Source organism: Rousettus aegyptiacus, unplaced genomic scaffold (genome assembly GCF_014176215.1).
Source record: "Rousettus aegyptiacus isolate mRouAeg1 unplaced genomic scaffold, mRouAeg1.p scaffold_m13_p_20, whole genome shotgun sequence".
Taxonomy (NCBI): domain Eukaryota; kingdom Metazoa; phylum Chordata; class Mammalia; order Chiroptera; family Pteropodidae; genus Rousettus; species Rousettus aegyptiacus.
In genome coordinates, this window is record NW_023416296.1 from 960,477 (window position 1) to 1,019,268 (window position 58,792).

The 58,792-nt window shown below is 59.8% G+C and overlaps 3 protein-coding genes across 5 annotated transcripts in view; all 3 read left to right on the plus strand.

Moving 5' to 3' along the window:
- Positions 1-6,162, plus strand: part of LOC107510211 (PTTG1 interacting protein) — a 16,152-nt gene extending 9,990 nt beyond the window's left edge. Inside the window, exons 4-6 of the mRNA XM_016143527.2 lie at positions 1,994-2,168; positions 2,939-2,985; positions 4,542-6,162. Coding sequence (XP_015999013.1) covers positions 1,994-2,168; positions 2,939-2,985; positions 4,542-4,588 — 269 coding nt within the window. The 3' untranslated portion in view covers positions 4,589-6,162. The remainder of the gene's footprint in view (positions 1-1,993; positions 2,169-2,938; positions 2,986-4,541) is intronic.
- An 8,469-nt stretch (positions 6,163-14,631) lies between these two features.
- Positions 14,632-26,643, plus strand: SUMO3 (small ubiquitin like modifier 3). The gene is made up of 4 exons (XM_016143526.2): positions 14,632-14,757; positions 19,497-19,625; positions 24,090-24,161; positions 25,323-26,643. Exons 1-4 carry the CDS (start codon positions 14,737-14,739, stop codon positions 25,413-25,415), a joined length of 315 nt encoding a protein of 104 aa, XP_015999012.2. The 5' UTR covers positions 14,632-14,736; the 3' UTR covers positions 25,416-26,643.
- Positions 26,644-28,301: 1,658 nt separating this feature from the next.
- UBE2G2 (ubiquitin conjugating enzyme E2 G2) lies at positions 28,302-54,366 on the plus strand. 3 transcript variants are annotated; one of them, XM_036238090.1, is made up of 6 exons: positions 28,305-28,444; positions 41,055-41,090; positions 41,181-41,226; positions 49,569-49,687; positions 50,987-51,111; positions 51,613-52,052. In XM_036238090.1, exons 1-6 carry the CDS (start codon positions 28,402-28,404, stop codon positions 51,826-51,828), a joined length of 585 nt encoding a protein of 194 aa, XP_036093983.1. In that variant the 5' UTR covers positions 28,305-28,401; the 3' UTR covers positions 51,829-52,052. The 3 variants fall into 3 exon arrangements, with proteins under 3 accessions (XP_036093985.1, XP_036093983.1, XP_036093984.1); XM_036238091.1 differs by lacking the exon at positions 51,613-52,052 and adding an exon at positions 52,736-54,366 and having other exon boundaries at positions 28,308-28,444; positions 50,987-51,127; XM_036238092.1 differs by lacking the exons at positions 49,569-49,687; positions 50,987-51,111; positions 51,613-52,052 and adding an exon at positions 42,992-43,391 and having other exon boundaries at positions 28,302-28,444.
- Positions 54,367-58,792: the final 4,426 nt, after the last annotated feature.

The window sequence follows — 58,792 nt, forward strand, 5'->3', positions numbered from 1 at the left end:
CGCGGTCAGCCTGGCGGGCCCGCGCCCGCTCACGCCCCTCCGGGCCGCGTGGGAGTCCAGCTGTCCGAGGTGCCCGCCGGCCCTTGGGGCACTCGTCATCTCACGTGGTCCGTCTGGTGGGCGTGAGGCGTATTTCTCTAGTGACGTGTGGTGGGGGCCCCTTTCCAGGTTGGGGGAGTCTCCGGAATGAGAGTCCCACCCCAGGGCTGCTGGGCTGGCAGCCAAACCCTCGACATGACACGGGACAGATGAGCCGCGCGGCAGTTTGTTCGACACCTGTAGTCACAGCCTGGAGGAGGGAACATGGGAACAAGCCAGGGGCTGTGGGAGGTGGCCCCGGGCCCTGGAGACGATGTGGCCATGTGGGCAGTTCTGCAGGCTGGCAGCGGACTGACACCTGCCGCTCGGGGATAAGCAGGAGCTGGGCCTGGTCCCCACGCTAAGGCCAGGTCTGTGGCCGGAGGGCCTGGTCTGGAACAGGCGCGAGGGAAGCTCATGGCTGGGCCTTGCAAGGCCCCCATGGTTTCACCAGATATCGGGGTACACGCCACACTGAACGTAGGGCTCATACTGCAGGTGCTCTTATTCTTAGAATTTAGACTCAGTTATCCAGTTCAGACAAAATTGCTCTGGGGTTTTAATTGCGATGACCTTAGATATCTACGTTCATTTGGAGAAAAACAAGGTCTTTGCCGTTTTGAAGCTTTGTCCGGAAGCCAGGTGGCGCCTCGCGTCCTGTCGCGGGGGCCGTGGATTGGCTGTTGGGGTGGCGGGGAGAGGAGCCCACGGTTTTGCTTCCTGTTGCCGTGAGGTTTCTGCTTGTATTTGTTTGATGAGTGCTTCCGGCTGCCGAGCAGGAAGTCCGTTCTGGGGGCAGGTGTTTTTAGACCCAGCCATCTCGTTGACCTCATTGGTGTTAAACTTGATTATTTTAGCGTTCTCTAGCTAAAAAATTACATCCTCTGCCAGCAAGGGTGTCCCTTCTAACCCAGCCTATCGGTATCCTTTCCTGTGATTCAAGCCCGTCTAGGGCAGGTCAGGGAAGAACACAGTGACGCTCAGGAGGCATCTGACCAGATGTCGCTTGTTCCTGATTTTAAAAATCACTGAGTAAACGCTGAGCGGGCGCTGTCCCGCCCGCAGCCAGCCCGGAGTGTGTCACAGGTCCACGCGGGCGCAGAGCGCGGTTCGAGGGGCACGGGGCACTGGCGCCTGCCTTCCCTCCCCGTCCCCACGCGGGCGGGACACGCGCCCGCCACGCCCCGCCCCGCCCCGGCCACAACCCGAAGACCAGCGAGGTCAGAGGCGGTCAGTGCTGGGGGCACGTTCGGCCTCCCCTTCAGGGGCCAGACGAGACGTGCCGTGGGCCGAGCCCAGCACAGCCGCGCGGCTGTCCCCCCCGGGTGACGGGGGCGCCTGCAGGAGCAGCGTTCCGCGTCCTTTGCTTGGCTGGGCTTGGATTCGAACACAAGCGTGTTGACGGGTTTTAGTTTGTAAATCGTTCAGAGAGGGCGGAGGGTCCATACACCCTGCCTCATGCTTGTCTTTGTCTCAGGAGGCCGGAGAGACGGGGTCGTAAGCTCGTCTGGGGCCGCTCGGGTGGCGTCCTCATGCCCCTGGCTGCAGGTCCTCGTGGCTTGTGGTCAGGGCTTTGCGCCTGTGGGAGAAAGCGATGTCCTTGACCTCGACACAGGCAGATAAGTCGCGTCAGGCGCAGCCTCTTTCGTGAGCTCCACGGAGTTGAGGCTTCAGATGTTTTAGGGGAGTCCTTCTGGTCGTCAGCTTTTCTCGAGCTTAAAGCATCTGCTCGGTGGGAAAAGCTCCCTGTGGCCTCGGTCCGCGGTTGACAGAACCGTCAGCAGTGACAGCCGCGCGCTGACAGACGCCGCCACGCGGGCCTGGGTTCCGAGGGCTGCGCCCCGGGACAGGGGCACCGCTTCCTGGCGGGTCCCACTGCGTCCCAGCGGCCCTGACGCAGCCCCCCTGTCCCCAGTGAACTTCGAGGCGCTGATCATCGCCATGTCGGTGATCGGGGGCAGCTTCCTGCTGGCGGTCGCCATGTGCTGCTGCTGCTGCTGCTGCGGGAGGAAGAGGAGCCGGAAGCCGGACAGGAGCGAGGAGAAGGTCATGCGGGAGCAGGAGGAGAGGCGGATCCGGCAGGAGGAAAGGTGAGGCCTGCACTCGCCCCGCCGCGGGGGCCCAGCCGCGGCTGCGAGCCTCGCTCTTGCAGGGCCGTGGCCTGGGTGGGGGGGGGGCTGGCTGGCAGCGCCTCCTGCGGACGATGTCCGGGCCGCAGGGCCTCGGAGGCCACGTGCCCCGCCTGTCTTCATGACGGGCGCACGGAGCTCGGGGGGAGGGACATGCGCGCTGGGTCGCCCGTCTGCCCGTGGCCGAGCTGGCGCTCTGTGCTGCCGGTGCTGCCGGGCAGCATGCGGCTCAGAGCGCTTCGGTGGGCATGTGATGCGGCCTTAGGCCAGGCCGTGGTCACCGTGCCTCCTAGACAAGGGACCGGCTGGCTCCGGGAGGCGCCGACTCGTCCAGACGGCTGTTGGTGAGGCTTGAGGCTGGACAGGTTTCCATGCCGTCGCCCCGAAGCCATCCGCCCCTAAGTGCTAGCGCCCCCACGTGCCTGACCCCCTCCAGGACCGGGCTCGAGATTTCCACCCACCAGGGCGTCCCCTGGACGTGGCGTCAGACGTTCGAATCGCTTTCGCTGAATACAAGGTCGAATGGCACGATGTCGGGGCCGCCTCGGCACACTGCGCAGTGCCATTCTGCCTGTCCCCGTGGCAGGGTGGCCCGGCGGCTGAACTCGTCCCCACCCACCCTCAGCCTGGGAAGCAAGAACCGCTCACAGCCGCTCCGCCGAAGGAAACGAAAGTGGTGGTTTTAAAGTGACGCCGAGTTTGGTGCTGAGCGCGATCCCTTTGTTTTTCAGGAGAGCAGAGATGAAGTCGAGACACGATGAAATCAGGAGGAAATACGGTAAGGGCCTGGGGGTCCCCGTTCCGGCTGGGCGTGTGCCGCCCGGCGTCTCGGCCATCGTTACGCTTCAGGAGGCCGTAGGGCGGGCTGCGGGCTCCCCAGGGACAGAGGTGCCCCTGCTGCACAAAGTTGTCCTGAGCAGAGCGGACATAACTGACCCCACGCAGTGTCCTGAAGGACAGGGCTGGGCTGTGGGGCTCAGCCAGACTTCTCTGGGAGCGCCACGTGCCCACGAGGCTCAACGACACGATCCCCGCGGCCCCCCCCCCCCAGGAGCACGCTGCCCTCTCCCCGCCTCTGACGGTCACGGCTGCGCCTTCCCTCAGGGTCAGCCGCACCGTGGTCCGGCTGCCAGTCGGCCGGGTCTTGCCCCGCGTGTTGGGGTTTGTGTCTGGCGGACGGGGGCAGGGCTGGCCGCCCCTCGGTGTTCGAGAACATCGAGTCTGCACCTGTGGTCAGCGGTCGCGCCCCCGCGCTGTCGGGGGTGAGGGCTGTGCTGAGGCAAGGCCACACCGACGGCAGCCACAGGGCCCCCAGCGCTCTGCCGCCCTTGACCTCATGACCCAAGGGTCCTGTGCCCCCATGGTGGGGGCCAGGCAGCCGTGCTAAATTTAGACTCTTCTCAGACCAATGCACTTATCGTGATGTCCTGTGCGTATAAGGAAATAGTGTATTTTCACGGCATTTTGGAGCCCTACCAACCAGAACAGTACAGCCTGAGGCTCGGCTCCCGGCCGGGGCTGCCGGTGTCCTGGACACACGGATTCACTCGGCCCACCGGCCGGACACCCGCGGTCTGCATAGACCCCGCCGACGGCCACCAGTGGGCGCTGTGAGCCTGGTACAGCCTCGGGCGCCAGCTCTGCACCGCCTCGGCCTGTCTCCCGGGCCGCTTCGCCCGGTCCCCAGCTTCCCCCGGTCCCCAGCTTCCCCTGGTCCCCAGCTTCCCCCATCCGCACCCGGAGAGCAGTGCAGACGTCCGCAGTGCGCAGGCCCGTGGCGACGCCGCAGGCGCCTAATATGGGGCGCGGGTGGCGCCCGCAGCGCGAAGGGCGTTGCCGGCACCGCAGACCTGTTGTCACAGGTAAAAGCGCTTCGCGCAGCGCTTGACAGTGATCAATGGCGGCCTTAGCTCTCCACGTGGTCGTAGTTCTTAGAGGTGAGCGGCGTTTACGAGGACGTTCGAAGTCAGCTTAGACGTTTAAAGGAAGACGGGTTTCTGTTCCTTCTTTCTGTATAATATCAGCCAATCACTGTGGGGAGAAATGCTGGCTTTTAATGTCTTAATTTCTCTTTGAGAAAATGAGCAAGTAAGTCTTTACTTCTTAGGGCCTTTTTTCTTAAAATTAACTGTTTTTGGTAAATTTTATTTCAATTTTAAAGTCTCTTACGTGGTTTGACTTTCAAGAAAAAGGTTTCACGTGGCATTTGAACCTGCGCAGAACACCCATTTTTCTTGCGGCCTCAGTAAATCTTCATGTGAAACTTAGCTGCAGTGTTTTCTCGGGTTTGCTTCCTGCTGGGGGCGTTTGTGATCCAGTGCGTTTTGTTTTCAGGTTTGTTTAAAGAGGAAAACCCTTACGCGAGGTTCGAGAACAACTAGAGCACACTCCGCGCCCGGCCCAGCAGCGGCCTGGCGCCTGGGCGCAGCCGGGCGAGCGCGCGAGCGGCCGGGGTGGCCCAGCCCGGCCCGTGGGCGTCTGTCTCTTCTCCTTCCGTATCTGCTCGCTGGAGGCCTTGAGCCCGCCTGGGGCCGTCTTCGTCTCTGCTGCCCGTCTGAGGAAGACTCGGTTTGGGAGCAGCTCGCCAACTCCACAGCCTGACGCCCTGAGGCCTGCCCGTCCGTCCCTCCCGCTGCGGCCACCGGTCTGCCCTGCCTTCCCCGCTGTCCTCCTGGGCTTCACACAGCGCCGAGGGCCCGGCCGACCAGTCCCTGTTGTTCCCCTGGAGGCAAGGCGGCCTCCCTTCCGACCTCAGCTGCGGTGAAGAGCACTGAGAAGTGACCTAACGCACCTGAGATCTTATTTTAAAATAATTCTTGATTTTATTCCCCCACCTAAAAGATTTCACCAAAACAATTTACTGTCAAAGTTGAGATCGTTTATTGGGTAATTTTTAAATTTGCATCTTTACTAGAATGTGAAGGTGGTTTTCCAGTGAAAAACGTGAATTTGAATTATAAATGGAGTTTGAAACAACCTGCCTGAGGCTTGCGGCGGGTGCTGCTGTGTGCTGGCGACCACCGTCGGTCCCGCGTGCACTCAGCTGTCCTCTGAGGTGCTCTCCCGGGTCTCGGAGACTCTCTCCTCGCCATCAGGCCGGGTGCGAACTGCGGGGAGGAAGGTCCCAGGCCCTGTGCACCAGGAGGCGGGGGCGGGGTCTCCACCCACCACACACGCTCATCGTCCCGCTACAGGACGACCCCACCCTGAGCTGCCCTTCCCTGTCCCTGGCATTCATGAGACTGCCCGTGAGGGTGTCGGTGGCCTCCAGGTGCCCTGTGGTGCCACAGGCACGGTGGGTCCATTTCTTTCAGATCCAGAGACGCGGCTCTAATGCACAGACTGAGCGCCTGGCAGGACAGCCGCTGACAGTGACGTGGCTGGCAGCCACTGTCCTCGAGTCTGGCAAGAGTCCCCTTTGCCAGGTTGCTTCGAATGGGGAAGCATTTGGCTTCGGGAAAGTGGGGCACCCGGCACGTGGGAGACGCCACGCGCTCACCCCCGTGTGAGTCCACAGGCAGGGCAGTGTGGCCGCAGCAGCGCCAGATGGCCGGACCGGCCTGCGCGGCCTGCGCGGGAAGCGCCCTCCGTGCACACCCAGGCGCTAACCTTCTCTGACTCTTCGGGCATTTCGTAGCAGTTCAAAGTCACGTGAGACGTTCCCGAGTGGCTGACAGCGGCCTGCACGCATCGATTCTCTGCCGTTTGTTCACGGAAGATTTAACGCGTCGCAGACCTCGTGTTGGGGCGGTAGTTGCTGTGTGTGTGGCTCGCGGGCGGCGCATCGAGTCCAGCGCGTCGGGCGCCGTCGGGAGGCCGTCCTGGCCCACACGCCTTCTCCAGCGCGTGCTGGGAGCAGCCGGGTCACGACCTCCAGGAAACCGTGACGTTTGCAGTGCCTTGATTTTTACCCATTTTCCTATGTACATGATTTAATACACACTTTTGCTGAATATGCTCTGTGTCCCTGTGCTTCATTTCTTGGGGGTGTTACCATGATTACAGACGCACCTCGACTGACGGGGCCGCCCGTCGTGAGCCGAGCATGCCTGTGACCCCCTAACCTGCAAGCATCGGGCTCAGCCCGGGCCACCAGACTGCAGGGGGCGGGGTTGTCCATCTGCGCGGAAACGCCTTCTGGGGCCAACGGAGCTGCGGCTCCCCCGCTGCCCAGCGTCACAGGGGGGTGTCGCACCATGTGGCCAGCCTGGGAAAAGACCGAGTTTGAAACTGGAGGTGTGGTTTCTACTGGATTCCCGTCACTTTTCACAATTGCAAAGTGGAAAAATTGTAAGTCGAGCCATCGGAAGCCAGGGACCGCCGACTCGGAGAGCGAGGCTCGCTGGACCCCCGCGGCGAAGGCGGACTTCGGGGCCCGTCCCGCGGTGTGCGAGGCCCCTTTCCTGAGCCTGTCCGGGTCCCCTGGCCCGGCCCGGCCAGCTCTTCCCTCCCGTCCGTGCACCCCTCCCCCGCGCTTGCCTTCTCTGCTGGAATCAGATGCAGACAGCGCCAGGGGAAGGCGGTTCTGCCTTTGGACTTTGTGTCTTTGGCTCCCCTGTTTGAAACGCCACTGCCGACACACTGCGCCCTCCGTCCCCCCTGCTGGGGCGCGGGGCGCGGCCCGTCCCTCCTCTGAGTTGCCGCCAAACCGTTCTCACCCTCGCGTCAGTGCTCGGGGCCCAGGACCTCCCTGTGCCGCGCCAGCGTCCGTGGGCACGCGCCCGTCTGCCAGTGCTGTGGCCGCCCGGGACACCCGGGCCTGCCCCGCCGGACCCCGCGGCCCGCCACCCACATCCGTCAACTCCCACGCTCGTTCTGAAATGTCTCGGTTACAGGCCCGCAGCTGGAAGGGGGAGGTGGGAGGTCGCGTCTCTGTCCCCAGACGTGGTCGTGGGATGGCTTTGGGCCTGGCGGGTCCTCCAGAGCGTCCAGTCCCCATGGGATCTGGGACCCACGGTCCCGGAGCGGCCGTCCCGCGTTCTGAAGCCCGAAGGCTGAGCGGTTGCCGCCTGCGGGGAAGCCGCTGGACGCCATCGGCATGCCGGGCCCCAGGGAGCTGCTCTGCGGGTCCTGGTTCTCTGGGCTGGGGGACCAGCGCGCCTGGCCGACAAAGCGGATGCCTTGGTGGCGGGAGTGGCGCTGGGGCTTTTGCAGCGGCTTGGAGCAAGGGCGGGGTGCTCGGCGACGGGGCGCGGACCCCCAACGTCCCTCCCGTGCCCTCGGGGCAGGCTCGCAGTCCCGCGCTCTGCGTGTCCCGGGTGCTTTGCGGGGCGGCTCGTTGGGCCGGGTCGAGTCAGCGACAAGGCAAAGGAGGCATGGCACTTCCTTCCTGCCCCTCGACTCCCGACTCCGTGCCCCAGTGTAGCAGCATCGCCGTCTTCGTTTCCACGGCAGCCTCACGAAATCCCAGGGCCGCCTCGCATCACTCAGAGGGTCTCAGGGACTCACGTTCGAAGAGCAGTGTGGGGAAGGGGTGCTACCCCGCCGTCAGCTCAGGTGCCAGCAGGGCCCCGGCCGAGGAGGGACACTGGTCTCTCTGATCAGAACCTCAGCCAAAGCGGCGTCAACTCGGCAGAGCAGTTAACTCAGTCACTGTAAAGGGTCGTAACCCGGTATGAGGAGTAGCCAGGCGTGGAGACAGGGAGCCAGGCATTAAATAGTTAACCGGGCATGAAGATAGTGAGCCAGACATTATGAATAGTTAACCAGGCACTAAGCAGTTAACCCCTCGCCACAAGGGGTGCTGACTGGGTGACCGGAGGCCCGGGTTGCCAGGTGCCCCATGGAGGAGCTGGGCTGGTTCATGCCGGTCCCGCCAGGTCCCAGGGGGCAGCCCCGCCCTGGAGGAGGCTCCGCCAGGCGGCCCTGCTCCTGAAGCTTTACCCCACTGCGGGGGGGATGGGGGGGCAAGGTCGGATGACCTGTTCTGGAGACGGGCCCCCTTTCCTAAGAAGGGTGCCATGGCGGCCCCCCTCCGGGTGACCTGGAGTGAGGTTGGGGTGCTCGATGACAGACCGCCCTGAGCCCCGAGGCCAGCGGGGCCTGCTGCCGGGCCGGGCTGCCTATCAGGGCCTGGGCGTGAACTGTCCGCCTCCCAGTCCGCCACTCACCCAGTTAGCACCCTCCGGCGAGGGCTTAACCATCTCACGCCTCCTGGACTCTGGCCGAGGGAGCGGGGGTGGCCGGCACACCAGAAGCCTATGTGCTCAGCCACAGGGCTGGATGGGGGACTGAATTCCAGGGCTCCAGGCCCTACAATCAGGGGAAGCTGTTTCAGGGGACACAGGAGCACGTGCCGGTAGGTCCTGGGGTCCGCTGGCAGCCCGCGCCCTCCCATCCTCTCCTCCAGGCCCCGGTGACCCCGCCTCCACGTCTGGCCACCACACCGCTCCCTGACCCCATCCCGTCCCAGGCCTCTGCCACCAGCAGCCCATGGGGCCCTGTCACCTGGGCCTCAGCATGCAGGACGCAGCAGTGTCCCCTACGCCCCCGCCGGGTCCCCACGCCAGCCCCCCTGCACCCCCAGAGCCTGGCTGGGCCCACCGCTCTCTCTGCCGCTGCCCCTCCCCTGCAGACGCTCCTCCCTGGCCTGAGGGACCCTTTCAAACTGCAGGTCTGGTTTGGGGACCCACACAATCCCCCATGACTTCCCCCGCACATCGGAAAGCCCAGGGGCGGGGAAGGCCTGTTGGGAAGAGGGCCAGGTGTGCCAAGTGGCCCCAGATGCCAAAGGAGCCGACAGGCCAAGAACGAGGCAGCCAAGCCCAGAGCGTGGGCGAGCGCGTGTGGGGGAGCCCACGACAGAAACGCAGTCCTCGCACCCTGCACCCCGCACCCCACACCGCGACCGGGCGCTCCCATCTCCTAACAGGGAGATTGCGGGGTGGTCAAAGCAGTCAGACGCCAGGAGACTCTGGTGCCACGGCGAGTCAAGGCAATATCAAGGGTGACCTGCCCCAGGGAGAGAACTCGCGGGACCCCGTGACCGCCCGGAGCTCCCCCGGGGGAGGGGGCCGGGGCGGGGTCCCGGTTCGCCCAGGCGTCGCGATGGCGGGTCAGCTTTCGCATGGAGTCCTGACGTCCTGCACAGTCTAGATGCCCCTTGGTCTCCACCGGCATCTCCCTGCCGCCAGGACACCAGCCCCTCTCGGCCCGCCCCACGGCGCCTGCCCCTTGGAGCACCGGGGGCACCTTCTTAGGCATCCTGGCGGCGCCCGCCTCCAGTCTCTCTGTTCAGGTGTGTGCGCCGTCCATGGCCACCTGCCCGAAGAGCCCTCCTTAGTTACGATCTGCTCCCTAACTCAGATCTGTTGTTCAGTGCTTCTGGCTCCCTAATGTAGCAGGGCTTGATCACAAGAGCAGAACCAGTAGGATATCTGTCCATCCGTCTGTCAGTCCCTCCGTCCATCTGTCCACCCACTACCCTCACCCACCTACCCATCCACGGATCCACCCATTTTCTATGGATCTATTATGGGGAATCCGCTGCCACAATCATGGGACTGTAAATCCCAGGCAGTCCCTGTGAGACCCCCATCTGATGCTGGCGCCTAAAGTCTGCGAGGTGGGCAGACAGGAAGGAGGGGTCACGAGCAGTGGGACCTCTCGAGGAGGGACTGAACCCTGTCTCCGTGTTTGCTGCCTCTGCCCTCTTCCTTCAGAAGCAGGGCCCTTTGTCACGGAGCTCACTGCTCACTCCTGGCCTGCTGCCGCACCCACAAGGCAAGCAGGCGGAGTGGCCGCTAACTCCTCTCTGCGCTCCAGAAGCTCCCAGGAGCCTGCCTCGGGCCCCCTCCAACTAGAAGTGCACAAGAAAGGGAATTCCGGGGGTGTTCTCCACCAGCTTCCTTGACATGTTGCAGATCTTGCCACCTCACATGGCACATGCCAATCCGTTCATTGTCTGTCTCCTGCCTCCAGGACAGCACCATCACCTGCTGTGAGCTCAGCAAGTATTTGTGAAACGGATGGGTGGAGGTGAATGGATGGGTCAGTAGTTGAATGGTTGGGTGGGTAGGTGGGTGGGTGGACGGATGGATGGAAGGATGGATGGATAGATGGGTGGATGGATGGATGGATGGATGGATGGATGGATGGCTGGATGGATGGATGGATGGACGGATGGGTGGATGGAAGGATGGATGGATGGGGTGGATGGGGTAGATGGGTAGATGGATGGATTGGTGGGTAAATGGATGGAAGGATGGAAGGATGGATGGATGGGGTGGATGGGTGGATGGATGGATGGTGGATGGATGGACGGATGGATGGGGCGGATGGGATGGGTGGATGGGGTGGATGGATGGGGTGGATGGGTGGATGGATGGGGTGGATGGGTGGATGGATGGATGGTGGATGGATGGACGGATGGATGGGGTGGATGGGTGGATGGATGGATTGGTGGGTAAATGGATAGATGGACGGATGGGTGGATAGGTAAGTGGGCGATGGCTGTCCGGAGACCATCACTGTTGTTTCGCAGAGCCATTATTCTTTTAGATCCGCCTGCACACATACGCTCTTTTTCATACCTCATTCCCCCCTGTATTTCCAGGCTTCCGTCTGCAATCACTCGCCCTCTGCTGGAAGATATCCCTTTGGTATTTCCTTCAGTGTATGCTTTCTGGCAATGAAGACTAGGTGATTTGCTTTTTCTGGATATTTTTATTTCATTTATATTTTTATACAAAATTTTAATTGGGGCAGAACTCTGTGTAGGCAGTTATTGTCTTTCAGCATTCTGTAGATGTTATTCCATGGTCACTCGGCTTCCATGATGCTGTTGCAAAGTCTGATGTCTTTTTCTCCTTTAAATATCTGTCTGATAGTCTCTCTGTTTTTCATTTTCAGCAGGCTTACTGTTATATAGTCAAATGTGGTTTTCTTTGTATTTATTCTGATTTGGGTTGGTAGTTTCTCTGTAATCTGTGGTGTGTTATCTTTAGTGAATTTTGAAAAATCCTCCTTTATTATCTCTTTGAATGTTTCTGGACTATTCTTTCTTTCTGGGATTCCATTTTACAACGATGTTAGATCTTTTGACCATGTTGCATATATCTCTTAGGCCTTTCACTGTATTTTCCATACTTTTTTCTGTTTTTGTCTGAATATTTTCTTCTGACCCATCTTCCAGTTCATAATCATCTCTTTCATTGTGTCTAATCTGTTGTCAAAACCATCTTCCAAATTCATAATTTCATGGATTGTATTTTTATTTTCAAGTATATGTTTTATTCTTTTTTTATAGATTCTACTTCTCTGAATATTTGCATCTCAATCTATTTCCTTTAATGTATTCAAGTGACTTTAAAGTCTGCGCCAACATCTTGTTCTTCTGTGGGTTTATTACTAATATATACATATCATATTACTATTATGTGTTATATACATATTACATATTATATTACATATATTTTTTCCCCTTGGTTTTAGATCATGTGTTTTCTGGTTTTCTTTGTTAACTTTTATTCAGTCCTATCTATTGTGTCCGAAGATCTTTTAGGGAATTCGAGGCCCTGGGCGCTGTTGCTTTCCTCCGGAGGGCTCCTTTTGCTTCAGGCTGGCAATGAGGAGGAGGGCGGATCAGCTTAGTCCAGTTTGGGAGCGAACTGTCTGGCTGCGGGGTTTGTCTTTGTGCAGACTGATCTGTTCACGCTACAGGCTTACTCCTTCGTTATAGACCTCAGTACTCTAGCTCAAGGTCCAGGTTATTTATCAGAGCCCCTCACCATTTCATCTTGCTGTTGGCCATGCCCAGTTATTATCTCCTCCAGCCTATGAGACCAAAGCTCTGCTTTTGTCTCAACTTTTTGTCCAATGAATACATTATGGACCATATGGTGTGGGTCTCTCCCTCCATGCACAAACAAACAAAAGGCCATGTAGGGACACAGGGACACGTTGACCATCTACAAGCCAAGGACAGAGGCCTCGCTTGAAACCAACCCTGCTGGTGACTTGATCTTGGACTTCCAGTCTCTGGAATTGTGAGAAAATAAATGTCTAATCTTTAAACCACATAATCTGTGGTGTTTTGCTATGGGGGTCCAAGAAGACAGATACATCATATGCGTCAGCAAACGCCTCGAAAGGAAAAATTACACCCCTTCTTTCTGGGATCTTCGTGCCCTTAGAGAAGGTGTTCTGTTTTGGTAGCTGTCTGATGTCTTCAGATTTTCGAAATATTTCATACAAATTTCCTGTTGTTTAAAACCATAATGGTTTTATAACTTGCTTTAAAAAAACTTATCAACATCATGTGAGCATCTTTTCCTGTTATCAACTACTCTTTTTTACACATTCCTTTTAATAGCGACATGAGCCTTTCATTATGAGTGGACCATAGTTTAACTAACTTCTTATTGTAACACATTTAGATACTGTGCTTCATCAATCCTAAGTTATATATTTTTCATACTTTAAGTCTAAAACCAGGATGTCTTCCATCCATAGTTTAATGTGTATGTTATGTTTTATAACTGATGGTGTCAGAATTAATGGATCCAAACAATGCCTACCCAAAGTCACACCACAGCCAATAATCTGGGGGTGGGGGGTCTGGTCCCCACTGTCTATCTCTTTCCTGGAAGGGGCTTGTTCCTGGAGGCTCCCTTTTCCCAGAAGCACAGTTTGAGCTGGCCATGGTACCTAGGGATCCTCTGGCAGAGGTGGGCCATGGTCCAGATTCCAGGATGAAAAGGTCCAAACCCTGGGACCTGGCAGAGGTGGGAGGTGGGCTCTGATCAGACCTGTGACATGGGAGCCCCACTTTGAGGAGCCCCTTCCCCTCTCCTAAATGGTACCTCTGATCAAGAAAGTGAATTTGTTTTATGAGTCAAAGATGGTTTGTGAACTTAAGAGTCCATGAAAACGTGACTCTATGGCTTTGCTATTTTAACAGAAAATTAGTGGAACCCAGTCAGCCGGGCCTCACCCAGGAGGGCAACGGTTCCCCATCACTTAGGTTCCAATCCTAGCTGTGTGATCATGTGCAGGCCACCTCCCCCTAAACCATTGATTCCTAGTTCGCAAAAGAGGAATCACCAGGACCTCTGCTTCAGAGTGCTGTGCAGCTTGAGTGGGATCACTCACGCCCGGCAGCATGCTGGGCACTGCGCGACAGATAAATGCCAGCCATCACCGGTCCATTTCCTCGAGAGGTGCTAGGATTGCAGGCGAGAGCACAGGAAGACCCCGGACTCCTAAGAACGTGGCCCTCTTAGTACTGAAAGATGTCCCGACTGTGGCCGTGTCCTCTGGCTCCTTCCCAGCGTCCGCCTGAGCGCCCGTTGTGGCCACGCAGACGGGGCCTAACCCTGGGTTCACCCCAAGAGCACAGTGGTCAAGCTCACTGACCAAGCGCCCACGTTCATCCCAGTTGTACTGCTGACCAATTCTGGGACTGCAGGTGTGTAATTTGACCTCTGAGCACCTCCATTTCCTCACCTGTGACATGGGCTGCTGTGAAGATTGTGAGCACTAGGATCTGGCACAGAGTGCACACTCCAGATACGTTAGCAGAACGATCACAAGAGGGCCTCCTGCACCCATCCCACAATCTCCCCAGTGTGCTCAGCTTGAGAACCCGCCAGGTTCAGAAGCCCCAAGTGGGGATTAGACAAAGGGAGATGAAGCCGCAGAGGGCGACTGGCCAAGCTCAGAGTGAGAATGGGACAGAGAAAGACAGTCCACATCCCTGAACTGTTGGTGCCTCTGCCCCCCTGCAGTTCTGGGTGACAGAGGTCAAGACCTGAGTTTGTGCAGCTTCAAAATACACAGGAAACGTGTTCTCAGCGGGCGGGGCCTCGGTTCACCCCCGCTTGGCTCCCCAGTGAAGGCAAGCCCAGTCTTCCCCAGTAGAGGGTCACCGCTGAGGCGCCCCTGCCTCTCCCAGGGCCCCCGTGGCCAGTGGAAGAGGTTCACCAGGCTGGCCTCATTTTCCTTTTCCTCAGAGAAACGAACTCTCCATGCGGGAAACGTGCGCTTGGGCCTGGCTGGCTGAGCTTAAGTAGGCGAGGGACCAGGTCTGTGTACCAGGTCACTGAGGAGGCGCACAGGCCCCCAGGTAAAAGGCCAGTTCTGGTCCCTGACGCCGCACCTGGGCTGGCCTAATGGACTGGGTTCTTTGTGCGTCCCCTGGGGCCCTCGGTGCCCATTGAGGCCAACTTGCCACCCGCCCTCGGTGCCCCAAGCGCCCGGAGGTCTCGGCGTGTTCCCCTGCCCCCGACCCCAGTGCCCTGAGCGCCCCGGGGAGCCGGGACCGCTGGGATTGCGCGGGGACCCGCCCCGTGACGCATTCCCAACCGCCAGGAACCTCGGCCGGCCGGGCGCGCGCTCGACGCCGCGGGCCGCGCGCATCGTGAACGCGCGCGCACCACGTGACCGCCGCCGGCCAACCGGCGCGCCAGGATTTGGGGGGCAAAGCGCGGCCCCGCGAGCAGTTGCGGCGGGAGAGCGGCGGGCCGAGAGCGTGACTCGCCCGCTCCGGCGCTGCCTAATTCCCCACCGCCGCCCCGCCGCCTGCGCAGCCATGTCCGAGGAGAAGCCCAAGGTAAGGGCTGGTGGGCGCGGGCCGGCCCTCGAGGTCGACTCCCGCCCGCGCCGTCCCCTCCCGCGCCCCGCGCTCCGGGCGCCCTCCGCGGCGGAGCGCAGCCTCGGGGGCCGGCAGGCCGCGGAGCCGGAGGGGCCTCCCCGCGCCCGGGCCTCCCGCCCCTCCCCCCGCCGCCGCGCCGCTCGGCTCCCCTCCCCCGCCCGCCGCGCGGTGCCCCGCCCTCCGCCCAGGCCCCGCCCTCACGGCCGAGCCTCGCCCCGCCCGCCACCTAGGCTCCGCCCCCAGGCGAGGCCGCGCCCCGCCTGCCCGCCAGGCTCCGCCCCGAGGCTCGCTCCTCGCGGGCCCCGCCCTCCGGCCGCTGCGCGACCGCCCGGGCCCCGCCCCCGATCAGGCCCCGCCCCGCCGGGAGCCCCGCCCGGGGCTGGCCCAGGGCGCGGGGCGGGGCCTGCGCTGCGCTCCGCGGGGACCGCGGCGCCGCGAGTCTCACCTCTTCCTGTCCCGAAGTACCCCGCCACCACCGCCCCTCAGCCACCGCAACACCGCGTCTCCGGAACCCCCGGCCGCGTCCGGACGCCCCTCCCCTGGAGGCCTCTGTCAGGGTCCCCTCTACCAACCTTCCCCGACGGGAAACTCCCCTCCCGAATCGCGATTGCGGAGATTTCGGACGCTACCACCCACTTTGGGGAGAAACCCCGCCCGCTCCCGCCAGGACCCCCTCGGCCACAGCCCCTCCTCAGGACCTCTGTCGCCAGTGCCCTCCCCTGCTACGCCCCTCGCGCCGGGACCCCAGTCCGCGGACCCGCCCAGCGCTGTTTGCTGAGGGCCCCTCCTTGGTCCTCACTGCGGGCCACCTTGAGGGACCCCGAGAGGCCTGGCCTGGCTGCGCGCGCTGGCAACCTCTACCGCACCCCAGCTTGCCGCCCTCGGGCGTGCGCCCACCCTCCGCTAGTATGTCCCCCGGCGTGCCCCATCCCCCGGTCCTCATAGCGCCCTTGGGAGCGCGCCCCCTCCCTGGCGTCGGCCTCAGTCCTTGGGGTGGCCGCAGGCGGTGTGCTAACTAGTCGTGTTTAAAACAGGCTTCCGAAGCTTTTCGTCCGCACTGTTAGGCCAGTTTTTTGCCTAAGGAAGATCTGCTGGCTTCCTCTGAAGACAGCCGGGTTCTGGAGGTCGCACTCCCGCCACGGAGACCGAGCCCAGCACAGGGGCACCGCTGGGCTTGGGGTGGAGCCCCCGGCGGGGCTCTGTGGAAGTCTGCGCCCTCCCTGCCCCGCTCTGAGAGGTCACACTCGGGGCAGACCTCTCTGCAGATGCGGCAGGAGCAGCCTTCGCTTTGTACACGTTGGTTCCAACTCAGCCTTTTCTGCAGCGGCTCCTTCCCAGCGGGTCGTTTGTTGGGCCAAGTATAAATGCCGAGCTCACGTTCTCCTGGGTGGTTTCCTGTTACTGAGGCTTAAATAGCGTGATGTGCCCACGGCGCTCTTTTCTTCAGTGTTTTTAAACTTAAGTCTGTCAGTCCTGCCAACTCCTACCATCCTGTCAGCTCCATAAACACATTTGAACTGCGTCTAAAAGGACTAAATACTTTGTCGTGCCTGCTGAGGAGTCCTCTCTGCTCCAGGCCTGGCGGGAGGCATGCTCCCAGGCCATTGTGCTGGAGGGAGCAAAGCCTGATGGGTCAGCTGGGAAAGCAGCGTCTTGCCCCTGTGTGGCGGAGGCACCGACTGCAGTGAATTGGGGTCGTTTTTAGGGTTTCTTTTTTCTCCCATTACACCTTGTTTATTCGGAATTCACCAGGGGTCTGGGACAGGCCATTTGTTCTAGGTGTCGCTCCGTTAGAGGGGAGAGGCACCTGGGGCCTTTCTTGGCTGCACTCCACGCAGGTAGCTGGTGCCCCATTGTTTCTGGTGGGGCCCTGTGTGCGTCCAGTCTGCAGCCGCTGCTTTGTGTTTGTTTTGTGTTCTGGGCCCTGCACCTGTTTGTTTGAACATGTCTGTATTTTTCCATTTTGAAAGCAAATGCATCCTCTGTCCTCATGCAAAGAAATGAAGTTGGACCCTTCTTAACACCATGTACAAAAATTAACTCAAAATGGATCAAGGACCTCAATGTGAGACCTAAACCAATAAAACTCTTAGGAGAAAACAGACAGAAGCTTCACGACATTGGATGTGACGATTATTTCTTGGATATGACGCCAAAAGAAAAAAACTGAACTTCATGAAAATTAAAATTTTGTGCATCAAAATGTGATGTGGACGCTATAAACGGTAAAAAGGCAAACTATTGAAGGGGAGAAGATGTTTTCAAATCAAATATCCGACAAGGGATGAATATCCATGATGTGTAGAGAACTCCTAAGACTCAACAATTAAAAAACAGTCCCACTTAGAAATGGGCAGAGGCCTTGAGCAGACATTTCTCAAAGGAGAGATAGGCCAGTGGCCCATAGGACATGAAAAGATGCTCTATGTCATCAATCATTGAGGAAATGCAAACCAAGACCTCACACCCATTAGGATGGCTGCTATCAAAAAAACAATAAAAAGTGTTGGCAGCGACCCTTGCGCACTGTGGGTGGGAATGTAAAATGGTGCAGCAGCTGTGGAAAACAGGATGGCGGTGCCTCAAAAATAAATTTACCATATCACCCAGCAATCCCGCTTCTGGCTCTATACCCAAAATAACTGAAAGCAGGGTCTCGAGAGATATTTGCACACCAGTGCTCACTGCAGCATTATTGGTGATGGCTAAAATGTGGAAGCAACCCAAGTGTCCATCGATGGATGAGCGGGTGAGCAAAGTGCCTGTGCAATGAAGTATTATCCACCCTTGAAAGGGAAGGTGATTCTGACCCACGCTATGATACGGATGGACCTTGAAGACATTATGCTGAGTGAAATAAGCCAGATACGAAAGGGCAAATCCTGCATTATCCATGTCATTGAGGTCCTTAGAATAAAAATTATGGGGACAGAAAGTAGGATGTGGTTGCCAGGGGCTGGGGAAAAGGAGTTATTGTTCAATGGGTCAGAATTTCAGGTTTATCAGATAAAAAGAGCTCTGGAGATGATGGTGCTGATGGATGCACAACCTTAGGAATGTACTTAATTTAATGCCACCAAAAAATGGTCGAAATGGTAAATTTTACATTGTGTGTATTTTAACACAGTGGAAAAAAAAAGGAAAAAAATACCCATGAGCGTGACGTAGTACCCTGGATCGGATCCCACAGTAGAAATAGGACGTTAATGGGAAAACTGGCAGAATACCAAGAAAGCTCGACGTGTCGTTGCTAATGATGTGGCAGTGCTGGGTGCTCAGCTGTGACATGCACGTGGGCCTGCGACATGTCCACGGGGGACGGCGCGGGGTGCACAGGAGCTCGTGCGCCGTTTTGCAACTTTTCTGTAAATGTGAAATCATTCCAAAATAAAACCTTCAACTGGAAAAACCCAAATGCATTTGTAGTCTCTCGGAAATGGAGCAGGTGCTCCCAGAGGGGCCGCCCAGCGCTTCCCAGCCTGGGGCTGCCGAGCACCCGTTTGCCCCACCAGCTCCCCCACCCCGCACAGGTGCAGGGTGCAGGGTGCAGGGTGCGGGCAGGGGCAGCGCGTGTGGCGCCTCCCCCAGGCACCCTCCTCCCGGCTCCCTGCTGGGCTCTCGCCTCCTGGGGCGACTTCTTGGCCACTCCAAGAACCCTGGACTGAGCTGCGCCCCACACAGGATTTTGAGGAGCCAGCGTGCGGGATGCAGCTGCCTGCTTCCAGGCCCCTTCCGTTGGGGTGGCTGGGGACACGGGGAGGGGAGCAAGGCCCCAGCCCTCCCAGGAGGGAGGGTAGGGCAGAGGTGTGGAATCCTCCTCGGAGCCTACCTGTAGCCCTGGCCCTGAGCCCTGACGTGCCGGTCACTGCTCCAGGGCCACACTGACAAGTGACACATCCGAGAAGAGGTGAGCACGTGTGTCGGCGGAGAAAGTGCAGCATACGCTTTGATTTCCATCAAAACCCGGGCCGCTTCATCACTTTATTCAAACACAAACGACTCCTTTATTCCCAAACGGTGCCAGGTAAATGAGGCGGAACTGTGCCTGCAGGACCCTCGAGGGGCGTGCCACTGCGGTGTGTCACTCCGGCTCCTAGGATGTGCTGCAGGCGGAGCCTCTGCCCCGTGACAGACGTGCTGTGTCAAGTCCACGTGTTTCTAGGAGGCAGGAACTGTGCGCCCTCGATCAGGAGCGTGAGCTTGTCAGGGCTCACGCGAAGGCAGATGCTGGGACCGTCCCCACTCAGGTGGGAGTGACCGAAGGCGAAACTGCACAGGGAGGGCCGGGCTTCCTCCCACGGTCGCGGGCAGCGGGAAGGTGGATGCGGCGTGTGGGCAGCCTGGCTCGGCCGCAGCACGGCGCGTGGCCCGCCTCCCCGGCCTCGCAGGACCCGTCTTGCGACAGACGCGACTTTCAATTTTCTCCTATGTTTGTTAAGCAGACTTCTTTCTTTCAATTAACAGGCTATGAGCTCTGTAGATCTGCATTGCGTTTCCTTACACACGGATGCTTAGAAGTTAAAAATAAATTCTGTGTAAAAATAAATGTCACGTGACTGGCTCTAGATTGCTAAAGAATTTTAAGACTTAGGTTGCTTTTAACGACTTAAAAAACCCAGCAATTATCTAAAGACTTGCCCTGAAAACCGTGGTCATCTTGAGATGTGGTGTCCAGGCCCCGTTTGCGTCTTTTGCAGGAGGGCGTGAAGACGGAGAACGACCACATCAACCTGAAGGTGGCCGGGCAGGACGGCTCCGTGGTCCAGTTCAAAATCAAGAGACATACCCCGCTGAGCAAGCTGATGAAGGCCTACTGCGAGAGGCAGGTGCGCTGCGGGCGGGGGCGGCTGCGGGTGCGTGCACGTGGCTGTGCGCCTGTGAACGTGTGCACATTTGCATGCACACGTGTGCATGGATGTGTGCACACGTGTGTGCGTATGTGTGCACGTGTGTGTCTGCACATGCGCGTGCGTCCCTCCGTGGCCCTTCTCTCCTGCCCTCGTCTCCAGGTTGTGCCCACCGCCTGTCCCAGCAGACTCACTGTCCACCCTTCCCCAGGACGTGGGGCGCGGTGGCCTCCGGGTTGGGGTCGGGCTGGACGCCTCCTCCCTTGGAGGTCGCAGAGGCTGAACCTGTGTGCAGCTCCTCCTCCTCCCCACGGTGGCTGGGCCACGTCTGTGGGGACGCGGCCCTGGTCACAGTGTGGTTTCCAGACAGTGCCCGATCCCGTCCCTCGGTTCCTCAGTCGTCACTGGCCGCCCACACCGTGACCAGTCAGACTGCATCTTTTTAGCTGTCACTGGTCAGTGTCACGTTGAGCTCGTGGCTCCGGTGCACCTGTGCTTCGTGCCGCGGTCTGTTTTGTTCCCATCTGTGCTCCCGTGGCCTCATTTTGGTCCTGGGGCCCATCCTGTCCCGCGAGTCCTCACTTGGTGGCTCTGCCCACGCACTGGTCTGGAGTGACCGGGCGTGGGGCTCCTGGTGCCCTCGGCCCGGTGCCCATGGTCAGGTGCCCTCGGCCCGGTGCCCACCGCCAGGTGCCCTCGGCCTGGTGCCCACCGCCAGGTGCCCTCCGCCCTCGGCCAGATGCCCTCCGCCCGGCGCCCTCCGCCCGGTGCCCTCAGCCAGGTGCCCACGGCCAGGTGCCCTCGGCCAGGTGCCCTCGGCCCGGTGCCCACCGCCAGGTGCCCTCTGCCAGGTGCCCACCGCCAGGTGCCCATGGTCAGGTGCCCTCGGCCCGGTGCCCACCGCCAGGTGCCCTCCGCCCTCGGCCAGGTGCCCTCGGCCCGGTGCCCACCGCCAGGTGCCCTCGGCCCGGTGCCCACCGCCAGGTGCCCACCGCCAGGTGCCCTCTGCCAGGTGCCCACCGCCAGGTGCCCTTGGCCCGGTGCCCACTGCCAGGTGCCCACCACCAGGTGCCCTTGGCCCGGTGCCCACCGCCAGGTGCCCACCGCCAGGTGCCCACGGTCAGGTGCCCTCGGCCCGGTGCCCACCGCCAGGTGCCCTCCACCCTCGGCCAGGTGCCCTCGGCCCGGTGCCCACCGCCAGGTGCCCACGGTCAGGTGCCCTCGGCCCGGTGCCCACCGCCAGGTGCCCTCCGCCCTCGGCCAGGTGCCCTCGGCCCGGTGCCCACCGCCAGGTGCCCTCTGCCAGGTGCTCACCGCCAGGTGCCCTCGGCCCGGTGCCCACCGCCAGGTGCCCACTGCCAGGTGCCCTTGGCCCGGTGCCCACCGCCAGGTGCCCTCTGCCAGGTGCCCACCGCCAGGTGCCCTTGGCCCGGTGCCCACCGCCAGGTGCCCTCTGCCAGGTGCCCTCGGCCAGGTGCCCTCGGCCCGGTGCCCACCACCAGGTGCCCTCTGCCAGGTGCCCTCGGCCCGGTGCCCACCGCCAGGTGCCCTCGGCCCGGTCCCACCGCCAGGTGCCCTCGGCCCGGTGCCCACCGCCAGGTGCCCTCGGCCCGGTGCCCACCGCCAGGTGCCCTCCGCCCTCGGCCAGGTGCCCTCGGCCCGGTGCCCACCGCCAGGTGCCCTCTGCCAGGTGCCCACCGCCAGGTGCCCTTGGCCCGGTGCCCACTGCCAGGTGCCCTCGGCCAGGTGCCCTCGGCCAGGTGCCCTCGGCCCGGTGCCCACCGCCAGGTGCCCTCGGCCAGGTGCCCTCCGCCCGGCGCCCTCCGCCCGGTGCCCTCGGCCTGCCCCGCACTCCTCTCCACGAGCCGTCTCTCCGAGTGGCAGGCAGCTGTCCTCTGACGCCGTGGGAGCGCGAGTGCCGGGTCGGCCTCTGCTCTTGGCTTTGAGACTCCTGCCTTGGGAGTTTGTTGTAAGGGCACCGCAGGAAAGTGGCGTTGTGGCGTCTTGCTCTGACCCCCGCTTCTCCAGCCCTGTTCCCCAGAAGCCTGCGCTTCGACTTCCTCTGCAGCTTTTTCTCGGCGAATGTGCTCGCGCGCTGTGCTCTTGGTTGAGAAGTCGCTTTCACCTGTGCACGGTGGTGACTCGGCTCCGATGCGGCCACCGCACCGCTCCCCCCGTCGTCCTTGTCCTTGCAGTCGGATTGCTCGTCTGCCGCGACCTGCCGAGTGCTGTTTCTCCTGGTCCGGTGGTGGGGCGGCCCGCTGTTGACGCACCCCACGTTTCCCGTGCTGCCCAGCCCCCCACCGGCGGGCACCGGCACCGCTGGGTCCTTGCTCTCCCCATTGTCCTTGGAGCCCCTCCTGTCCCGTGCCCCTGGACAGCTTGCTTTTGAGGCTGGCTGTCTCCAGAGCCACCCGAGTTGTTCTGGAAGCTTCTTTGCCTCCCTCCAGTGTATTTTCTGGATTAATCACTTTCCTCTGTTTTGGTGGAACACGTCTTCCAGGCTCTTGTTCAGAAAGAGTATGGAAAACGCAGCATCTTTGAGACACCGTGTCGGAAAACGACTTGCTTCCTATAAGCCTTTGGGCTGGGATATTGGGATGCACAGAAATTTCGGGGTTGGAATTCATTTTCCTGTTTTGGACCTCCTGTGTCTTCCACCGGTTTTGGTGTAGCTGTGACCGTCCAGCGGCATTCTGGGTCTGTTGCCTTTGGGGGTCACTCAGCCTCCCCTTCTGAGCGCTGCCGGGCCCCATGCCCGTGTCGGGGCTCCCACCGCCACAGGCTTCGGGGTGCTCAGTTTCAGCTCTGCCTTTCTGGGCCCTTGTGGTCTGGAAACCCACCTTGGCTCAGAAACGCACGGTCAGTCCCGGGGGCTGCGCCCCTCCCGCCTCGGCCCCCTGCCCTGGGCCGTGTCACCGCGACCTGGTCTCCGGTCGCGTCCTGTTTGGCACCGGTTTCGTCATCGCTGTGGGTTTCTTTCCTGGGGCCTTTGCTCAGCGCTTGTGGACAGCCTCACTTCTGCCGGGGTTTCCAGTCTCTGGTTTCTAGGCTCTTGTGCTCCGAGGCTTCTCCTGGCCAGTGGCGCCTTACTGCCGCTTTCCACGTCCCTACGGACGGGCAGTGTGCACGCGCGCGCATGCGTGCGCATGTGTGTATATGTGCACGCGCGCGTGTGCACGTCCGTGCGTGTGCGAGTGCGTGCGTGTGTGTGACGTGCCCTCGGACCCCTTCCCCCGCCTGCGTCCTCCCTTCTCCGTTTGGTCTGGTCTCGCGTACTGAGTCTTCCCCTTAAACGCCCTCTAACCCTGATTGACTGCTCACATCTGAGAACGAAGCGCTGACACCTGTTGAAAAGCCGCGTGCCCGTGTGTGTCTGCGCACGCACCTGGCTGTGGGGCGGCCTACCGGGGTTTGTGGTGTGGGGCTCCTAGATGTGGCAGCCTGCGAGTCCCTGAGTTTTCCCAGAAGTGGCCCCCAGGCTCCTGCCTGTGCCATGGGAGTGCAGGGGACGAGAGAGGAGGGGAGGCCCAGAGGTGGCGCTGGGGGTGCCTGCCACTGCCCACCGCCGGGCTGCGGCCTGAGCTCCCTCTGTCTGGGGGAGGAGCAGCACCTGGGCTCTGGGGTTGGGGACCCTGGCTCGGGGACTGATAGGAGCTTCGAGGCATCACCCCAGATCAGCTGCTAGAGTGGCTGTGCTGGACCCCGCCTCTCGGGGCTGCATCTTGTTGCCCCAGCCCACCCCGACTTTGGGGTCTGGTGTCCACAGCCTGGAGCCTCCGGCTGCTGGCCCGGCAGTGCCGCCCTTGGTCTGCGGGCCCTGCCCCCTCCCGCTCTCCTGTCCTGTTGTTCGTTGCTTTTCATTTCTTCGTGCTTTTCAGCAGGGCCCCGCGGGGCAGAGGCGCGGGTTTGACTCCTGCCGTCCTGTGTTTGCCAAGTCAGAACTGCCTTTCAGAGGCGGTTGTCTCTGCCCCCTGACCTGTTCACTTTCCCTCGGGACACAGAAAGGTGACATGTGCCCCTTTTTGGGTGGAAAGCGTCCTTCTGTCTTTTCTCAAGGCCCCAGCCATCCAGACTCTGCAGCTTCCCAGTGTCAAGTGGCGTCCTTGTCACATGCCTCGTCCCCTGGCCTGCGTCTCTCCGAGAGACTTAAAGGGGGCCGTGGTGGTGCCGGCAGTGCAGAAAGCCTGCTTGGCTTATGGGGCGGGGGTAAGCGAGGGATGGGTGAGGCGTGCCTTGGGCTAGAAGCTGCTAGAACAGTGCTTTCTGAAGGTACGGTGCTGTCATCATGTAGATTCGAGCACAGGCCCACCAGCGGGTTTAGAATGAACTGGCTCATCAGTCTGCGTGTTCAGAATTCTGGTATTTTGGTGTAAATGTTTGACTTTTATGAATTAATGCGTTACCTGGAAATATGGACTGGTATTTGCCTTTTCATTTCAGGGCTTGTCAATGAGACAGATTAGGTTCCGGTTTGATGGGCAGCCGATCAACGAGGCGGACACCCCAGCCCAGGTATGGCAGCCACAGGCCCTTGTGGGGCACCTTAGTGTCCGCGGGGGTCTGTTACTGGGTGGTTCAGTGTTTAAATTCAGAGACTCATTGTTTCAAATGGGAAGGAAGCCTCTGCGAGACATCCTCCCCCGCGTCGGGAGATGCGGGGCGTGGGCTGGGGCAGGTGCCCAGGCCGCGGGTCAGCGCAAGTCTGGCCCAGGCCCAGGCCCTGCTGGGGCAGACCCAGGCAGAGGCCATGGCCCGGGCCCTCGTCATTCATGGGCCAGACAACCTCACGATCCAGAGCCACCGACTGTCGGAGTCTTCCTGGCCCTTCCCAGGGACATCTCCGTACCTCCACCCACTTGTGGGACTCTGCAGCCGCCCAGGCAGCGGTGGGCGCTGAGGGTTCCCTGGGGAGGGAGGCTCTCCTCCTGCCTGTCACCCTGGCCCCATCCGGGTGGTGTCTGCAGCGTGGTGGCCGCTGGCCCCGCGTACTTGTGTCCATGTCTGAGATGGTTCCGGAGCCGCTCCTGCCTCCAGCACATTGGTCTCTGATTGGCAGGAGTTTTTGTTCCGAGAACAGGCGGAGATCGTGGGAGGGGTCTGTCCTGCAGGGTCAGGGGTCAGGAGCAGGAGCGTCACCTCACCCCTGGCCTGGCCTTGATGGGGAGGGCCGGGGAGCGGACGGGGGCACCGGCCAGCGGGCCTTTCCACGGTGCGCCCTGATGTTATACTCGGCTTGACTGGAACCCGCAGGCACCATCCACCGCACTTGTCACGAAGTGGGTGCCCCTGCTGGTCCCCAGGACTTGGTGCCGCTCACTGGATGTTCCTAACTGGAATGATTGTGTAATTTCCAGTAACAGTTTTACATACTTGTTCATTTTTTAATGAGACTCCGTTTTCTGTCCGCTGAAGTTGGCCTTGAACGTCCTCTCGTGAGCTCTGTGGGGGGAGGCCTGCCGAGCGAGCAGCGCGCTGGGAATCCCAGACGCAGCCTCTCCTCCCTGCCGCGACCAGGAGTGACGGCCCCAGAGCAAGCGTGCGACAGCCCGTGCGCGCCAGCGAGGGGCCAGTGCTGTAGGCAGGTGTGTCTCGTCCGGCAGTTTTTGTTCCTGTGACCGCGAGAAAACTAACAGCTTCTCCCTGTCTCTGTGCCCGTCACGCCGGCCCTGCCAGCTGGAGATGGAGGACGAAGACACCATCGACGTGTTCCAGCAGCAGACGGGGGGCTCCAGGGAGACCGGCTGCCCTGCAGGACGCCGCCTGTAGGCGCAACGGCCCCCCTTCGCCGCCGTCCTTGCATTTGCCGTTGAATAGTGAGCACGTGACCATGCCAATTGCAAAGGAGTCTGCGGAGGCCGAGGGCATCCGCCCACATTCCTTTCCTCTGTGACACACTGCGGGTGCCACTCAGAACTCTGCAGGGATGAGTCCTCACCTGAACCCGGGCCGGGCACAGTTGTCATCTTTGTTTAGGGAAACGAGTCGTGAGGCTTTTTGGGTTTTTGCTTTCATTTTTGTTGTTCTTTCCCCTTCCTGTGATATTTTCCCCGAGCTTGTGGCCTGAATGTCTCCTTTTAGTTTAGATGGGGGTCCTACCCCAGGTATTGACCCCCCCCCACTGCTTATTCCGATCATGTAGAGAGCTCATGTCACCACAGTGGGAGTGCTTATGTGGGACAAGTGTTGGGCGTGGTGGGGATGGGAGACAAACTTCTGGTTACCATTTTTTGTAGGCACAGGTTTTTTTAAGTGCTAAATTTTGCAAATTTAAGTTTTGTGAGAATACAGTAGTTGAAAGGAGAATACTGGAATGCTTTCTAAAAGGTAAAAAGGAAAACAGCTGAGTCCCTCCGCGACATGGTCCTGGGCGCTGTGCTCCTCGAATGTCCCCTTGTGCAGTGGCGGGCACAGCGCCCGGGATGCTACGCTGACGAAGTGTGGTCTGGCACTTGGCTTCGCCCCTTTTCTTAACACAGAGGAAAGTAACCCCCACATTTCTCACTCGGTGATAGTACTGTGGCCTCAGTTCCCTTCTAGTATTTGCTTCTGATGAATAATTATGGCCTCTACATAGAAAAGTATGATTAAGTATTGCTGAATTTGCAGTGACGTTTTTGTGTAAAAGAGCTCCTTAAAAGTGTGGTCACACCCAGGTCCGCGCCAAGGGGCCTTCCCGTCCCTCGCACGGGCTGTGCGCTGCTGCTTCTCAAACCTTAGCTGTGATTCAGTTCTGTGAAGCGTTTGGGGATCTGCACCTGTTACACTCTTAGTTCCACTGCCCTTTTGTATGGACCCACTGCTGCCTGACGGCCCTGCTCTGCCTCGTCTGGACAGTGCGACCATGACCGCCGTCTCTTGCTTGCCTGGAGTCTCGCCTTCTCTTGTGTTTTGCCGTCGGGGCGTGGGTGGGGCCTGCTGGCTGTTTATTCACCAATTTGTACATTCTTTGTTGCCCTTTACTACTGTAAACAGTAAATATAGTTTGGTATTCGGTCTCGTGTGTTACATGCTGCGTTTGGAAGTTGGGGCTGTCACAATTCAGCATTCGTCGAGACCATTTAGTGAGGCCACTCAGACTCTGATTTAAAGGCTAGGCGCCGAAAAGTAAGTATTACTCCCCTGCGGGCTCCCTCTGCACCTCTGGCAGATTGCCTGTCCTCTCCCGCCTCCCAGAGCGCTCTGGCTGTCAGTTGAGCTAAACTGGCATTGTGACCAGTCCTTTCCTCTCCTGGGTGTCGTGTAGATAGGGTGGGTTTTGGAGGCAGCAGATCTGGACGTCAGTCTGAGTGTCTTGAGTTGTTTGGTGCTTGACTTTCAGACTTTTCCTCAGTGCGGCCGACCGCCTACTCACTCTTTGAAGCTGAGCGAACCGGTGGGCTGCTGTGACAGAACCAGGGTTGGAAATGACTGAGCTGTTTGAGGTAGTCCATCAGGTGAGACGAGCCTAAGCCGAAAGGTAAAGGGCAGCTAGGAAACAGCACGGCGCCCTAGCACCTGATCTACACCGGCAAAAAGCAGGATTCAAGCATGTCACAGGGATTGTCACTTCCCCTGCACTTGTGCCTTGAGTTAGAACAGGGCGGCTGAGCGTTTACTTGGGACATGAGATCAGTGCTGCTTGACCTCCCACGCACAGCACCGGACCATAGAGAACAGGGTATGTCCTTGAGGTTGTCTGCAAATTAATGCAAATTGTGCATATGGAATAATCCTGGCATTAATATTTTGAAAATATTAAGTTATACAAATCTAACTCGTTAAATTGATGCTTCAGGAAGAGATATGTCCGACTTACACTGTTACTGGTGCCCTGGGTTCCAGCTAGCACCTTGGTTTTGGCACTTAAAGTCCCATGTCCCAAGAACCCTGGGTCCTAGGAAAACCCGAAGGTGTAGCCCTCGTGTCCAGGACCTCACAGCTGGGAAAGCATATTAATACTAAAGCTCTTCCTTAAAACACGGGTTCAGCTGTGACACACTTTTCGTATTTTAGAACTTAGTTGCCAGAGTCGCATGGTGTGTTCTGAGCTTGCTGGTCTCCCCCGTGCGCGCTGCTCAGGGAGCCATCACCCATCACACACACCCGCTGCCCGGCCCGTGGTCGCGCCGGTCAACGGGCTGGCTGCGGCTCGGCTGCCCCTCGGGTCTCCCCAGCTCCTCTCGCCGGGGGTAGGGGTGGGGGGCAAGTCTTGGGCACCCGATTCCGGCTGGGCCGCGCCACCATTCCAAACCCAAGACCTGCGGGGAGGTGGTCAGGGGGCACCGAGGCCTTCAGAGACGGGGCCTGGTCAGTGACTGCGCCCGACGACGGGGTCATGGCGAGAGCGCCCGTCGCGGCCACGCCATGTGAACACTTCTCCGACTGCTGACTCGTCGTTTTCCGCGCCCCCTTCTGGTGTCTTTAAAAAATGTGCCAAGCCCGCCGTCCACCGCCCCGTCCTCCATCGGACCCCCCTACGGCCAGTGTGACGCAACGGGCGGCCTCTACGCACTCAATCCGGGGGCCCGCGCCCCAGACCCTCCCGGAGGCGCGAGCCGCACAGGAAACGGGGTCGTCGCGAGCGGCGTTCACGCCACAAAGGGGCCTCGGGCCCCGCGCGGCCCCGCCCCGCCGCCACCGCGCACGCGCGGCCCGCGCCCCGGAAGGGCTTCTGCGCCCGCGCAGCGACCCGGAAGCAGCCGCGGCGGCGGGCGGGAGGAAACGAGCGCCGCGGACGGGAGGCCGGACGGACCGCTCGACTGCTGCCCGGACCATGGCGGGGACGGCGCTCAAGAGGCTGATGGCCGAGTACAAACGTGAGTGCGGGGCCCAGCGGGGCCGGGCGGGCAGCGCCGAGGCCGCCGAGCCCCGCGTCGGGCCGGACGCCGCGCCCGGCTCCCGCCGCGCCCCCTCCTCCGGCCCGGGCAGCCCCGGCGGCCCCGGCGCGCGGGCCGCCTGGCGTGGCGCAGCTGGACGCGGGGCCCCCGCGGAGCCGCAGGCGTCCCGGGCGCCTCTCGAGGGCGTTCGCGCCCGGCGCAGGGAACCTGGAGGGTAGAAGTCGCCGTTGCTGCTGCGGTCGTTCAGGGACGCGGCGTCGGTGGTTGCGTCCGGTCGCCGTCCGGCGCTGCCAGCGACCCGGAGCCCCCTGTCTCCGGCGCCGGCCGCACGCGGGGACGGGGAGGCGGCCGGAGCTGCCCGCCGAGAGGTCAGAGAGGGGCGCTGCGGGGAGCGCGGCGCGGCGGGCTCGCGGGGAAAGGGCGGACTTTGTTCTCGTTCTTCAGGACAGTGCCACCTGTCATTCTTCCCGGATGGTGTCCGGAAAGCCTCCGCAGTGCTTTCTTAGCCCGGAGATTTTTCTGATGTTTGGAGAAACAAAGGGGCAGTCGAGAACCTCGGAACACTCCGCGTTCCGCGTTTCGGCGGCGGAATGCTCCCTCGGGAGCATCGCGGTGGCGAGTCCTGGGATACCGCCGCGCCCGCAGAGCCCCCGTTAGCCGGCGGGGACACGGCGGGGCCTCGAGCCACAGACTTGGGCTCAGCCCCTGCCTCGCCCGGGGAGACTCGAGCTCGCGAGAGCCCGGATTGGGAGCTCGGCGGTCGTTGACGTTGTTATAACTGCACTGAGGATACTTTCAGCAAAGAGTGGAAAATAAACTAACGTCATGAACTTCACATAGGTGGTAGACACGCATGCAGCTCAGCGTCCTGCCCGCACGGACGGCGCTGCACGGGGCGAGGGTGACGTGTCGCCAGTGCAGGCTCCTTACACGAATGTTTGAGCAGCGCGCCGCCTGTGCCCTCCACGACAGTGGGGAGAGACGACATGGCTCACGGTGAGCGGAGGGTGGGCTGAGGGGGCCGTGGCCTCATGTTTCCTCATGGGAATCCTGGCCGGGGGTTCAGATGTGTGGGAAATTTACCAATTTCTGGCACCCTGGTCTCTGCGGCAGTGCCTGGTTTAGTCTGTTTGGCCCGTCTTTGGCTGCGAGCCGGTGTTATTTCCTCATTTCCGTAGAGAGATCTGTTAAGCTCCTGCCAGGGAAGTTAAGTTCAGGCTGCTGCTTCCGTCCCGCCTTTGCTTTGTTGAACTTGTGTTTCCTGAGAGTGTTTGTATTAGCAAGGGTGACTTTCCCCTTACAGTACTTACCGAAGCCTCATCTGTTGTTTCAACCACGCGGTGGGTTTGCAATGATAGAACGTAGGTAATGATTGACTTCCAAAGCTGTGCGCGGAAGTGCATTATATGTCATTTTGGAGTATATATGCAGAGCTCTGCAGATGTCCCTAAGATTCCTGTCCCCTGGTTCTTCAGTCAGACATTCAGCTGGGCACTCTTGCAAGGGGACTTTGCAGATGTCATGGGCAGCTTACGAACCAGCTGACTCAGACAGGGAGATCATCCTGGACTCTTGGGATATAACCGTAACCACACAAGGCCCCAAAATGGAAGGGAAGGCAGGAGAGGTGAGGCAGGACAGGAGCTCCGAGGAGGAGGAGCTAGAGAGTGACCAGTGGTCTCCGGCCAGCGGCAGCAGGGACCGTGGACCCTCAGTCCTATAGCCGCAGGGAACCGAGCTCTGCCAGAAACCCGGATGAACTTGGGGAGGCAGCCCTGCACACACCCGATTGCTGCCTTGGGCAACTCTAAGCAGCCAGCCAACTGACCCATGCTGTGCCCGGCCTTCCGCTGCCTGGAAGCTGAGGTCATCAGTGGGCGGCGTTCTCAGCCACTGAGTTCGTGGTGATTTGTCATGTCAACAATAGCAAACAAAGTCAATATGTTACTGAGGGGAGTTTTGTTGTTGCAGTATCTTAGTAACATAATAAAATTCCATTTAGTGATTCTTGTCTTTTGTGTCTTAGTGTCTAGTTTGTCCTGCCACACTTGAAGGTGGCACACCCAGCATGGAGGTAGACTTCACAGAAGCAGCTGCCCGGTGGCACGGAGTTTAGGTAGGTTTGGACAGGGCGCAGCCACCTCGTTTGTCCTTAGGAATAGTCACAGAGCTGCAGAAACCTAGACTTAGTAAGACTTTGTGATTCTTTCAGGCCCAGACTTTACAGGAAGTTGAATAACAAGCGAAATGAATGGCCTGGGTTCTTAAAACGAAAAAAAAAGAACCAGGAGAAGAACCTGGCATCTTTTCTGTATGTTTTGCCTTCACACATCACCTAGCCTTTCCCGGAAGTGTCAGAGTGGACTTAGGTGTGAGCTTCCTGGGGCCTCCGTAACGAAGCAGCCCAAGCTCGGTAAAATTTAATAAGTGGTACTTCCTTCTCTCAGAAGACCCAAATCAAGGTATCCGAAGACGGGGGAGGACTCCCATCTGGCCTCTTCTAGCTTCCGGGGCTGCCACTAGCCTCGGTGCTCCTGGGCTTCTGGGAGTGTCACGCGTGGCCGTCTGCGTCCTAGAAAGGTGCTAGTCATCGGTTTAGGGCCACCACGATTCGCTGTGAACTCATTTTACCTTGGGCACATCATCAGGGGCTCCGTTTCCAGATAAGGCCACTTTCACAGGTTCTGGGGACGTTATTCAACTTGGTGCAGTGTCTAACAGGAACCCCAAACCTACACGTGTAGAACTGAGCCCCCGCTCTTCCCGCACCATTGTTAACTCCCTGTCACCCTCGTCCCCGTCAGCGGCAGCCTCATCCTTCCAGGTGTTTAGGCTCACACGTGGCTCCAGCCGTGCTGCCCCTCTTCCCACAGGTGCCTGCCGTCCCCCCTCCAGACCTCACCCTCGGGCTGGGCGGCGGCAGCAGGGGCTCACTCGCTCTTCTGCTCCTGCTCTTGCCTCGCTAGGTCCTAGTCACACAGCAGAGTCCAGTTGTGGCGCTGTCCAGGACCCCTGGTTGCAGTTAAAACCAACGTCCGCGCAGTGACCCGGCGGGCCCTGGCCCCCTCCTGCCTCTCCGAGCTCCTCTCTCCCTCCGTGCGGGCACCCCCCCACCCCGCCCCTGGCTTCGTCGTCGGCACCCCCCCCCCCCGCCCGGGCCCAGGCTCTTCCCGGATGTCCGCATCACTTGCGCCCTGCCCCCCTGGAGAGGCCATCCCTGCACCAGTCTGCCTGTCCTACGCTTTACTGTCATCGTTCCCTGTCATTAACCCTTTTTAGCTTTTGATTGTGAAGCCGAGAGGTAAAAGTGTGTAAAACGTGTATGTTCAGATGAAATAGTGAAACGAGCGTCTTCACCCGAGGCACCCGGCTTAAGAAACAGGACGTTAACAGTGATTTAGAGGTCTCCCTTGGCCTTCCTACCGCCACCAGGGCACCCGCCGTGCGAAGCGGTCCCCAGGGAGAAACTGGCCCTCTGGGGTGTGGCAGAGGGCAGGCATGCGGATGCGCCCATCCCCCCAGGTTCTGGAGAGGGGCCTGGCCAGCCCCAGCCCCCAGCCCCCAGCCCCCAGCCCAGCTTTCATCAGGGGCCTGGCCCTTGGGCTGTGTCCTTCAGTTGGCTAGTGGCCTCTGCCCTGCCCCAGGGGTGGCAGCTGTCTCAGAACTCTCCCTGTTGGTGACAATCTCATGTGGCCCACGAGTGTGAGCCTCACTGGCCCCGGAGCAAGGCAATGTAGAGGTATTGCCTGGTAGCAGTCACAGAAAATCAGGGTGCCAGACTGGGGTTTGAATTCCTTTCTGGGCAATACTGATTATAACAGTCCCAGGTACCCAGGGACACATGCTCTCTTGTCCCCCAGACCCAGGTGATCAAGAGGCACTCCTCGGCTCCTGCTGCAGAAACCAAGGTGGCATATGTGTGTGAGGCTACCGCAGGCATTGCTGGCACTAGAGCCTGGCCAAGGGGTTGGAGGTGACGCCCCGGGCTCTGTCCCTAGAGGGTCCTGCATTTGTGCAGGTCCGATCCTGTCCCTGGGCCACCCTCTGAGCCAGGCCTGGGGTCCTCAGACGGCTGCAGTCTTGTGGGGTTTCCAAGTGAGATGTTTGGGGCTGCTGCCTCGGGCACAGGGCTTAACTGGCAGCACAACGTGGGGTTCGCACCCTCATTCCTCAGGGAGCAGGTCTGAGTCCCTCCCGGCTGCGGTGGCTGTGCCTGGGGACAGGGCTCAGGGTCAGAAGGGTCCCAGCCCCTCCTGCCCACTTCCATGCGGGCGTCTTCCGTGTTCTGCGTGTAGTCGCTCAGCCAGCCTCTGCGGGTTAAGAGGAAATTGTTCCATACATAGGTTTTGACTCATTGTGTTTTCCGGGGCAGTGAGTCAGGGTCCTCGTGTGTCACCATCTTCTCATCATGGGTTTAATTCGCGCTTCCCTGATGACCAGTGACACCGAGTATTGTTTCGTGTGTTTATGTGCCGTCCATTTGTCTTTTTTGATAGGTCTCGTGTCTCTTGCTCACTTTTTACTTTTTTTTTATTAAGTGGTAGAAGTTCTTCATAGGATGTGGCTGCTCCTGAGGCCCCTCCTGGGCTTGCCAGCTGCCGTCTTCCTGCGTCCTCCCGCGGTCGTCCCTTTGTGTCTCCTTACCGTCTAAGGGCCCCGGTCAGATCGCGTCAGGTCCCGCCGCAGGGACCTCGTCGAACCTGGCCGCCTCTTTGGGGCCCCGCGTGCCCGTTGCGTCCGTCGCGCTTTCCCCGCGCCGCGTCCGGAGGTCATGGTGCCCCGTGCGCGGAGGCGGTCGCCGCTCCTTTCACGGCTGCACCGTCTTCTGTCGCAGGTGCACCTGACTTGACGAGTTTCCTGGGGATAGTATTTGGGTCATTTCTCAGTTTTCACTATTAAAATAGTTCTGAGATGGACAGCCTTATGCAGGTGTCTTTTTCTCGTTTTTACCGCTGTAACTGTGGACAGATTCTGAGACGTGGGATTGCTGGGCCAAAGGTTAAATTTATATTTTAATTTGTGTGGCAGCTCTTTTTAAAGCTACAATTAACATATTTTTAACATATTAACATTTCAAGGACTCAGTAGCATAGTCTCTGATAGTACTAAGATGTTCTTCTCTTAAAACAATTTTTTTTACTGCCCTCCCCCCACCCCTGCCCTCCAGGTGTTGTGGTCTCCCCGCCACTGAATCTCTGGAGGCGGGGTGTCTGCTCCCACGCACTTGGGGCAGAAGCCTGGGGCCTGGCGCACCTGGGGCCTGGACCGCGGCTCCACTGGGGCGCGAACCCGGGACCTTCTGTGTGTGAAGCAGGCGTGCTCACCGCTGCACTGTGGGGTCACTTCTCTTTAAAAGTTTTTTATCAGTTTATTTTAGCCAAATTGTCAGCATATGTCAGGGAGCAAGATGTCAAATGCCCTTGTTTCTCCTTCTGAAGTTGTTTTTATTAGTAAATGTGAAACTGTGTGACTGTGTGCGCACACGTGTCTGCACACGTGTGTCTGTCTGTGGCCCAGACGCATTCCCTCCCGGAGAGCCAGGTTGCTGTAGGTCCGCACTGACCAGTAGATGGCGCCGTTGGGTAAGGAAGCCGTGGGAAGGCGGCTGGCGGCTGGGCCTCACCCCAAATAGGGACGGGCTCCGAGGGAAGTTCCCAGGGGAACTCCACAGGTGAAGAGGACAGCCGGCGCGTTTTGGCATGAGCGCCTCGAGGCCCGGGGACATGGCCGGTGTCATTGTTTCTCTGACGCCCCGGCACCCTACTCCCTCCCCCAACTAAGGTCCCTCCGTCCCTCCTCGCAGTTTAGCAGTTTATAGCTCATCCGCCTTAATTTGTTGTTTTGTTGTTCTTAAAAAAGGTAACTTGATTTATAGAGGACGCAGATTAGGTTTCAGATAGTCGGGCGTATGAAGACTGGCGAGCCGGGTCTCAGCTGCAGAGGGGCCGAGCCGGGCCGAGCCGGTCCGCGCTGGTCCGCGCTGGCCGCGTCCCTGGCATTCCTGTGCTCCACTGAGTTGGCCCTTAATGCGCTTAGTGCGCTCGGCCTTGCGGCCAGCAGGAGGTCGTCCTGCCTCACTGGCTGCCCCATGGTCTCCTGCTGCCTCGGCCTCACCCCCTTCCTGGTGTTGTCACACCCTTGGTCACAGACACTCTCCTTTCTCCCTTTGCCGGCCCCCTGGGCCGCGGTCTCTCCACAGGTGTTATTGGCAGGTTCAGTGAGACAGTTTTCCCTTGTGCAGGACTTGGTGGCAGAACAGTACGTATTCCTGGTCCCTTCCTCCGAAATGGCAGTGGTACCCCCAGTCTCTGTGGGACCTGGGAACAGCCCCAGAGAGCCCCGTCAGGCTGGGGGCTCCTTCACCGCCGTGTAGCCTCTCCCCACTCGCCACCTCCAGCATCCAGCCTGCTGGCGCTCCGGACTCCCCAGCCGCCCGCCTCCCGCGGGCTTGGCCGTGTCTGACATCTTGGCCTTCTGTGTTGACGTTGGACCTGCCCCTTCCCACCCCAGTTCACCCCAGTAACGGTGCCACCACTCAGTCATTGGGACGCCTCCTGTCTGTCCTCAGCCGCCCCCCCCCCACACACTTCATCAGCAAGCACTGCCATCCGTACCTGCAGAACAGAACCTCACCCTGTCGTTGCACTGGTCCAAGGTGTCTTCTCTGCCTGGACGGTTGCGGTTACGACTTTTAAAACTGTTGGTTAGCTTGAAATATAACTGATAAAGGAAAGTGCTAGGAACGGCGTGTGCAGCTCAGGGAGTTCTCAGAGGGTCCCCCGGCCCCAGGAAGCGAGAGCCTGCCAGCACCCCACAGTGTGGGGCCCCCCGCCCCAAGGCAGCCCTTCGCGCAGGAACTGCTTCCTCCCTTTGCCTTCCCTCCGAAGCGTGGTTCTCAGTCAGTGCCGTGTGCAGCCGTCAGTGTGACTCTGGGTTCTGTGTCATGCGTGCGTGTGCGTGTGCGTGGGTACTTGATAGTGTGTCATGCGTGCGTGTGCATGTGCGTGTGCACTTGATAGTGTGTATATATACAGTACGTTACATTGTTTAGGTCTGGGTTATTTTGCACAATGTGTGTAGCTGTGCGTGATTTTTTTTCCATTTTGTTCAATTGTATGAATATATCACAATTTATTGACCTCGTCTACTATTGTTAGATATTTGGATTGTTTCCATTTTTTTGGCAATTATAAATAATGCTGCTGTAAATGTACAGCATGTATACAGTGAATAAGCCATAAAAAAGGAGGAAATCATGCCATGTGTGACAACGTAGATGGATCTCGAAGGATGTTATGATAAGTGAAGTGAGCCAGGCGAAGAAAGGCAAATGCCAGACCTGATTTATATGTGGAATCTTAAAAAGAAAACAAGCAAAGCAACGCGGAAATCCTAGATAACAGAACGGATCGGCGGTTGCTGTAGGCGAGGGCCGGGGGGGCGGCGAGCTGGGTGAGGGGCGCAGAAGGCACAAACTTCCCGGCTAAAGCCAGTCGGTCGTGGGCATGTGCGGCGTGGCGACTGTAGTCAGTAAGGCCGCGTTGTGCATTTGCAGGCTGCTGAGACAGTAGATCTTAAACGCTCTCATCACAAGGTGGACCTCGCGATAATCATGCTAAGGGAAGTAAGCCAGACAGAAAAAGGCGAAGACCCCATGCTATCACATACGTGGGATACAGACCTAAAAGCAACAGACAGGACCGACAGACAGAGATGCGGAGACGTGGGCAGTAGACCAGGGGTTACCAGAGGGGAGGGGGATGGGGAAGTAGATGGGGTAAAAGGGGTCAGAGACATGGCGACGGAAAGAAATCTAACCACGGGGTGCTCACACAGCGTCTTATGCGTGTGCCGCTGTTGGATTATACGCTGGAAAGTGACTGGATTTCGTTAACCAGTGTCACTGTAATAAGTAAGTAAGTAGATAAATAAGTAAATAAGAAATTCAAAAATGTTCTCATCACCAAAAAAAGAATTGTAACTATGTTGATGGATTTTAACGAGTCGCTGTGGCTGTCATCCGCCTCCAGTGTCACCTCTGCAGCGAGGCCCGCCGTGACCACCTGTCACTTCACTCGGCCGTGCTCGTCCCCGGGCGCATCCACGTCTGAGACTGTCTTGGTTGCGTGCCCCTCGTCCGTCGCCTGCCTGTCTTCATTAGGACAGAAGCTCGTTGCAGGCGGGGCCCGTCCGTCTCCCTCACCGTTGTGTCTCCACTGCCTGGCGTCGTGCTTGGCAGATAAGTGCGCTTGCTCATCTGGTAATGGACGTTCGCTTAGCGCTTCGGCCAAGTCGGGGCGCTGAAGCCAGTGCCCCGTGGCTGCGTTCGTGTCGCTCCTCAAAGCTTCAGGCGTGACCGAGAGGCAAAGAGAAAGAAGAAATGCCACCAGAATTGAGCGCTTTTGTGAGAATTGCAACTCCTTTTCAGTAAATACAATCGTACAGCAAAATAGAGACACATGGCAAACTTTTAAACCAGCAGTTAAAACTGTATTTTCAGGACATCAGTATCTCAGTTTTCCTGTGTTTCTAAGATTTAGATCGTGGCCCTCACCAGTGAAACTGGCGAGTGGGGCTCGCTGCTGCGTACGCTGTCGCCCTTGGCCCGAGCCCACTCTGACTCTTCGGGCAGTGCGCCGAGCGTTGGAAAACCAAACTGATTGCGTCCGGTAACATTTCACCTGTTATTCCCCATTATTTCCGGAGGCGGATTCATAGGGGGATTTTTATAATTTGGTGTAAGTCGCTGTGTGCAGAAGCATGTTGGTTCTGAAGCGCTTGGTTCCGAGATGTGAGTCTTGGTGCACGCATGCAAACACACGCACACGCGTTTCTGCACGTGTGCTCCTGCGAGGAGTTCGGGGTCATGGTGGCCACGAGCAGCCTCGTAGCCAGAGGACCGTTTCTGCGGCCGCATGTCTGTGTGGACCCTTACCCGCTTCCTGATCTAGTCTCTGGGTCATCCGGTGGTGGCAACACTGTCTCGCTGAGGTGTTGGCGTGAAATCCCCCGCAGTGAGCGAGGCGGGTCCCTTGTCATGTGTTTATCGGCTGCTTAGATGTGGAGATGCGCGTATCTCTGTACTGATGGCTATTTATAGATATCGTCTTTGTCGACAGACGTGTAGATGCAGATGTTTGTGTGTGTGTGAGGTGCCCGTTCAAGTGTTGTGCTTGATTTTCTTTCAGGTTGTTTCTGTACTTTTACTGATTTGCAAGATGTTCTCCAGAAGTTCGGATATTAGTCCTTTGTTGGCTGATATCTATTGCAAATATCATCTTCCTCTGGGGCTTACATTTTTATACTTTTAAAGCTGTCTTTTGAATATTTAAAAAATATCTTTTGCTGTCAGAGGTTCTTAATTTTAATATTCTTAATTTTATCAGTCTTTTCCTTTATGGTTAGTACTTTTTCATTATTAACTTTATCTTTAGTCCTATTTAAGAAGTCTTTATACTAGGAGCATGAGGCATTTTGTATTACTTTGATTTATTGTTTTATACTACATAAAACAACGGAAGTTGATTTTGGGGCGAGTCAGCTTTCTCGAGATAAAATTTATACACGATAAAATTTCCCAATTTCAAATGTACTGGACTTTGCGCTTTGACAAATGCCGCACGGCCAGCCGCACGGCCACGGCACAGACGTTGCTGTTGCCCGGAAGGTGCCCTTGCGCCCTTTTGCAGTCCCTTCCCACTGTCCCGTGGCCCTGGCCCCTGGCCACATTTGATTGGCTTTTGATTACTATGGTTTTGCTTTTTTCCAGAATTTCCCATGAATAGGCTTCCCCCGCTTAGCACGTGTGGCACGTGTCCCGGTCTGTTCTTTAGTGCTGAGTGGTTTTCCACTGAACACGCAGATCGCACCTCGTTCGTTGACCAGTGGGTGGACGTTTGGGTTGGTCCCAGTGTGGGGTCATTATGAGTAAAGTTGCTCATAATTTTCATTTTTCTTGGGTGAATATCCAGGAGAATTGCTGGGTCTCAGGGTGAGCATGTGTTTAGCCTGTTTTTAGCCTGTTTTTATTAGGAACAGTCCAGCTGTTTAACGAAGGGCGACTAGTCGCTTTGCATTTCTCCCGGCGAGGCATGGGAGGTCCGGCCACTAACCTCGCCCGCGCTGGTGTTGTCAGTCTGTTTCATTTTAGCTGTTTTGTTCTGAGTAAAGGCATCTTTACTAATAAAGGCGCATAGCCATATCTTTGTGTGGATTTAATTTTCATTTCCCTTATGACTCACAACGTTGATCATTTTTCCATGAGCCGATTTCTGCCCATGTCTTCCTTGGTGACAGGTCTGGACACATCTGCCCTGTTCAGAAAACCCCTCCTTCCGCGTGTCTCCGTCACGCTCCCACCCCGCACGCGCTCACAGCTCCGCACCGGTGTGGGACTCCCCCCACCAGGCGACTCTGTGACAGCAGGGCGTCCTACAGGTTAACTCGGTTCTGACACCAGGGACCTCGAGAGAGTGTCAGGCGCCACAGGCTGAGGGCTCAGCCCCGCAAGGCTGCCTCCCCCTTCAGATGCCAGCTGCAGGTACAGGCTGCCACCTGTGGCTGAGTCAGGGCCCCCACGCCCCTCGCCTTGGGTTCCGTGAATTTGCTAGAGTGGCTCAGAACTCAGGGGGACAGTTTACCAGTTTATGGTAAAGGCAGAGGGAAGGGGCCGGTGGGCAGCTGGAAGGAGGCGGCGGGCGGGGCCGGGGGGGGGGAAGGGCGCGGGCTGTCTCGCCCCGTGGGTGTGCCGCGCTCCCAGCCCCCGAGCGCCCGCCCACCCAGAAGCTCCAGGAGCCGCGGGCCACCGAGGGACATGGGGCTTCCTCACGTGGGCACCGTCCATCACACCTGCCCCCAGCCCCTCTCCTCTGGAGGGCGGGGTGGCGCTGCGAGTTCCCAGCCTGCATCGTGGCTCGTCTTTCTGGCGATCAGCCCCCACCCAGGAGCCACCCGGAGTCACCTCATCAGGACGAAAGAGGCTCTTATCACCCAGGAAATCCCATGGGATTTAGGAGCGTGGTGCCAGAGGCCAGGGGCAGAGACCAATGCGTATATATGTTTTCTATCGTCTTACATGCCCCGTCTCCCCTTTTCTTCTGTGTTTTGATTTTTGTATGTAGCGTCAAGTGCAGAAAAGGTCTCTTTTTTCTGGTCGTTCGCGGGAAGGACTGTGCGGTCGCCTCTGCGCGGCGCTGCCCCGGGCGTGAGTGGCGGCGGCGCTGTGCGCACGCGCGCGTCTGTCGTGGGCGCACCCGGCGCACCCCGCGCCCTGCGTGCTGCGGCGGCAGCGGAGGCCGCGCCTGCCGCCCAGTCCTCCGCGTGCTCTTTCTAGAGCACCTGGGCTGTCTCGGTCGTTCGCGTTGTCACTTATCTTTAGAATCTTCCTATTCAAACAAGAGAACCTGTTGGGATTGTGGCGGAGGTGGCATGGAAGCCTCGCGTCCAGCCTGGGGGCCTGGTGGCTGGGTGCTGGGCTCTGCCCGGGACGCGGTGGTCAGCTCTCAGCGAGGGCTTGTCCTGCTGCCGCAGACCTTCTGCCCGGTTAAAAGCCCGTTTCCACGTCTCCTAGTGTAACTGGAAGACTCTCCTTTTCTAACTTGCTGATGGATAGAAAAACTGTTACGTATCTCGACCTGTTCGGCAGCGTTGGCAAACTCTTTCTAATAATGTATCTTCAGGTTCTTTTGGACTTGTGTGTGTTGGCGCAGCCTCCGTGAATAATGACAGTTTGTTTCTGTGCCTCGTGGCAGGCATTTGTTAATTTTATGTCTCCTCTAAGAATTAACTTTTGGTTTTGTTGATCTTCTGTTTGTATGTTTCTTACTATTTTAGTAACTTCCCCAGCTCACAGCCCAAACAGGGCCTGCATTTGTGGCCTGCTTGCCACTCCTGTGTGGCCAGCCTGCTCTTTGCCTTTGTGGGTTTGTGTGCAGGGCAGGTTTCTTCTTGGAGCCTCCCATATAAAAATCCAGGACTCAGAGCTGAGATGACATTTCTCGGTGGCAGCTTCTGAGTGGCAGGGCCTCAAGTCTTCCCACTACACATCTTCGTAAATTGCTGAGAAACACTGCTGCCGGCCTGTTTCTTGCTGTGTTTGCTGTCAGTGCTGAAGTCTGGTGCTCGGGGGTGTCTCGCGCTTGGGGCGCACAGAGTTTGCAGCGGTGCTTGAGACGGCGGCGAGCCCGGGCCGCGCTGGAGGCCCTCTCTGCGGCCGCAGCGCTGGTCCCGTCTCAGAGTGACAGGAGACACTTTTCAGTTGGAAAATAATATACTATGCTTGATTTACGAGCTTTAATCAAAATAACCTGCAGGAGTATTTTGGAAAGACACTTAACCTTTTCTGTTTGTTTCTTCATTTGCAAAATGAAAGGGTTTCTAGCTTGCAGTTCTGCTTTTGGCTGGTGTAAAGAACTAGTTACATCATTTATATCAGAAATGCAACCAGAGCAGGCATTGACTTTGAACAAAGAATTTTAATTTGCTAATATGTATATATGTTACAGTCTTGTATACTTTTTAAGTTGTTTTGTTAAAATGCCAACATAATGTCCATTCTGTTTCATAATAGTTTTACTTTTTAATTTTATAGAATTAACACTGAATCCTCCGGAAGGAATCGTGGCAGGTGAGGTGCTAAAGTTAACCTTTTCTTGATTTACTTCCAATTGCCAAAGCTGCCTTCAGTTACAACGTGGACGTTTTTCTTTTCCTGCAGGCCCCATGAACGAAGAGAACTTCTTTGAGTGGGAGGCACTGATCATGTAAGTTGACCGCACATGGTGTCGGTTTTCGAGGCTGCTGGGAGCTGGACGTGCGCACCCCAGCAGCGCGACTGCGCAGCGCGTGCCCGTCAGGACGGAAGGCCCAGGACGTCCCGTGGGTGTAGCTCCTCTAGTCCGCTAGCCCGACAGCAGAAAACATGAGCGTTTATGCAACAGAAATGAAAACGTGTCCTCAGCGCCAGTGAAAGGTTTAGTAGTAATGTATATTTATAGAGTTTTCAAATAATAAAATGCGAATGTAGTGTGGCTGTGTTGGGCTAGCCTCAAACAGTGTGGGTGGGCTTTGGCTTCAGGAAGTCCCTGGAGCCCGAGGCTGCGAGGTGGGAGAGGCTTCCAGGGTGGGAGTGGGGGCTCCCTGGCTTGTGGGCAAAGCTTGGGCCTCGCCGCGCCGGGGCACCAGGACTCCGGTCCTGCCTCCCTCCGCATCTCCCTTGTCCGTGTGCCTGCCCGGCTGTCCACTGCCTCCGTTCTTCTTAGTTCCTAGATGGGCAGTGTGCTTCTTGGCCCCGTTCTAGAAGGATTGTGACTGGACATCCCGCTCACAGTGATGTTCCCTGGAAAGAGCAACAGATGGACCTGATTCTAGAGCATTCTGTGGCCCTGTGACCCAGGCTCTTTGTCTGTCTTCTTTTTATCTTAGATGTATAATTTTTGAGCATTTTTAGACTTAACGTATTTCAGCAAAATGTGGTAAGGTAGCATTTAGGAAGCTGAAGTTTATAATCAGTCGGTCAGATTTCTCGTTGGTGAAGTGAGGCCTTTAATTAGCGAGAGCGTGTTCACGTGGGGCGCAGCAGCGCTGGAGATGGGTGGGGGGCGGGGAGGAGTGCAGGGTCCCCCGCAGCAGGTGTGGGCTGGGTGGGAGGGGGAGGCTGAGCAGCTTCGGCCGCGTGAGTTTGTGCAGCGCGTACCTCCCACTAGTTCCTGAGAGTTACATGTTGTCTGAGAAGGCTGCTGCTTACTACTGTCTGAGAATCGATGTGAAGTGAGTTCTTTTGATAAGCAAAATATTTTAACAGTCATCAGTAAACACTATCCAGGGGAAGCACAGCAGGCCTGACATTTCCCGGTCGTCGGTGACGCCCCGAAGCCTGGGCTTCTGGTCGCGGTTCAGTGTTTCTGGCTCGAGGGCGTCTCTGCCCCCCGTGTTTGTGTCTGACACGCCGGTGTGTCTTCTGTCCCCGAAGTGCTGCAGAGTTGGGTGGCGAGCAGGACCTGGGCAGTGGCCCCATGTCCAGTGGCGCGTGGCGTGTGCACTCGTCTTGGCTCCAGCTCTTGTTGTTTCTAAAGAAACAGGCGATCGCAGCTTACGACCTTGGTTTGGAACTGCTTGCCCCATTTAGTGTCACGTGCCTGGCTTGTCACGTGGCACACACCTTCCAGGGCGGCAGGCAGGCCCGGCTGCAGGGCACCGACGGTCTGAGGCCTTCCGGAGCCTGGCCCCCTGGCAGATGAGGGCTTGTGCGCAGCCACAGGGGACTTGTTTGGACGCCCCGAAAGGGACACATGAGCCTTTCGCTGTCGTTTTTTAAAAGCGTTTATTGTTAAAAATCTGTCAGGGTAACTATTACTAATTTTAGATAAACAGTATAAAATTAAACCAATATTTTGAAAACCTGTCTTAAAAAAGTAATTAGAGCCGTTGTTCAGCAGAGCACGCTCATGTTTGAAGAAGGCTTTGCTTTAGTACGGAATTCCCCCGCTTCGGGACCTGACGAGCTTATGGGTTTTGGTCTCGTTCCAGACCTTTCGCAAACAAGAGGCCGTTCACCGGTGTGCTTAGAACGTCTATCAAGGAATTAACTGTCCTCCCGGGGCCCAGCGCACCCGCTGTGCTGGCTGAGGCGGCTGGCTTTTACTCCCTAGGGACAGGCTTTGCTTTTTATTCTCCAGCGTTTCCAGAGTTTCTCCCACAGCCCGGGTTTGCCGAGCTGTGTCCACCTCCCACTCCAGGGTGTACAGCTCTGCTGACTCCTTTCCCTTGTCCGCGGCGCGGGCACCCCATCCCGAGTGCCCGCCCGTCTGGGCCCTGTCCGCGGTGGCCCTGAACCCCCACCCTGAAAGACGCGGGAGCATGACAGGTTAATGACCGAGAAAACTGCCCCAGCCTGCTTCTGATTAAAAGTTACAAGTCGCTCTCCTGACTCTCGGCTGAGCTTGCGGTGGAGGTGGAGCATGTGGTCCCGTGGGAAAGGGCTGGGGCACCCCGTCACGCCGGGGCCGTGCGGCTGGCAGGCGGGATGGCCGTGGGCCGGTCACCCTGCCTCTCTGACCTTCATTCACTCGGGTCCAAACAGATGTCCAGTTCCCTTTTAGGCAGATGGCTTCACGTTCTGGAGCTTTTGGCCTGTGCCACCTTGTTGGCCCCTGGCCATGGTACGGGGAGCTGTCTGAGGTCCCACACTGCAGAGGGTGGACGTGTGCATCCGTGGGTGCCCCTCTGCGACAGGGGCCCTGCGGGGGTCCGGCGGGTACCCTCGCAGCAGGTTTCTGTCCTGCCCAGCATTCTCAAAGACCTCCCTGCCTGGCTGTCCCTTCTCCAGACCTGGGGGATCTGTCGGCTGTGCCGAAATGAGGACTTCCCCATCCCGGCCGACTCCACCCCATGTGACTGCAGCATGTTCGGGTCCCAGCTGGGGTATAGCTGTGGGTGTGAGGGCCCCGGGGCTGTCGCTTCTCCTCGGACTGTGCTTGGTTACATGAGGTGAGGACGTCATGGTCACAGCAACCATTTTGCCGTCGGGCTTTTTCAGTTACAGGAGACGGTCACAGAGCATCTGTCGTTGGTGCTGTGCCTGCCGGAGCCAACCTGAGATGTTAAATGTTTTTAATTCGTGTCGCGTGTTCTCTGACCCAGCAGCCCTGCCCCAGGAGCTTTCCAGCAGCGAGCTGTCAAGATGTCGGCGCGAGGATGGTCACTGTCGCGTTGCCACAGTGATGAGCGTGGCGCATCATCGTCCAGTGTAACTTATGGCGGCGGGCCACAGCCTTCGTGGCCCCAGGGACCCAGGGTTCTGTGGCTCTGATGTCTGAGGGTGTGAGGCGGAGCTGAGGCGGACCCGGTGCTGGGAGCCGCTGCAGACACAGAGGGGGCTTCGCTGGCCCGCCCGCCATCGCCTCCTGCTGCGTGGCCCAGTTCCTGACAGGCCGCGACCGACCGGTACCCAGGGGCTGGGGGCCCCTGACTGACAGGACATGCACCCGTCTGCGTAGCTCTGAGGAGGCCCAGGCAGTCTCCGTGCTGGCCCAGGGAGGTGGCCATGTGGTTGTGGAGCAGAAGCAGCGAATTACAGGGCAGCGAGGCGAGACGAGCGCGTCCTCTGGGGCTGGTCCTGCCCCCGGCACGTTTGGCCATGTCTGGACACATTGTTGGTTGTCACCCTGGGGACCTGGGGTGCTCCACACAGGCATCTAGTGGGACCCTGCAGACACTGTGGGACCGTTTGGTCCAAGAGGCAGCCGCCGAGGCCCAGAAGGCCTGGGGTGCACGCCCCCCCCCCCCCCCGAGCACGGTGTCCCCCAGCTTTACTGAGATCTCATAGGCACCACAAGCCTCCTGGTTAAGCGCGCAGGGCGTGGGTTTCAGTGACCGAGCAGAGTTCAGGGCCGTCGCTCAGTCCGGCGTCAGCCCCGCCCCCACCCGAGCCGCAGGCAGCCCTGCTGTCCCCCGCCTTGCAGCCCCGCCTGTTTGAGGGTGGCTTCTGGGCGTGGCGCGTTCGGCTGCCCCGCGTGGCGTTTCCTCCTCTGTTGCTGAACCGGGCCCGGCGGTCGCGGCACACGGTCCGTGCGGATGCACGCTCCCGCCGGTGGCCCCCAGGGCTCCCGCCTCCCTGCCCCCTCCCCCACGCCGGCGGCATCCGGTCCCCACCGTTTGCCGGGCGTGAAGTGGGGCCTCGCGTGGCTGTGGTCTGCACTTCCTGGTGGCCGAGTGGTGTCGAGCGTCTTCTCGAGGCTCGTTGGCCACTCGTGGGTCTTCCTCGGTGAGCTCCAGAACGGCCGTCCGTTTTCACACTTGGACGTCCTCTTACTGCGTCATTGGAGTCTTCACATGTTTTGGATTCAAGTTCGTTATCAGATACATGATTTTCAAACTTTTTTCGGTCTGCAGCTTTCCTCTCATTTTCTTAACGGAGTCTTTTGAAGCTCAGAAGCTGGACGAAGTGCAGCCTGGCAGTTTCTGCCTTTAACGGCCTGTGCTCTGACCGTCCCATGAGCCAGGGCTCAGTGTTCCCTCAGGGGTTGTGTGTGCAGCTCTGACGCGCAGGTGTTTCATCCATCTGGGTTAGTGTTGGGGTACAGCATGAGGCGGGATGTATTGGGGACGTCCAGTCGTCCTGGCATCATTTACTGAAAATAAAATCCTTTCGGTGTCGAATTATCTTGGCATCAAAAATCAATTGACCGTAAACGTGAGGGTTTATTTTTGGACTCTTGAGTTCTGCTCCACTGAGCCATGCCCTTCCTCAGCCCAGCGTCGCGGTGTTCCCCCTTTTCAAGACTGTTTTCCCCGTTCAGGGCCTGTCGCGTTCGCATGCGAATCTTTGGATCTGCTGGGGAATTTCGCGGGGACCGCGTTGCCTGATTCCTCATGAGGCGTGTTCCAGTCCCATGTGTGGAGGACCTCTCTATTTATTTGGGTCTTTAAGAAGTCCTCTCAGTGATGCTATGATACATTTTTAATTTGAAAAAATCCATTTTGGTGTGTAAAGGTATGAATTTGGGAGAACAGCCGACCTTGCGGGCCACCTCCGAGAGGAGAGACGTGTGCTTTTGGTTTTCTATCCTTACACACTGGAACATTTTCCAACATGCACATATTTTTTAGTTGAATAAAGTCGAAGTTTCTGTTGTAGTAAAAGCTGTCTGCCAGAAGTCACTGTGAAGTTCTTACAATTGATGAGCTTATCTATAAAACGGGCCTTAAATATAGTGTCAACGTATTTGTGAAGTTTTCAGAAATGTCTATTGCAGGAAAATTAGAGCATCGCTGTGGCCTCCTGGACAGGTCAGTCGTGTGCGCGGTTGTGGCAGAGCGCCTGTTTGCTGCCACCTTGGTTCCCGAAACGGCGTCTGCCCGTCCCTGCCCACGGCGGCGTTGGGTCTGTGCGTCAGTCTCCTGGTGCCCAGAGCAACGGAAGCAGAGAGCCCAGCTCAAGGGTCTCCAGGTTTTCCCTGGAGAGCTGTGCGAGGCAGGGCCCTGCGGGGGGGGGGTGGGGGGGTGGGGGACGACTTCCAGTAGGTCACCACTCCCGGCAGCCAGCGTTGTCTGTCCTCAGGGGTATGCTGGGTGGCCTCTGTCTGTCCCCAGGGGTATGCTGGGTGGCCTCTGGCCGTCTCCCGCAGCACGCTGGCCTCCGGGCAGCCAAGGCCCATGGACCAGGGGCCTGAAAGGCTCCGCGGCGGCTGCTGACCTGGGCCTTCTAGAAGGCCACGCATCGGGGAGGGGCGCGAGGGGGTTGGGGGGTGCCGTGGCCCCCCTGGGCAGCAGAGGGTCTCTGACGCCCCCTGCTGGACGCTCTGGCGGGGCGCAGTGCAAGGGGCCGGGACCCTCCCTGGAGTGGGGCCTCTGTGGGCGTGTGCCTTTCTCATTTACACTCAGGTGGCTGTGTCTCGGGAGGAGGAGCATCCCTCAGTCACCCATTTCAAGTTAAGCACTCAGACAGGCTCACAGTCGCCATCCTCAGACTCGCCATCTGTGTTCCCGGGGCTCTGTGCGCTGTGACACGCGTGAGCGACAGACCAGCGAAGGTGGCCTCAGCACCTGCCGCAGCTGCCGCGTGCGCGGGCGGGCCCTGCCCGCGGGCGCGCTCCCGCCGCCTTGGGGGTGAGCCGCGTGGGGGACGCTTCTCCCTTGGGTGCGAGCGGGAAGACGGCACGACTTTGCCCCGATCGCAGCGGCTCTGCCCGGTGCCGGCTGGGCCCCCGGTGCCGGCTGGGCCCTGCTGCCCCCTCTCCGTGTCTGCGCCCCCGTCAGGCGGCCGTCAGGCGTCACCCTGACACGGCTCTGAGGCGGCGTAGGCCGTTTCCTAATCAATAAGGCAGAAGGCATTTTCAGGCTTTGAAGAATTTATATTTGCCTCGCACAACTGTGTTCTGTTTCCTCTGTACGTTCTCTGGGGGTTTTGAGGCGAGGCCTCCCTCGTCGCCCGAATGTGGCGCCGAAGCCTGTCCACAGGCAGCTGCAGCCTGGGGGCGCGAGCGGGTGTCACTCCAGTAGCCGACCAGAGCGCTGGGAAGCGCTTTGATGTCGAAGGCGTGGGAGCCCTCGCGGGGGTGTTTGGTCTTGTTTCTGAGGCTGCGCACGGCCCAGTGGGCTTTTTTTTTTTTTTTTGAAGAAAGCCCTATTATGAGAAACAAAGGACTGTTATCCAAGTTTTGAGCAAATTCCATTTGGCTCATTCCAGAAACATCACCCAGGCCTTGTTTTCTCAGCTCACGCAGAGGCGCCCGGAGCGCAGGCCCTGGAAGTGTTCCCGACCGAGTGACAGGGCGGCGTTAGCGTGTGCGGTGTGGCCCGGCCGTGCCGTCACCGCCGCGCTGACCCCGGACCTCTGCCCGGCTGCCTCGCCGGTCGGACAGTGAGCGCTGCTGGGGTGGGAGCAGCGCTCCCGACACCTGCCGTCCGCGGGCGCGTGGGGTCCCCCGAGCGGCGCCCCCTGCGCGCGGGCTGGTGGGAGCCTCGTGTGTGGTCCTGGCGCGGCGCCTCCGGGAGGAGCGGGGCAGGCCTCGAGCTGCCCGGAGCCGGTGGCGCTCGTCCCCGCGCGGCCCGCAGCCCCGGCCTCAGGCTGGACGCCCCCTCCTGCAGGAGCCCGCCCCACACCCCTCTTGTGGCTCCCCTGTGCTGGATCCAGGCCAGAGCTCTGGGCACTGCCATGCAGTGTGACACCCGCGCCTCCAGAACAAAGCAGCTGTTCTCCGCGGCTTCCCCCCGGGGTAGCGACGACAGTTTTCAGAATCATAATTTGTCTCTTAGGTTGAAAAATTGAGGTTCCACGGGGCACTTCTCGTCTCATGCCCGTCTTGACCACCTTAGCACGGCCCGGCGCGTCAGCCCGTGACGCAGCCCTGGCCCCCGCAGCGGTGCCGTGGGAAGCCTGGCAGCACCGGATGACAGTGAAGTGCTCGGTTCAGAATAACTTTAAGATTTAAGATAACGCTGTATTTTTAAAAAACAAAACCATACGTAGTTCATTTCAGAAGAAGGATACTTTCATTTTCCCTTGTCTGTGTTTAGAGGGGTGGCGGGTCTGTGTCGAGCTGCTTCTGCGGTGGCCGAGGCCTTGGTCCCGTGACGGCGCTCCCTGCGCTGTGGGAGGTCACCGCTTAGAGACGGGGGTTTCGAGAGGGGTGTCCCTCTCCGTTCACAGGGACGGCGTGGGGTCTCCTTCCTTACGCCCTGAGTTGAGGGGTCATGCCCACAGGAGCTGTCACTCAGCCGTCCTGTTTTCTTCGGGAAGTATGTGCGGGAAAAGTGGTCTGCGATCTGTCGAAGTGACTCGGGTGCACATTTTCTAGGTGGCCCTGCAGGGGGGTGAGTTCGTCTTCCTTACGACGCAAGCTGGTGGCTCCGTCTTCGTCTCCTGCTGTCCCGATGCCGTGTATGCTCGTCAGCACGGTGTGACTTTATGCACAGACTTGTAAAGTGTGACTTTTGAAGCGGTTTAGTCTATTTCTGCCACTTTCCACATGAGGAGTTGGTCAACCCAGGCAGGCAGGCGGGCGTGCACGTGTGGGGACGGTGCGCGTGCGGGTGGCCGCGTGGCCGCAGGACGTGGCGCGGGGCCCGGGCCCGTAGGTCAGGGCTGCAGCTCTGGTGCGCGTGGGCGCGTGGCCTGGGGGCGCCTGGCAGGGAGCCTGCGCGCGTTCCTCGCCTCTTTCTGGAAGGTTCCAAAAGTCACTTCGGAGGCACGTTTAAAAATTAAAAATAGCCTTGGGAACAACGCCCCGCCGCCCCTCGCCCGCCCGCCGCCCCTCGCCCGCCCGCCGCAGCAGCCTCGTGGCGCCGCGTGCCGCGGTGCGCGTCTTCCGCCCAGGGCGCGGTCGTGCCGCGCGGCGCCGGCCTCAGTTCTTTTCTCTGGTCCCGTGGTGGTCGCGAGGCTCTGCGGCCCACTCTACCTTCATCAGTGCTGCAAAGACTGCGCCTGTGATTCCACCTCCGCTCGTCCCCAAGATCTCATCCAGGTCGGGCGGGACAGCGGCAGGAGAGCAGGGCCCCGTCGTGGGAGAGCCGCGTCTTCGCACGCGCACCGACTCGTTTCTGGGGCGCGGCGGGCAGCGGCAGACGCCCGGTGAAGCGCGGTCTGCGTGTTTCTGTCTTCTAGGGGCCCGGAGGACACCTGCTTTGAGTTTGGCGTTTTTCCTGCCATCCTGAGTTTCCCGCTCGATTACCCATTAAGCCCCCCGAAGATGAGGTTTACCTGCGAGATGTTCCATCCCAACAGTGAGTACTTTTGGACATCGTTTTGCTGGTTCTAGGAGAGGTGCGGGGATTGTGTATATTCGTATAAAAAGGTGGTGTCAGTGACTGACACACCAGTAAAAATGTTTTTTATGCTCTGAGCCTCAGCAAATTAGTCATGGTGGTATTGACGTCGCAATTTCGGTTTCGACGGGGAGTTTAACGTATGTGAGAGAAAATGTGGCCCTAGAGCTGGGTGCCGTCTGAGCCGGTGGGGCTGGGGGCGGGGTGAGGGGGCGGCCGGCGCAGCCATGTGCTCGTGGGCGACGCTGCTCTTCATCACGGCGCTGTTTTGCCACAGTGAAAAAAATCGAAAGCGACCCAGGTTTCCCACAGTGGAGAACTAGGTAAGTTGTCCTGATCCGTGTGTTAGAATGCTCTGTGGGTATTTTAAACGACCTGGAGTTAGATTCAGTGATGTGCGATCATAGTTGTGCTGTACTGAATGAGAAAAGCAGGTTGCTCATCTGTGGTTGGTTACAATCTCACTGAAACGTAGCGCCAAAACGTTAAAAGTGATTCCCTTTCACTGGTGGGGTAATTTTTTCTTTCTATAAGTTTTTTATTTTTTTTTTAAACACATGTATTAATTTTAAAAAGTGGGAAAAATGAGGTCACGTAAGTAAACTTACGGTGCTTCAGTTGAAAACGTATCTAGTAGCAGGGACCAGAGTGCTTGAATTCAAGGCTGTGGTTTTCAGACAGAACTAATAAGGAAACACGTCGAGTTTTCAATGATCGCGTTTAGAGTAATGTTCCTTTTTATAAGTGGTTGTAACTCCCACTAATAATCATGACCTTAATAGTTGTGGAGAAGAAAAGTAAGACGTGCTGTTTTGTAGCAATGGGTTTGAAACCAATTTCCTTTACTTTTCTATGAATCGGGTAGCTAAAGCCCAATTTAATCCATGAAAGAATTTACAGATTTCTCCATCCGTTTCCACGTGAACCACCCGGCAGCCCACCCGGGCGCTCCGTCCTCGCCATGGGCTCCGGGGTGGCCTGCCTGGCGGGAAGCCCTTGGGCCTCTTAGATGCTGCTCAGACTCTCATTCGGAACTTGGCATCTGCTGCTGAGGAGGTTACATGTCCCTAGTTCAGGTCCTCCTGGGAGGGACCGCTTTGCCCTCTCAGCACAGCATGGTCAGCTCCGCGTGGTGGGGTGCTCAGAAGCCCTTCCGGGAGTGAGCAGGGCTCCGCGGGGCCCCCGTGTGTGCTGCAGCCGTGCGGACAGCGCCGTGTCCCTGGCCGTCGCTCACCAGGCGTGTTCTGACCCCCGCAGTCTACCCGGACGGCAGAGTCTGCATCTCCATCCTTCACGCGCCGGGCGACGACCCCATGGGCTACGAGAGCAGCGCGGAGCGGTGGAGCCCGGTGCAGAGCGTGGAGAAGATCCTGCTGTCGGTGGTGAGCATGCTGGCAGGTAACTCGCGCCCCGCCTCGCGCCCCGCCTCCGCGCCCCGCCTCCGCGCCCCGCCTCCGCGCCCCGCCTCGCGCCCCGCCTCGCGCCCCGCCTCGCGCCCCGCCTCCGCGCGTCCTTGCGCTCCCGCGATGAGTCGGGACGTGCGTGTGTCCGCTGGTCGTGGTGATGGGTTTTGAGGGCAGCCGCGTGCCGTGTGCATCCCGTCGTCGAGGAGAAGTGGCCGCGCTCCGGCCAGTGGGCGTTTGTCAGGGACCTGCTGCGATGCGGACGTCGTATGCTCGGGGCGCGAGGCCCAGTGAGACGCGGGCCCTGGCTTTAAGGCCTTGCTTCCTACGGGGACGTGCCAAGTCCAGTGACCATTCCAGGCTGCTCCGATAAGTCCTGGGGCCGTCAGGGATGGGTTTGGGGCATTCAGGAGTGACAAGTCTGTCGTTGCAAGCGTTTTTTGCTATAAGTTCTTTCCTTTTTTTTTTTTTTTTTTTAAGGTTTTACCATATTCTTTGCATCCTGCTCAGAACACCTGTCCCCTCTCTGAGCCACTTTTCCAGCCACCACGGTGCCCGCTGGCTGCCATGCCCCTGCTCAGCTGCCCCCTCCACTCCGCTGGCTCTGGGAGGCCATGTCCCTGGGCGTCGTCCGCCAGAGGCTCTGGACGCGCAGTGTGTGCTGGCTCTGGCCATGCTCGTGTTCCCTACTCGTGAGCCTGTCAGGGGCCCCAAGTGCCACATGCTCCCAGAGGCCTGCACACCCCTGGTCCCTTGCTGCCCCATTCTCCCCTTTGTGGCCCTTACTTTGAAACAAGGCGTTTGTGGTGTTTGCCGCCTGCCCATGGCCCAGGCCGCCGTGTCTGCTGGACAGCCAGTGTCCAGCAGGAGGCCTCGCTCGTAGGCTGGGGGAGGGGTTGCCGAGTGACTTGAAGGAGGGGGGGACGGGCATTGGCTGGAGGGACAGACACTGGCAGCCCAGGGAGCAGGGCGGAGCGCGGGGCGGCCCGCGTGCTCGCCGCCCAGTGGGGCCCTCCACAGCGCCCTCTCCGCCCGCCCGCACGGCGGCTGCCGGTTCTCTGCCCCTTCCCAGCAGGCGTCACTGCCTCTGCACACCCCTGTTCCATCCTGGAGTCGCTGCTGGCCCTGGCTGGACCAGCCAGCCTGGGGTCCAACGTCTGTGTGGGGCCCCGTCCGCTCGGCAGTGTCCCCTGGGAGAGCCGCAAGGGGAGCTGCACCAAGAGGGGCTGAGAGGGGCAGGCCGCGCGGAGCCCCGGGCAAGCCGCGGGCGGTTGGGTGGTCTCGGCTCCCTTTCTGGGGCGGGTCGCAGGTCGTGCGAGGTGGTCCCAGTGCGCAGAGCATGCCAGATGGCCCGCGCGGGCACGTCCAGACCCTCGGGAGTGGGGGTCCTGACAGCGGGCCTGTCCGCCGCCCTCACAGCACTTCCCCGGTGGGACGGCGCGTTTTCGAGGGTGCGCTGCCCCCCAGCGCCCCCTCGCCAGCGCCGTGCGGCTCCGGGCTGCGGCTCCGGGAGGCCCCTGGTGTTTCTGCGTGAACGGAGATCCTGCCGGCTCGTCCTCCTTCCAGATCCCTTCCAAGTGGACGGCGTCTGCTTCTCTTTCAGAGCCCAACGATGAAAGCGGAGCTAACGTGGACGCTTCCAAGATGTGGCGGGACGACCGGGAGCAGTTCTACAAGATCGCCAGGCAGACCGTGCAGAAGTCCCTGGGGCTCTGAGGCCTCGCCCACGCGCCTGCGCGCACACGCCGTCGGGCAGCGTCCAGCGTTTCTCCTCCGGGACTCTTGGTGACAGTGACACTCTGTGCTGGTACCAAAAAAGGCAAGCTGGCAGACCGCGGCTTCTGCCTTCTTTCCGCCTTCCCCATCCCGACAGGCTCCTCCTCCGAGGGGCTGGTCTGTGTAGGCGATGCCAGCTGGGTCAGCCTTCCGTTCCCAGCAGGCGGGTCAGCCCGGTCGTCACCTCCCCGCGCCTGCGAGCCCAGCAGGGGGTGGCTTCCCCTCCCCACCCCCGAGCGCGGAGGGGTGTGCGCCGGCCTCCTCGGGGCCTGGAACAGGTACTGCCCCTTCTGAGGAGGTGGGGCCCGAGGCCCAGGCAGGGGCCCGGCCCGGCGGCTGCGTGGACCCCGCTGGCCCCGCGCGCCTGGGGTGCACCCGACTTCGCTTCAGCGCTTCGTGTTCCACGGACAGATTTTTTTTTATGATTTGGTTCCACTTTTTTCATTCGTTGTGTATTACTAGTTATCACAGTTAGGAATGCTTTCAGGACATAAACGCGTTTTAAAATGCGGATTAATGACAAACAGGCACATGGGAAAGAAGTTCACTGTCGTAGAGACCAGCAGTTTTTCCCGATCATGTTCATCAAAGAGGACATTTGTCCTAATTACTAGAGCACGCACAAGACTGAAAGTTTTTGTCATAGTTTTTTCTGGATCTGTAGGAGTTTTACCTTTTCCAGTCTCAAAACTGGGAGTTCTAGGCTTTTGTACATTGTGGCTGCAGCAGAAACTAAGTATTGGGACGGAACTGTCCTTCGCAGCTTGGCGCTGGAGGGGAAGCTGCTGTGAGGCTGAGCGCGGGCTTGCCTGGTCCCCAGCCCGGCGGCGCCCCGGCCCGCGGCGGGCGCAGAGCACACGCTTGCAGTTTGCGGCTTGACGCGGTCTGGCGGTTCCCCGGCACAGGCGGCGGGGGCGCCGGGGCGCCGGGCCTCCCTCATAAGCAATAACACACCCGCTGCGTGCAGTCACACGTGGCCTGTTCCAAACAGGTCCAATTTAAATAGGAATTTCTATTTTTGAAATAAGGACGGTCTACAAGACATACAGTTTTCCTTTGCCTGGTCCTTTTCTCTCCTCGCATGGTGTGTCTGGGGACAGCCGTCTGTGTTACCGTAGCCCCACAAGTGATGTCCTGGGTGCAGGCCGTGCTCGGCCTCCGTGGGGCCCAGGGTCCCTCCTGCTCAGAGGGCATCGTGTGGGGTGTGGGCTTCATCCAGGACTTGCGTTTGGAGGGGGCGTTGGCAGGCACGCTTGCAGGAGGCGAGGCCTTGTGTAGAGGGACGGCGTGCTTGGGCGGGTCCACGTGTGCTGCGGCCCCAGCCGCAGGTGGCCACGGGGTCTTCTGTGAATCTGGAGGAAAGGCAGTCTCTGCAAAACAAAGTATTTTTATTCATTTGTATTTATTAAATGGAAAAAAAAATCTCACAGTTAAAATAAAGTTATATATTTTCCCCCATCCTGCACTGTGTTTTCTTCTGTGGCGTTTTTGTGGGATTGTGTGGAGACCCAAGGCCAGGTAGGTGGCCTGCGCTGGAGCCCACAGTGGGCTCCACATGGGCGCTAGGCCCCGTGTCCGCCGAGGACCGCGAGAGCGTTCCGTGCAGCCCCCACTCCCTCTCCCCCTTCTCGGCATCTCCTGGGAGGCTCGGGCGTCCTAGCCGGGCTCTGAGGCGGCATTGAGGACTGCCACCTTGGGCGGGGTATGTCCTAGGTCACTAGTCTCTGATTGTGGGCGTGGGCAGCAGGAAGCCACGTGAGCAGGAAGAGGCAGGACGTCGAGGTCACACTTCCGTGGCTTTGTGTCTGGCCTTGGAGTGGCAGCCGGTGCTGGACCTGCCTCTGAAGCGCCTCCCTTAGGGCGTGCGCACGCGGAGGCACAGGTGTTGCTTTCTCTGACCTGCCGTAGTGGGGTGACTGTCACAGTCGGCTTTCCTGTTGTCCCCAGTGAGCTGGGACGGTCCCCAGGCTCCCCCAGAGCGGGGGCTGGCCCCCCTGCCCGACCCGGGCTCTGCACAGCCCGCCGCTGTGCCCCGCACGCGGGCCTCGGCCCAGCAGCGCTCTCCCGGCCTCGGCGGAGGGCCGCCGCTCACGCTCAGCGGCCGGCACCGACGTGACGTGGCGCTGGCGTCCCTGAGGCCTCCCAGGCTTGCGATCGGCTGGGCTCGCAGTTCAGACAAGACCGTGGAAGGATACAGTGCGCCGTGAGCACAGGACGGGCGTGTGGGCAGAGGTTGGGGACACCGGGCGCAGGGTTCAGAGCCCATCCCAGTGGAGTCACAGGACACGCTTCTCAGCAGAGCGTGACAGCGCCTGGGAGCTGTCTGTCAGGGAGCGCCTCGCCCAGGGTTTTTATTGGGGGCTGGTCACGTGACACCTCTGCCCGGCACGCCCCCAAGTCCCAGGCTCCAGAGGGGGAGCAGGTGCCAGCCCCGCCGTCGCATCCAAGCAGACGGTTTAGGCCCCACGAAGCACTCTGGGCACACGGTGATGGGAACCCTCCCGAAGTCCACGTTCCCAGGGCCAGCCTCGGGGACAGCACGGGGGCGGCCGCCCCGGCCCGCTGTGCTTTGCTTCTTGCAGAGGCGTCCTGCACTTTTCCCATTTGGGGATTTTAATTGACTTATTTCAAATTGCTTGCTTGGTCGCAGTTCTTGCATTTCGTTCCCCAGATCACAGGGGAGGGGCAGGCCCGGGCCCCCAGGACACTCGCACCACTGACAGGAAGCGGGGGGCTGCCCGGTGACCCCTTGCTGCTCCTTGTGTGTGCTGTGTTCCAGCTGGCTTTCAGGCCAGATGGCGCAATCGTTGGAGGCGAGCACATCCCGGGTGTCTCTCTGTGTCTCGCAGGGCCTTGGTAGAACACGGAAGTCCCTCCGGTGGCGTGGAAGCGCCCGGTTCCCCTCCCGGAGCTGCCTGGTCGTGTGTGCGAGGCGGAGCCGCGGGAGCCCGTCGTGTGGCCCGGCTGGTCCTCGAGACCCTTCTTGGGGTGTCCTGGGTTTGGGGCTCGCCCTTCCTTCCGTCAGGTCCTGTGGGTGCTGCTCCTGGTTCGCAGAACGACGTACAGCGGACGTGTGCAGGACGGCGAGCCGAGGCCTGGGCCTGCGCAGCCGGCACGGCACGTGGGAACGCGGGCTTCGGGCAATGCCGGCTTCGGGCAACGCCGACGGGTGCCCAGGGGAGAGGGTGCTGTTGTTTCTCCCATGGGGCCTGAGGAGGTGGCAGCCGAGCAGGGAGGCAGCACCCGCTGACCCTGTTGAGCCGGCGGGCGGGGCCTGGCCCCTCGGGCAAGTCCCAGGAGTCCCGATCGCCCCACACCACGGGTCCCCTTCCACGCAGGGAGCCGTGTGGGAGGGGCCTGTGTTACCGCCCTCCAAGTCTGGGTCATGCCTCCCATGACCGGGCTTTGTACAGGGGACAGAACAACTGTCCACTCCCTCAGAGGCCGGTCCCAGCGCCGAGCCGAGCCGAGCCCCGTCCAGCAGTGCCTCCCAGGTCCCTCCCTGGCCCTGTGTCCTCGGTGTGTGCCACCTCGTGCCCACCGCCCCGCACTGACTGAAGCTCGGCCCTGGTGGCCGTCGCCGCGGCCCAGCCACGTGGAGACAGCCCCTCTGCCCTCAGGTCCTGAGGCACACACCGCCCCTCCAGACCGGCCGCCTCGGCCACACCCCTCCTCCCCCCGCCACCCCAGAGCCCTGGGACCCTTGGTTTTGCAGGCAGCTTGGGCATCTGCTGAGGCCTGCTCGGCACCTAGTGCTCGCCCTGCTGGGGGTGCCGCAGTGCCCTGGGGGTGGCCAGCATCCCCAGGCCGCTCTGGGGCGCGGGCTGGGCCTAGCGGCACAGATGTGCCCGGCCTGGGGCTGGAGTGGGTGTGGACCGCCACCCGGCCCAGCCCACGCGCCGCCCGCTGTAGCAGGCCGGCTCAGTCGTGGGCAAGGGGCAGTGCTCTGGGGCCTGAAGCTCCCCGACAGCCTCACGGGCAAGGCCAAGGCTCGGTCTCAGGGCTAAGGGACCTGGGCTTCCGTCTCTAAGTGCTGTTCTCTGAGCTGTGCCCTCTGCGGAGTGAGGGGGCCCTCAGGGGCGGTGGCCCTGCCCCTCCGTGAGGGACGGGGGGCTGAGGGATATCGGTGCCCTCCTGACCCGGGGACCCGCCAGCAGCCTCGGGCCTCCCGCCTTCCCAGCTTCCGCCGCTGGCCTTGTCGCTGTCACCAGCCTCCCTCTTGCTGGCAGGGCTGGGGCTGCTGGCAGGGCTGGCCCCAGCATCCCTCCCCAGCACCTAGAAATTTCTCTGGCAGCACAGACAGCTGCTCTGTTCGCCAGCCTTCAGGAGGGTGTGCCCTGTCCCCAGGCCTGGTCCCTGCCTGTCCCCTGGGCTCCTCTGCACCTTTCTCCTGAGGGTGGGGCTGTCCCCGATGCCCTCGCTAGCCAGCCTGGTGACCTGGCTGTTCCCACAGCATCTCCCTGGCGTCCTCGGGGCTCCTTGTCTCAATGAGGGGACCGCGGTGCACGGGCCGCGGGCGACGAGGCCAGCACGCCGCCGCGCCGGGCACAGGCGCGCGTCCCGGGCAGCTGGCGGCGCTGCCGTCTGCCGACCCCAGGGCGCCGGCGGCCTGCAGCCCGTTCTGCGGCCCTCGCTTTGCTTTCTGACCGGGTTTGCCATCTCGCGCGGTGCCGGACAGCGGTAGTCGGAAGGAGCTGCTGCCTGAAACGGCAGAGGACAGTCCGTTCTCCACGAGCCGGGGCCGCCGCCCCGTCCTGCGGCACAGTCGGGGCGGGGCTGGCCCTTAGTGACCCGCCCCAGGCCGGGCGGCCCCACGTGCCCTGCCGTGGACGCCGCGTGCGTTCCGGCCGCCCCTTCCTGCCGGCGGAGGGCCTCCTTCCCAGAGTGCAGGGGCCGAGCGTGTTCGTGGGCCCCCGCCAAGGCGGCCACGGTGCCTGGAGGCGTGGGCCGCGGGCGGACACGGAGGACGGAGCGGGTGGGCAGCGGGGGGACAGGCAAGGGCGGGAGCGGGGTGGTCGGGGTCGGGCCGACCGCGGAGCGGCCGCTGTCCCTCCAGGTTGCCGCCGTCACGGCCACTGACCCGTGCTTGGCAGGCCGGCGCCCTCCCTGTCGGGGCCCTGCGTGGAGCTGGCCCCCACGAGGCTGCTCGGCACGTGGCAGTGAGGGGGTGTGGCCAGGCCCGGAGCCCGGGCGAGCAGCGAGGCCAGCTGGCCAGCGAGCGTGTTCCGGGCTGGGCGCAGCTGCATGGGGGCCTCAGACCCGGCCTCTGTGTGGCGGGGCCTGGGCCTGGGCGGTGGGCTGCGCACGCCCAGCTGGGGCGGGCGGGACACGGGGGCGGCGGGCCGGGCCCCCAAGCAAGACCCACGCGGGCACCACGCGCGCCCACCGCAGCCCCGGGGAGCGGCCCCGGGCTCCGTTCGGGGTGTGTGTGTGCACGTGTGCACACGTGTGCGTGCGGTTCACCCCCTGGCGGAGGACCTGACGCTGGCTCAGATCCGGTGGAAACCGGAGACGGAGGGATTGTCTTGCTAATGGGCCTTTGAAATCCTGGGTAACACACCAAACGAGCTGGAGCCACATGAAACAAGGCCGCCCGGGGCGCGGCACACGGGGCCTCTCACGGGGCTCTCCCGGGCTCCACCTGGGGGCCGCCAGCGGGGCGGGGCGGCCACAGGGTCCCGCCCGCCAGACCTCCGGGCGCCACCTCCCCAGCACGTGCCCACCTCCTTCCAGACCAGTGCCCACACACACAGGTGTGCACGGAGCTCGTGCGTGCACCCTCACGCACACACACCGCCCCTCCAGGGCAAGAAGCCCTGTGGCTTTGGGCTGGTCCGGGGCACCTGGCCGTGCAGTCCTGGGAGGCTGCGGGCGGGGACGGGGC

Excerpts from the sequence above, each read along its gene's own strand:
- SUMO3 (XM_016143526.2), top strand. The coding sequence starts at position 14,737 with ATGTCCGAGGAGAAGCCCAAG. Across the intron at positions 19,626-24,089 it reads AGGCCTACTGCGAGAGGCAG|GGCTTGTCAATGAGACAGAT; the intron begins GTGCGCTGCGGG and ends TTTTCATTTCAG. Across the intron at positions 24,162-25,322 it reads AGGCGGACACCCCAGCCCAG|CTGGAGATGGAGGACGAAGA; the intron begins GTATGGCAGCCA and ends CGGCCCTGCCAG.
- UBE2G2 (XM_036238090.1), top strand. The coding sequence starts at position 28,402 with ATGGCGGGGACGGCGCTCAAGAGGCTGATGGCCGAGTACAAAC. Across the intron at positions 28,445-41,054 it reads GCTGATGGCCGAGTACAAAC|AATTAACACTGAATCCTCCG; the intron begins GTGAGTGCGGGG and ends TTAATTTTATAG. Across the intron at positions 51,112-51,612 it reads AGAAGATCCTGCTGTCGGTG|GTTTTACCATATTCTTTGCA; the intron begins GTGAGCATGCTG and ends TTTTTTTTTAAG.